The sequence below is a fragment of the Mytilus galloprovincialis genome, chromosome 1 (genome assembly GCF_965363235.1).
Source record: "Mytilus galloprovincialis chromosome 1, xbMytGall1.hap1.1, whole genome shotgun sequence".
NCBI classification, from domain to species: Eukaryota; Metazoa; Mollusca; class Bivalvia; order Mytilida; family Mytilidae; genus Mytilus; species Mytilus galloprovincialis.
Window position 1 is genome coordinate 98,120,311 of NC_134838.1, and position 59,048 is coordinate 98,179,358.

At 31.8% G+C, this 59,048-nt stretch overlaps 3 protein-coding genes across 4 annotated transcripts in view; 1 reads left to right on the forward strand and 2 right to left on the reverse strand.

Annotated features, from left to right (window-relative positions):
* Window positions 1-19,679: 19,679 nt before the first annotated feature.
* LOC143046469 (ATPase ASNA1 homolog) lies at window positions 19,680-48,198 on the reverse strand. Its single transcript, XM_076219631.1, has 8 exons — window positions 48,036-48,198; window positions 46,106-46,253; window positions 45,478-45,532; window positions 44,207-44,297; window positions 41,977-42,127; window positions 23,142-23,249; window positions 22,085-22,285; window positions 19,680-20,959 (listed from the first exon to the last, which is right to left on the reverse strand). The coding sequence occupies exons 1-8, from the start codon at window positions 48,164-48,166 to the stop codon at window positions 20,837-20,839; spliced, it is 1,008 nt and encodes a 335-aa protein (XP_076075746.1). The 5' UTR covers window positions 48,167-48,198; the 3' UTR covers window positions 19,680-20,836.
* On the forward strand, window positions 26,155-38,269 carry LOC143046452 (uncharacterized). Of its 2 annotated transcripts, none has more exons than XM_076219616.1 (6): window positions 26,155-26,874; window positions 29,057-29,190; window positions 30,039-30,128; window positions 32,088-33,053; window positions 34,049-34,270; window positions 35,671-38,269. In XM_076219616.1, exons 1-6 carry the CDS (start codon window positions 26,484-26,486, stop codon window positions 37,162-37,164), a joined length of 3,297 nt encoding a protein of 1,098 aa, XP_076075731.1. In that variant the 5' UTR covers window positions 26,155-26,483; the 3' UTR covers window positions 37,165-38,269. The 2 variants fall into 2 exon arrangements, with proteins under 2 accessions (XP_076075731.1, XP_076075737.1); XM_076219622.1 differs by lacking the exon at window positions 26,155-26,874 and adding an exon at window positions 27,276-28,489.
* Window positions 48,199-51,445: 3,247 nt separating the features above from the next.
* LOC143046480 (NAD-dependent protein deacetylase Sirt6-like) overlaps window positions 51,446-59,048 on the reverse strand; it is a 7,919-nt gene continuing 316 nt past the window's right edge. Inside the window, exons 1-5 of the mRNA XM_076219640.1 lie at window positions 58,972-59,048; window positions 57,355-57,507; window positions 55,462-55,841; window positions 52,392-52,585; window positions 51,446-52,027 (exon numbers count right to left, since the gene is read on the reverse strand). The exon at window positions 58,972-59,048 is cut by the window's right edge and continues 316 nt beyond it. Of these exons, the coding sequence (XP_076075755.1) occupies window positions 51,829-52,027; window positions 52,392-52,585; window positions 55,462-55,841; window positions 57,355-57,507; window positions 58,972-59,048 (1,003 nt within the window). The 3' untranslated portion in view covers window positions 51,446-51,828. The remainder of the gene's footprint in view (window positions 52,028-52,391; window positions 52,586-55,461; window positions 55,842-57,354; window positions 57,508-58,971) is intronic.

Sequence of the window (59,048 nt, forward strand, 5' to 3'; positions counted from 1 at the left end):
AAAGGGGGGGGGGGGCTACTTGTATCCTGGATCGCATCTGCAATTCACATTATGAATCAAGATTGAGGATAACTTAACTTGTCGCAAGAAAAACATAATCTTAGATAAGACTGAAATAAAGTGATCTATATTTAAGTTGAGTTGGTCATTTTACATCCCAGTCGCATCTCATAACCAATTTCGATATCCATCTGATTATGATTCAGATCTATCTTTAATAACTCGAGTACTCGTATATATCCAATCAGAAGTCCAGGCGCGGATCCAGAGGGGGGGGGGGGGTTCCGGGGGTTGGAACCCCCCTTTTTTTGGCCGATCAATGCATTTGAATGGGAGCATATAGCTGGAACCCCCCCCGTTTACTCTTGGTTGGGAACCCCCCCTTTTTTAAAATGGCTGGATCCGCCCCTGAAGTCCATTACTATACTGGTAATGGACTTCTGATCCAATCTTATATTTCATTTTGGTATATATCATATATCATATAATATGAGGAAAACGAAATAAGAGATCTGCTTTTTAATTAGATTGCTTCAATAACAGTAAGCAATTTCCTTTTTGAAAAAAAAAAATCGAACGTAAAACGAATTAAAATCTGTGATCTTAACTGAGGAAATCTGTCATCGCAAATACTTTATGATAAAATAAAATATTTTCGTTGTTAAAACTCGACGTTTAAAACCCTTTGGAGATAACAACTAAATGTTTATCAACCCTTGTGGTTATGTTATGTAATGCTGATAACTTATTACTATATTTACAAAGAAGTGTTATCATTTAACAGCAAAAAGTTCAGATATTGGCAATAAATCCCGAAAAAGCCCAGATAGTACAACGACTATATTGCCACACAAAAACAGTGATTAGGTATCAATTAGATGACAGAAAAAACTTGTGACGAAATTAAGATTCATTCTAAAATATCTTCTGAAAATGAGAGAATGAAACTTTTTTCCTGTATTGTCAAAACTAATTACTCTTATTTTTAGAACAAATGAAAAGCTAGACTATTTATTAAGAATATGTATTCATTAAACGTCTCATATCTGAGGCTCCGAAATGATCTTACATCTAAGGGTCTTATATTGTTTTACTAGGGAAGGGGAGGGCTGGTCATTTTGAAATCAAACATATACAATTTTCATGTTTTTAATAAAATGTGACCCCCTCTTTTAAACATGACAAAATCTAATATGCAAACCGCTTAACCTTTGATATTCAAAATATACGTGAACTTGAAGCTTCAAAAGTTCACAAATGATTCAATCAAGATAAAATGATCCCCCACTTTTTAAATGTGAACCCCCTTTTTCCACTAACAGAAAAGAACCCGAACCCCCTTCATTTTGGCCAGGTAAAAAGTGATAAGTCTGTAAAACATAAATGTTACTTTTGAGGTTTTTTTTTTTTAATAAGAGTAGCTTGGGCTCGACAGATTATATAAAATACCACCACCTTGTATATGTAAATATCTAGTTATCGTGTATCTATGTAAAACTACATCTTAATGAATGCAGTCACCCTAAATCTCGATCTATGGAAGAAATACCAAATTTGGAGAACGTATTCGATAGCATACATGCATATTTATATATTCAATTTTATGGTGAGAATTTTTACAAGAAGTCTCCAACTATTTTATTTTTCTCATAGAATCACGCGTTTAACTTTGTGGTGGCAAACGTCTTTGGTTTCAGATCGATTTAAACATTATAAATGTGAATTAAACATCTCACATTTATAGTACATGCAATACATTCATCGAGTTATTTCAAACAAGAAGCTGTTTCCAAGTGTCCCCATAGAGTGCTTTGTCGAACGTAGATCCTAATTCCTGCATTTTAATCTCTAAAAAAAATGATTTTGCATTAAGAAACTTTAATGCTGGTCGTGCACAAGCCCAGTAGTTCTATACTTTGATACATAAAAAAACTGACGTTAAGTTTTATTATTCGCTGTTGTAAACTTCAGAAATCATTTGGGAATTGAAAAATCCCTCTCATGCATTGTACTTATTTTGTCCAGGTTCGGCAATATTTCCTACCTTTTCATTATACCAGCTCTTTGACGTTTGGATTTTAACGAGCATTTGGAGAACAATTTTTTTAACGATTTTATATACTTTTGTTCATCTTTTTTAAGCATTTATTTAACATTAGAATGAAATTCAAAACAGTGTGGCTGTGGCCATTGATTGACACATTAAATTCATCCATTGACTGGGACAATTTACGTGAACGTTTGTCTGTAACGACCACTGTTCACGACGTGCCTACGATAGACATTTAAACTGTTGGGTCACCAAAGGTTTCTTAACGCCTTTAATTATAAAATAATTCGAAAAATTAATCAGGAATAACCTTTATGTTTTGATTTATATCATTGATATAAATCAAAACATCGTGTTATTTCTGATTAATTTTTCGAATTACTTTATTAAGGTGTTGACAACCTTTGGTGACCCCATAGTTTAAGTGTCTTTAAAAAGTATAGTGAGCAGTGGTCGTTACATACAAACGTTCAACTAAATTGTCCCAGTCAATGGATGAATTTAATGTGTCAATCAATGGCCACAGCCACACTGTTTTGAATTTCATTCTATTTCAGAAAATTAAATAGGCCTAAGATATCATTTGAATTAAAAATATACAATGACCCATGCAATGATAAAACAAAATATAGACTGACATTAACAAAAAACGACAATGCAAGACATAAATAAATGTGGTATATAGATAACATACACACGTGAAATAACACAAGGAGCATGCAAATACAAGAGTTAGCACATTATTTAAAAAACACAAATACAGCAATTCCCCAATAAAGTGCATATTCAACTGTAGTTTAAACGCGAACTACAAATACGTCACTTTTACTTGAAATAAGCACACGATAAGACAGACATTTCAATCCTTGTCAATACTGTAGTAGGCCTTTTTTTTCTCAGTCTTTAAATGCTTGGGAAGGTTCTTCCAGGGAGCGGATACTGCAAATCTTAACCTTTTCTCACCATATATTGTGAAGAATTTACATGAGGATTTTCCAGGATGAATCTATCTGAAAGGATATTTACATTTTTTATTTGATAAATTTGTAAATCAAGAGATTATATTATCAAATATATAAAATATTTCAATATTTTTTTTATTTTTTTTCAGTTTGTAATGGAATCGTCTATCCGCAATGCCATCAAACCCAAGAAGATTCCTGTTTATGGACATACCATTCATAATAATACAGTCAGTAGCAATATTCTTTCACTTTTTCGGTGCTGAAATGAAATCACTAGTATGTGGACTGACACGACCAAAACGAAGAAGACGAAGAACACTGTTTTATGTGTTGGCCGGTGTATGTGGAATTTATTTTCTATCAATAATAACAGTAGATCCACGATATACATTTACGAACACTAACACCCACAGTGCATGTATTCTTCCAGATCTCAATCCTTGGGACAAATCCATTCTGCAGTTTGACTGGCATCCAGAACCACTTACCTGTGATCCTACCACATCCATAGTTTTCATAGATTCTATGGGTAGACTCCAGTTCAACAAATCGGCTATAAAAGAACAACATTTAGACACATTGTCTTGTAAATACAGTGAAATCATCCGTCCACACCTCGACGACGATAACATTAGATTGTCAACAGAAAAAGAACTGACTAGACCAGTAACAATAAAATCAGACTTCGTCCAAGTTAAATGTACCGACAATAATAAGCTTACATTTGATAAAATTTTGCTTCAAGCTAGTATTTTCCACAATGAAAGGGAAATATTACCAGAAAGTGGGAATCAGTACAGTGTCTTCATGTTTGGTGTTGACGCTGTGTCACGCTTGGCTGGCATTAGAAAAATTCCGTTAACTTACAAATATCTTAAGGAAGAACTTCATGCATTGGAATTTAAAGGGCACATGAAAACAGGAGACAATACATTTCCGAATTTAATCTCGATTTTAACAGGAAAGGAACCGTTTTCATCAGAGTTACCACCAGTGAATGGTCCGTTTGATACTTATCCGTTTCTATGGAACAATTTTTCACAAACTTCATACGCAACATACTTTAGCGAAGACAGTCCTGAAATGCATACCTTTAATTTGGGGAAGAAAGGTTTCAAAAAACAGCCCACAAATCACTATATGCGCCCATTCTGGCGTGCAGTAAAGAAAACTGATTTAGTATCAACACTTCTCGATGACGCTTTTATTGGTCTTGAAGCCAATAAAATAAATGTTCGCAAAAAGTCCTCACTCTGTTATGGAAATACTCCGAAACACATGTTAACAGTGCAGTTTCACAAAGATTTTATTCAGAAATATAACAAAAAACGTAGATTTTCTTTGTCTTGGTTGAACAGTTTAAGTCATAACTATGTAAATTTTCTAGAGCTGGGAGACAACGACTTTAAGGATTTCATGAAATGGATACACACCGAAGGACATTTAGAAAATGCATTTCTGCTGTTCATGAGCGACCACGGCTCGAGAATCGATGCGATCAGGAATACATATGTTGGTCGTATTGAGGAACGAATGCCTTTGTTGTTAATGGTTCCTCCTAAATCTCTTAAACCAAAATTTCCGAAAACTTATGAAAATCTGAAAGAAAACACACAAAAATTAACTTCTCATTATGATATTTATAAAACTCTTGTGGACATTCTGAAGAACAATATTCCGTCGAATGAAGCTTCTAATTCAAGGGGGATAAGTTTGCTCACAAAAATTCCAAACGACAGGAGTTGTTCTGATGCAGGTGTACCGGAAGAGTATTGTTCTTGCTATAGCCCTCAACCGATCCCAGTAAATACTCCTAAAGTTGAAAAACTGAGTAAGTTCGTTGTGAATCAAATTAATCTTCTTTTGAAGCCTGAAGGTGATAAATGTGCCATTCTAAGCATTAAAGAGATTACAGATGCTCAAGAAATTTCACTTGATTTGAAGCACACTGGAGGTGTGGAATTCTTCTCTATATGGAAATACTTTAAAGAACCAGAAAAAGAGAAAGAATTACGATATCTAATCTTAATTCAAACAACGCCTGGCGATGGACTGTTTGAAGCTACTGTGAAAGTGGACAGTGAAGGAAATATTAGTTTATTTGGTGTTCCGAGTCGGACTAACAAGTACGGTGACCAATCAGCTTGTATATCTGACCATATAAGGAGAAATTTCTGTTACTGTAACAACCTTTTAAATCCACAAGTCTGAATAATTTAAGTTCAATTCTTATTTTCATATAAAAAAATATTCGAAGACGGTGTATTTTTGTTGTTTTTGCGTGTTTTATTTTTTACCAAATATGATCTTGATACGCAAAGAAGCGGGATTTGGGTAAACGAAAACATACCACTAAGTGTTCCTTTTTGGAGCATTTGTTTATTAGTTGTTATTTTGTTTTTGTTTGGTCGTATCAAGTAAATCTTACTACATAATTCTTGATAAAAAGACAAAAAGATTTCCTAGCAACTTTTCTTTTAACTTCGGCATGACTAGATGACCTAAAGTGTCGGCTCGATATTAAAAATCAACAAATAAAGAGTCGAGGCGTCGCAGGAGTACTAATATTTCAAATCTGCATCTTCACGATGTTTTGCCTAAAGTTAAAAAAGACATGTATGGGTCATCTTAAAAATAAAGCTTGCACGTAAACCAATATATTCATGAACAAATCAAAACATACAATACCTCTAGCACAGCATATGATGCAACATGAATACCATGATCAGTAAGTCATTTATATTATTGATGTAACGACTCGTAATCCTGCATAATCTGTTAGAGAGTCGGAATATACCAAAGGGATATTCAAACTCACAAGTCCAGAAACGCGCCATGGGGAAAACTACCACACGAAGACAAACAACAGTCTACAAAACAACTCGGAAAACCTAACGACTGCGCATCACAAACCCAACCAAAAATTATGGGGTGATTACAGGTAAGTGGATCCTGTCCCACATGCTTAGTCGCTGCATTAAAACATTAAAAAAATGAGCTAAGGGGAAGATTAAAGTTAATTAAATTGGCTTATCCCGTCATTATAAAAAAAGAAGATGTGGTATGATTGCCAAAGCGACAACTCTCCACGAAAGACCAAAATGACACAGAAATTAACAACTATAGGTCACCAAACAAAAAGTATTGTATCTATACACACTTTCTTTGGGGGGCAGTTCTTATTGTTATACAATGAAAGTTTTATCGTTGTTCCTGCATTTTATGTTTTAAAACGCATGTAGTACATAGGCGGATCCATGGGGGGCCCGCCCCCACTTTTGTGGGAAAAATTTGGTTGATTATATAGGGAATCATTGAAGCATGACTGGAGCGGGCCCCCCTTAGGTCGGTCAGCGCCCCCCCCCCCCCCCCCCCCCTTAGGAAAAGTTCTGGATCCGCCACTGTAGTAAAATCATAAGTAAAATGTATAACTTGATACCTTTTACAAACGTTGACGTTTTCACATTCATTATTTAAGTATGTATTCTACTGTAAGTGATAAATTTGTCCTGGTAAAATATGTCTGGGCGGACAAATATTACTAGAATAAAAAGTCCATGGTTACAGAATTTACTAGTATATTTAGTCCGATGTTAGTAATATATGTCCCCAGACTTATTTTCCTAGGTAATCATGTCCTATAAAATCCTATAATAAATTCAATTACATTTAAACCATGGAAATTTAAATGTTATGTTTTATTAATTACACAAAACGAACTGAAGAGTTGTGTATCAATCTGTTTAAGAAAATTTGTCTCCAGACTAATTTTCCTAGGAAATCATGTGTTATATTCCTATTTTGGGTCTTCTGGTTATACTCCGAAATGAATTTGGAATATCAAACTGACTATTTAAAGTGTAATTATCAAAGATCAAAACAAGTTTCCAGCACATTCTCTTGTCGAGTTTTTTATTGATATCTTGCATATATTTAGTTGACCTATTGCTTATGGTATTTGAAATACAGACAAAAAAAACCCAAAACTTAACATTGGCAAATGAACTATGAAAATGGGGTAAGGTCAGATGACACCTGTCAGTTGAAACTACATTCAATCATTCAATACGCCGAATATAGTAGATCTATTGCTTATATAGTATCCGAGACATGGACTTGACAACGAAAACTCAACCTTGTTCATTGATCTATGAAATGAGGTCAAGGTCAAGTGAAAACTGTCTGACATGCACGAAGAACTTGCATGACAGGCAAATACTAAATATAGACAGTTGTTTCATTGGCAATCATACCACATCTTCTTTTTTTTAATTTTTTTAATATGTCTTCTCTATACCTTATGTTCTTAGAATAGTACCACTTCTACCAATAGACAACTAAAACACAAACGTATGTTTGTAGACTAGCTTGCTGCATGCCTGATATTTTCTGAGCTGCCGATTTTATTCAATAATTATGTACAAACATGTCACATCAATACACATTAAAAATTGTGGCAATCATTATGACTTCTAATATATCTTCTACTTATGTCTAATTGTTTCGTGGCCGACCAGGAAAAACAACTTTTAGAAACCCATGTCCTTTTGTCAATGCCAGGCGAAACCCCAAGTGTTGGACAGCACTTGATAAAAGAATGTTCAAAAGACATTAAAGAAAACATTTAAATGCATTTAAATCTGCTATCAGTCAAAAGACTGCGACTAAAAGAAAATAATTTGAAGATAGAAATGAGTCTGAATAAACAAATCCGATTACGTTTGTATAGACATACCATCTACATACATGTATATGACAAATAAAGGCAACAGTAGTATACCGCTGTTTATAATTAATAAATCGATAGAGAAAATACAAATCCGGGTTACAAACTAAAACTGAGTGAAACGTATCAAATATAAGAGAACTACGACACAACAGAGACACAACACCGAAATGTAACACACACAGAAACGAACTATAATGTAACAATGGCCATTTTCCTGACTTGTTATACAGGGCATTTTATGAAAAAAATGGTGGGTTGAACCTGGCTTTGTGGCATGCCAAACTTCCTGCTTTAATGGCAGTGTTAATTATAACATTAAAATGACAACATTACACGACAGGGCTATCATAAATAAATGGGAGAAAATATAGCACAGAGAAACAAACGAATAATAGCCATCAAAAGGTAACAGGTTAAAACATATTTTTGTACCTCAGGCGCACGCTACGTCCACACAAAAATATGCTCAGATGAAAAAGTTTGAAAGCCATAAGAACTACAAAGTTGAAGATCGTCGAGGACCAAAAGTTCCAAAAAGTTGTGAGGCGACGGTTATCCGCCTGGGACAACTTGACACATTATTATCAAGAATAATACATAGTTTTGCAAACAGTAAATTTTATAAAATGACTATATTATAGATATCCATGATTAAACTGAAGTGGTGACTAGCTATAGAAAGAAAAAAAAAGGACTATTTTATGCCGAAAATTGTATTTTTTCAGACATTGTTCCTGTAAGCACATGTACTCCCCTAGAATCCAAAACTGGTTAGATTTTTGTTTAATTTCAAAATACCCACCAATTCATATAATTATATTTCAAACAAAATTTTAATGTTTTCTCGAAATTCTCGAAATTGAATGTAATTCATAATTTAATAATATATTTGATGTAAAGGTTTCCCACCAATCTTATATTTGACATCTCTCATAAACGGCCCCATCACAGCGGCACTTCTGTATAAAGGAACTGAAGTGATCCCCTTTCCTAGCATTTCTAAAAAACGGCCTTATCACAGCGGCACTTCGGGATATAAGAACTGAAGTGACCCCATTAACGCGTCGTAGGGGACATCATCAAAATACCTGGTGTCCGTCCATCCGGTCTTGCTTGCACTCTCATGTGTACAATTCTTGCCAGATTTTTATATCATCAGCAATGACAATTTCGAAAATAAGTCATAAGCTTTGAACTTTTGAAATATAAATTATACGGAACTTCCATTGCATTTTCTCTGAAGCTTTTATTTAAGAAATAATTGATGCCAGCTATACTTTATTGTAGTTTTAACATGGGTAGGCATTATATTCGTGATTATTTTTGCCAGAGCGATAGCGAGGGCTAAAATAACACGAATATAATGCCTACCCATGTTAAAACTACAATAAAGTATAGCTGGCATCAATTATTTCGATTCTGATTAGGACAATTACGGTAATTTCTATGTTCGCTGTGTACATAGGTGTACCGTATTTGTGCAGGCTCTTCTATCAACTTTCCTGTCGATTTTTATCCAACTAGTTCAAACCAGTTTAATTGCGCAAAGTTGTATTTCTTAAATTCAAAATTGAAACAGAAATTAACAAATTAATTTATTAACTAAAACAATATTTGTGTCACAATATAACAGAAAAGTTATATTACAACAGTCTTTTCCTTTGAAGTCAATTTCTGACACGCACATTTTCAAGTCAGTTGTCAATGGCGGTCGACGCACAAGGAGAATCGGGTAGGTCTTTATTTACTAAATTAATCGTAAATATTCCGCCGGTTAATATTGTAGCATTGGTAAATATGTTCATATCTGATAGAGGATTCCTTGATAAAGTTGTGCTGACATTCGAGACTTGGCAGGAGGGACCCTTTGACAGAGATCCATTTATACTTGCGGTGGCTACACCTTGTAAAGTTGATCAAAGCCAAAGGGTACGCCTTTGTGCATCGACGATTTCAAATGCTGTATAAATACATGATTATTAAAATTAATACTGGGTGACAATCTTGTTGCATTTGTAAAATGGATTGAAAACCTTGGTGGTATATTGGTAATTACGCCTATTTTTTTTTATAGGAGAATGGGGTTCGATTCCCTGCTAGGGTCAATCCTTTTTATCAGAAATATGAAACACTTTTGTCATTTCAGTACAACAGTAATAATAACCTATACTTTATTTTATATTTTATCGTCGGAACATATGTTTCAATGAAATTATTATATACAATTGACATGCCTTTTCAGTGGCGGATCCAGAGGGGGGGTTCCGGGGGTCCGCACCCCCCCTTTATTTTTGCCGATCAATACATTTGAATCGGGACATATGTTTGCACCCCCCTTGCACCCCCCCTTTGCCCTGGGCTAGCACCCCCCCTTTCGAAAATTCCTGCATCCGCCACTGCTTTTTAACGGGAGAGATGAAACGTGTTTTTCAGGGGGAGGGGTTTTGAAATTAGAACAGCCAACATGAACGTTGTGGTATCTAGGTCAAATAAGAATAAGAATAAGAATAAGAATAAGAATACTTTATTAATCCAATTATGGACCCTTGCGGGTTTTAAATTTCATACAATGATTACAATGATTTGTTATAACAATGAAATAATAAAATGAAATACATGACAATAGAACTCTGAACAGTTATTGCATGCACATGGAATAGAAAGTAATATGGGAGACAATCAATCAATTTCTGTAAGGATTATTCCCCTTTAAACAGATATGGTGTTTTGAGTTGCATACAAATGATATGCAGCCTCAACTGATTAGATATAAGGGTATTTTTCTCCCATGTACACACAGCAACCAATTACTAGATATTTATGTATATAATTATATTTTTTGACAATTGCAGGAATATGATAAGCACCTTAGAGTTTTACTGCAGTTTGTTTATAAGCATTTACATAATAATAGAAGAAATATGCATACACATAGAGAAATGTGCACTTAAATTAAATTTTTGAATTTAAAATATATATATATAGATAAACTAAAAGAGATTTAGCCATTAACAGAATTTGTGGATCTCAATTGAAAACTCTGGATAAGAAAAATGCATAACTTTTTCAGTATATGTTGATCTTCAGTGGTCATTAACCATAAAAATTTTGATTTGCAGTCCAAGTTATTGAAGTTTTGACAGTGTTCATGAGCTTGTGCAAACAGTGATTCTCTACATTGATTATACAATGGACAGTTAATTAAAAAATGAAACTCATCTTCAATATCATTATGAGAACAAAAATTACAAGTCCTCTGTGACCTTTCTATAGGTTTGTTCTTATGTCGCTCTTTTTCTACTCTTAATTGGTGAGCACTTATGCGAAATTTACATAAAATTTGTCTTGATTGAAAACTTTGAATATCAAGATATTTTTCCATTTGGAAATTACTTTTATGAGAAAAATATGTATCTAGCTTTCCATTAACATTATCTTTATCATTGAACCATGCTTTTAAAAATAATGTCTTTAACTTTTTCATAATAAGTTGTTTTAATCTATTAATTGAATAATCAATACAATATGTTTCTTTCAATTCAAGCTTTTGTAAAATAAATTTAACAGAGGAATACCATGTTATAGTGTTATTTTCATGCATATCTTTGTTACATAAAAACGCTTCTTTCAATAAATTTGAGTTACAATGATGTAATCTATGCAGATAGCTTATCATAGATATAACAATATTAAAATATATAGGAAATCTACCTAATTCTGATTGTACAGCAACATTTGTACTTTTATTATTTAAGCCTAGAATATGCTTACAGAACTTTAAGTTCATTTTATCAGCAACATTATTCTGGTATATTTTTTCAAGCACATTTGTAGCATCTTTTTTACAGGAAGCAGAGTTGGTTTTAAACATTCCCCATATCTCTGAGCCATACAAAATAATAGGTTTAATGGTATGGTCAAACAGATGTAAATTTGTTTTAATACTAGCATCTGAGCCAGATAAACATCTATTAAGTTTATATGAAGCTTTTAAAGATTTATTAAATAAGTCTTCTTTTGCATAATTAAATAGGCCACTTGACTGGAATATAACTCCAAGGTATTTATATTTGAAAACAGTTTCAATTAATTCACTTTTAAAATAAAATGGTTCTTTTATGTGGCGTCCACTTTTATTAAAGATTAATACTTTAGTTTTTTTTAAGTTTACATTAAGGCACCAGGTATCACAGTATGATTCCAATGCCTTCAAGCGCTTTTGAAGTCCATCTGCAGAATCAGAAAATACAATGACATCATCTGCATACATAAGACAGTCTATGCGACTAGTGCTGAGTTTTACACTATCAGGACAATTTAGTAAACAGTTAGGTAGATCATTTATGAATAGATTAAAAAGGGCAGGGCTTAAAACATCCCCTTGTCTAACCCCAATATAAGAGTTAAAACATGGACCTAGTTTGTTATCAACTTTTACTCTTAAATTATTAAGTGTATACATGTGTTTAATTAACTGGTAAAATTTTCCCCCAATGTCTGACTTGAGCATTTTGATAAGAATACCTGGGTGTATCACAGTATCAAAAGCTCTTTTAAAGTCAATAAAACAAGCATAAAATTTACTTCCCTTACAGTTAGTATATTTATCAATTAAGCATTTGAGGATAAACATGTGATCTGTTGTCCTTGATTTATTTCTGAAGCCAGCTTGGCAATCAGTCAAAATATTTCTCTCATCTAAATGTTTAGAAAGACTTGTATTTAACACAACATTAAATAACTTTCCAATACAAGAATTTATAGCTATACCTCTGTAATTTTCAGGGTTATTTATATCTCCTGATTTATGTATAGGTATACAGTATCCTTCACACCATAGCTTTGGATATGTACTATGAGCAAATATTAAATTAAAAAGTTTATTAATGCAGCCTATAAGGGCTGTTTGTCCAGCTTTAAGCATGTCGTTTAGTATCAGGTCCAGACCACATGCCTTTCCAGGTTTTAAGTTGGTAATTGCTTTAAATATTTCTTGATTAGTCACTTTATAGTCTAATACATTTGACATGTTCTCTTTTTCTAAATCAACAAGCATGTTATTTAATAGGTTTATTTTTGATTTATTGGTATCAGATAGAGAATTTAAATCTTGGAAGTATTTTGTCCATGTGGAGTTATTTATAGAAGTTTCTGGGGTGTCCCTAGTTTCTTCTGTTTCCCCCTTTAGTTTATTTACAAGGTTCCAGTATTCCTTTGGATTCTTAGTTAGTAGATTATCAAGCTGTTTAACAATTTTTGATTTAAACTCCTTTCTTTTATATTTTTTTAACTTTTTGAATTCTCTATAATGTTTAAAATAGTTATTTCTAATATTAATATTATATGGATTTTCAGACATATGCTTAGCCTTAATGTTTAATTCTCTCCTTTTATTGTAAAGATCTTGATCATACCATTTTTTCTTATTAATAGTTTTCTTTTTATATTTATTAGATTTGAATTTGAGTGACATTTTTGCTGCTTTAATAATAATATTCTGCAGGTCAGTAGCAGCAGAGTTTATGTTTGATTTATCTTGATAATTGTTAGTTAGAAAAGCATTAATATCAAGTTTACAAGATGGGTGACATAGAGCATCCTGAAATTTTTCCTTTGAGCAGTCGGTCCATTTAAATTTACCTGGAAAATTTTGAGTACTTTCATTCTTATTTATAAAAACAGGACAATATGAGGCAAGCAGCATACATGATACCTTACAATGGCAATCTGAAAAACAGGGCATAAAATTTGATACTTTACAATTCAAAGTATGTTGAATCAAATCTTCCGACATAATAATATAATCTACCACACTTGTGCCATTAGGTTTAAAACAAGTAAAATTACCATTTGAATCACCCAACATACGGCCATTCAGTATTCTGAGTTTTAAAGTAATACATAGTTGAAGTAATTGCTTGCCTCTAGCATCAACTTTATTATCACAACTATTCCTTTTCTGTAACCCAATATCATATTCATATTCTTCATCGTCCATTGCAAATGGATCATATGTATCATTTTCTATAAAATCTAATTCTGACCCAGTCCTTGCATTTAAGTCTCCACATAGAACTATGTGACCCCTCTCAGCATAATAATTTGTTATATCTTTTTCTATAGTTTCTAATGGGTCATCATCTGACTGAAATATATAACTAGATGATGCTGGGATAATGTATGCCAAACACAAGAAAATATTTTTGGCGAAATTAAAGAATTTTTTATCCAATTTGACCCATTGATAGTCTAAGCTTGTATTTTTCAATATCTCAACACCAGGTAAAATGGTATTTTTAACAAAAATGCCAAGACCACCAAAAAATCTATTGTTTGCTGATTTTGGTCTGCAAACAGGAAAATACTTATATCCTGGAAGGACTATATTTACACCTTTGCCAATATGTGTCTCAGTTAACAGTACTATATCATAAGCTGTTATATCATTTAAGAAATTAGAATCTGTTAATTTATTCAGATTTGCTGAGATGAGGCCACCGATATTCCATGTACAAAATGTTATGTTAGATATAAATGTTCTATTTGTAATACCTTTAATAAGGTTAGTACTTTTATTCTGTACTTTAGTCATTGGAACATATAGAAATGTTACTATTATTTTTTTATTCTAATATTTAAATGGAAAAAAAAAAAAACAACAAAAAAACAACAACATACCAATTTGACGAAATTCATTTTTCTGCCGTAGTCAATATACGCATGTGCAAACTAATTTTATTGGATAATAAAGTATGGTTTCTTTACAAAGCTAAAGAAGCACGTCATATTAGAATTCTCCATTAAAAATAAAAGGAAAAGGTAAAACATTATTTTTTATTAGTTATTGCCCTTGTTCCTTGGTTACGTAAAATATGTGCGATGCAGGGGACATAGGAACTTTGTTCTTTTATTGAAAATGAAATTAAATATGTGGACCTAGATAGAAACTTGAATTTACTGATAAGCCTAAGAATGATCACACTCTATTACAGATTATTTTTTTTCACGTCGGTTTTCATGTCACAGGAAACGATATTAGGATATGGTGGTTTAGTTGTCAGTTATGTTGTTAGTCAGTTGTAGAAGCCATCGCTCCGCTAGGCTCAATTTCAGATGAAACATGTCCGAGGATCTGTGCATCATCCTCTGCACTGGCCGTAGCCGATGACGTAGTCTTTTTACAAAAACAAAAATAGAGAACACTTTTCTGCGATTTATCCATCTTGTTTTATTACATGCACTAAATTATCCTTAATAAAAGACCAGGCATACTTCATCGGAAATAATTGGATGTTATCCTCATATCCTAACCCTTGTTACATACGGATACCTCCGAGTTTAACTGCTGCGAACATATCTTTATTTATATATTTTCCCTGTCAAAATGATGTGGATGCTTGAGCATCTGAGCATACATGCATGCAAGCTACGCCACTGGAAAGCTGGGCTAGAAATGACCATAATAAGGTTTTTCTGGTCATTTTTTTTGTATTTCAGAATTAAAAGTATGAAAAAAGTGCCTAATTAATTAGTAATAACATATTAGCCAGGTATATGTTAACAATGGCAATTTTTTCACCTTTTAGTGGGAAGGACACAAATCTCGGGTGGTAGCATTAGGCAGCTTAGCTGCTAAAAATGTTTTTTTTGCTAAAGTAAACAATAATGATACCTGGCTTAGCCGTGCGTTAAATGTATTTCGGCATTTCTATTAAAACCAGGTGTTCCGCAAGGCGCAGCTGTATACGACCGCAGAGGTCCAAACCCGAACAGTTGGGGCAAGTATGGACACAACATTCAAGCTTGATACAGCTCTAAATTTGGACTGTGATCAAATTTTGACATATGGGTTTCTGACACAAATCAAATGTCAAGATCTTACAAATCTATTGCGCAATATTGTGCAATTAAAGGTAAATTCAAACATACCCAACATTGTATGTTAAATGTTTTCGAATTACCTTTTAAATTGTCTTAATTGTCCAATGACGAGAAAAAAAAAAACACAATTTTCCCCCTTTTCTTTCCCCTAATTCCAAAACATTTTGAGCCACAACCCCCAAAGTCAATACTAACCATTCCTTCATGGTATGGAAACTTGTGGTATAATTTCAGAGAAATTCATACACTTAAACACAAGTTATTGTTTGAAAACTACAAAAATGCTTATTTTTTGCCCCTTTTTGGCCCCCAATTCCTAAACTATTGAAACCATAACCCCCAAAATCAATCCCAACCTTCCTTTAGTGGTATTGAACCTTCTGGTAAAAATTTATAAACTCCATTCACTAAAACAAAAGTTATTGTCCGGACACTAAATGCGTCTTCGGACGACGACGACGACGCAGACGACATGATACCATTATACGACGCCAAACATTTTATAAAAATGACTTGTGTTATGGAATAAAACGTCTTATAACAAATATTTAAAGTTCATTTTTTGCAATTACGAATAAAAATTTGTCAACCAAACGTTTGACTATAATTTCAAAAACATATCGTTCTGTATTGGTATAGTTTTTGAATCTTTCATTTGCATATTCAAATATTGAATAGAAATTTTAAGCTTCAAAAGTCTACACACTATTGATTTTACTGCATTGTATCGATCTGGAAAGTTAAGCCCTTTTCAACTGATTTTTCTATTTTGGTCTTATGTCGTGCTGTAACATCCAACCTCATATCACAAATCCATGATCCGGTTGGGATGAATGGAAGGGTGGTGTTTGCAAATGATGACTCGCAACGCATTTCACTAGCACTAGAAGCAGCATCTGATCTAGTTCCTCAGTAACAAAAATTCCGAATTCCGAGCAAAATTCAAATAGGAATGTCAAAATCAAACGCTCAAACCAACCAATAGAATTGATAACTGTTATAATCCTGCCATGATACAGCCATTTTGTTATGTAGAAAATAGTGGATTAAACCTGGAACTAAAAGACCCTGATTATATTAGCATCTCAACTCCTTAAAAATAGATAATATATATTAATGAAGAATGGTATTGTTAGGGTAAAACATTAACGTGCTTATCATTTAGCAGGATTGAAGATGAAGACAGATGTCAGGACCAAATTATATGAATAGCTTACACTGGGTCTTTGATGTAAACCATGGAATTTCAGAAAAATATACAAAGAGGTTATTTGACCGATTGTTGGTTGACGTCTAATGGCAGAATGTTTCATTCGTGTGCAAGACTAGAACAAGTTGTGTTGATAGGGATGAATGGGGGCACATGTTGAATGCCACTTAGAAATGAGGTTGTATTTGCCCGATGTCCAGTGGCAAATATTTAATTAATCTAAAGGACTAGCACAAGTTTTAAACAATAAGTTGGTCCTCTAATAGGGGTAGATTAGGATGAAGGGTGGGACATCTTGAATACCACTTGGAAATGGGTGTATTTGTAGGGACAATTATCCAGTGATAAAATTTCATTCGTGTTCAGGGCAGAACAATTTTGAAACAAACTATAGCTCATGTGATATGGGTATGGAGGGAGGGACATTTTGAATGACACTTGGAAAAAAGGATTGGGACCAAAGGATGCCTTGCAGCAGGCTAAAAACAAACCCCTGAAATAGTTGTTGCAATAGTTCCTCAACTAACAGAGAGCGAGGATCCGATGTAACTTCCACACTTTGGGCTAGACGTGGCTGATAATATATACATTTCGCGCATCCAACTGGGTGCCTATTTTTTGTAACACAATCAAGGAGAGTCTACATATAGCCTGTAAACTCTACGTGAAACCAGGTGTACACATACAATCTCATATTCGCAGTATAATTGATTTTGAGATGGTAAGGCATCAACCATTTGATTTTCTGGGGGGGGGGGGGCTATGGTTTTTTTTTCTCAACAATTTTTTTCTTTCAATTTTAGCATTACATATAGTGGCAGCTGAGGGTGAAACAAACTATTTTTTTTTCTCAGAATCAAAAACAAATTATTTTTTTCTCCAAAAACTGGAAACATAGCCCCCCCCCCCCCCCCCAGAAAATCAAATGGTTGCTGCCTAATTCTATTTCAAGATTTACATCCTTCACTAAGACTGCTTTCCATTGAATGAAAAAATATCAGTAGTGTTAAATAGCAGTAAATTAAGATAATACCTGAAACTGTGTATTTCGTGTTTCTCTCGATTGCTTTGCTAATTGGGCTCTGCTTTCTTGAGGGGAACATTGGGCACCACTCGTAAACCGACTCTACCCCATCCACGACCTCTATCTCTAGCTTTACTACCCTCCCTCTTAAACCTTGCTATACAGGACACTCCAAACTTGGAGAATATGAACTGCTTCTCGGGGAGGGACAAAATTATCCAATATGAAGGGAATTTTGGATAACTTGGCTTACAGCAAGCCATCTACATATTCCTTGTCTTGATGTTGCAAAGGTTTTTCAACATGCCGAGTGAAAATTTCACTAATTGATGCATTGGATAGAATGGCCCAGTGTAGACATGATGATGCTCCATATTGATACACCCTACATAGCCAAGTACTCACGACTTTAAACTAAACATACCAAGTACCCTTTAGTAAGAATAAACTGTTATCACGGAGATATGTCTCGATATTTTGAAATTTTGATAAAGAAAAAGTTGAAATTAATATAGTAATACTTAAGAAATAATTCATGGTAGCAGTAGATTTGTTTTCATTTGACCATGGGTTGGGCATTTATATTCGATTATTTTACCCTGAGGGTTGGGAGTTTATATTCGATTATTTTACCCTGAATATAAATGCCCAACCCATGGTCAAATGAAAACAAATCTACGACTGCCATGAATTATTTCGATTCTAATAGGACAAATTTGGTAATTTTTTTAACCATGAAAGCCAACAAGTTATGCAAATATTCAAAGTCAATGAACCATGACTAAGGTACATGGCTAAATAATCTCCATGTACATGAAAAGTGCCAATGCTAATACAACTACATACCAAGTATTATTGACTTTTTATATCCATTTAAACAATCCTAAACAAAAACATGTACTTGGTCACTGAGGGGCCAGGGTCAAAATTATTCCATTGAAATGAGATGTGCAAATGCTTATAAAACTGAATACTAATTAACATTGCCTACCATTAAAAGTTTCCCTTATATTGACCTAATCCCAAACTAATACATATAAACTCTAATCCCAAACTAATACATATAAACTAAGAAAAAGTCAATAGGCCAGTTCTGGGATATGGTTTTCAGACAAATTTGTGTTGTCATGCGACTTCCACCACCATGTGACAAAAATGTATGCATAGAAATTTCCAACACATGTTGAGCAAACAGGTGATTTTTTTAAATTTTATACTGCACAAAATATTTGGGAAATTAAAATCTAAAAGGATGGTCACCCTTCCTCATTTATACGGCCATCCTTATCATGTACTTATGGAACATTAATTATTTCTATACTACCCTACAGAATGATGATTATAAATGTGCTGGAAACTTTTAATAGAGCACGGATACAGGCGCGCCTTCTATCTGGTAAATGACGTGATAAATGCGTTCAAAATATACTAAACTTATATTGCCCTCTAAACTTATATGCTAAAATGTACAAGGACAACAGCATAAAAACATTAAATGTATCCTATTATAACTGGTCAATATGCTAACACATAAGGATGATCAAACTTCCATTTCCTTGTATATTGACTATTGTGCAAAAGTATATCAAAATCCGTTTTTAATGTGATGCACTTCCTGGATGCTTATCAACAAAAACTTTCCTTTTTTTGATAAATGGTACATGTTATCCATTATAATGCCTTACTTACTTGACCATATTTAGTTTTATTATGTTCTTGCCAAAGCTGGTAATAGAATGGATAATTCATAGCAGACATTGACTCATCAATATAGGGAAAAGAGACAATGGAGAAAGGTTTGAATGTAAGATAACAAACACTCAGGATTAATATCTTCTTTATATTTTCAACCATGAACTTTGTATACACAATATCATCACAAAGCTGTACTTGCAATACATATAATTATTTCAAAATTTGACATTAGTACATAATAAGTGTAAAGATTTGAATACACACATCCTTGTGCTTTTGGGATGCTGAAAATTGTGACACAAACAAAAAGATACTGATGTTTTATATCACTAGTAACTGAATAAACTTTTTAACAAAAGATTGACTTCTTTCAATATTCCAATATGGGGGAAGATATAGTCATTGTAAGTTTGAGCAAAACACTGGCAGTTTCTTTTTAACACATCATGTTAAAAGATAAAGTTATTTTCCTTTCAGATTTATAAAACTAGATCCTGATTGAAGTTTTGTATAAAATTGATTGTGTTTTTTTTTCTGTTTTATTTAAACACTTTGTAAATAAAATAGGGAAAAGATAAATCTCTTGCTTTATCTATGTTGTGAACTCACAACTAAGATTTAAACTATACAGTATTATGCAGAACTGTACAATTTTAATGTTCCTGTGGTAACAATCAGATACTCTAGCTTTAATAAAACTTCTAATTATCAAAGCTCTGATTTGAAATTTAAACTTAAATAACATTTCCATTAATAGTAAAGATTTTTTACACAATAAAACAAATAGTTCTGTCAATACAACAAAGCAGCAATAAATGTTTTGTTCTTTTGCTTAGGTTTTGTCATGTGTACTTATAAATGACATGTCATGCATCCATAAACCATATCCAATCTTTTTAATATAAACAAGTAGATTTCTAATCATTACATTTTTATGGTCAATTATTTACAGATTTGAAGACATCCAGAAGTTTTCTTATTTTTTCTGTACATATTCAGGGGTTTTATTTTAACCTTGTTAGAGGGTAAATGTTATTGAAATTATCTATTTGAAAATGTTAACACTATTTTATTTATTTATTATTGTAACAGTGAGATTGTTTCAGTTTATAAAGCCTAGAATCTTTTCAAAGTTTTGTACACACAATAGTTACAATGCATTCTTGGAAAGCATTGCCTTATGTAAAGAAAATGGTTGTAAAAATGAAATAAATAAAGATGAAAGTCATGTTGCTTTTAAGTTATCACAATATAAAATAAATTACAACAGTAGCAAGAAATATCAGTCTGCTATATAAGGTTCTAATAAAAGTTCTGAAAAAGCCTTGATCCTCTCAACCCCTCTCACTTCTTCTTCTTGCAGTGGTAGTTTTGTTACATTGAAATCTTCATACAGATCAGCAATCTGGTAAAATATAAGCAACATTTACAATTTATCTTGTTTAAAACTTGGATAACAATGTTGTGTTTGAAGATTGCAGCAATTTATAAATGAATACAAATTTATTTTACTGACCACTTACTGTGTACAAATGTAGTTAACCAGGCACTCACTCTGTAGGTAAATTAACTTTTTTATAAATGATCTTTTTTATCACACTTGGCAGCATATATCTAAAGTCTGGTCTTTTTGTATTTGTGTGAAACAGAAAAATCTTAACAATGGATAATGGATACAAGAATATGGCAAAAATTACATGGAAGTTGGACAAAAATATAATTTGGATTGTAATTAAATATTAAATACATAATAGGTTTCTGCCACAGAATAACTGTAGTCAAAGAACTTAAAAACTGGTTATATGATTTGAATTTATATTCAATTTTTTGCTTTTGTGCAATATACTATGCTGTTGCGAATTGATCCCTAGGGCCCCATCCCCTTCCCTAAATAAAATAAGCCCCTGTTTTTAACTTTGTGCAATACACCATCCTGTTGAATATAACACCCCCAACAAAAAAAATATTTGAAGAAATTTTCTTTTTAATTTCTGAAATCTAAAATGACAAAAAATAGTCCTTGTTCCCCCCCCCCCTTTTTGCCTCTAATTCCTAAATGGTTTGACCCATGGCCCTCCATAGTCAATCCTAAATTTCCCTTTGTTGTATGGAAACTTATGGCATAATTTCAAAGAGATTCATACACTTTAACACAAGTTATTTATTGTCCAGAAACTACAAAAATGCTAATTTGGGCCCCTTTTTTGGTCCCTTTTCCTTAAAAAATTGGGACCATAACCCCCAAAATCAATCCCATCCTTCCTTTAGTGGTTATAACCCTTGTGTTAAAGTTTTAATAATTTCTTTTCACTTATACTAAAGTTATTATTCTGAAACCATCTGTCATCGGATGACGCTGACGACAACAACCCAGACCACAACGACGGCAATGTGATACCAATATACAACCAAATTTTTTAAAATTTTTGAGGTCGTATAAAAAGTCAAACTATGGGAAGTTTTCTTTAATTATGTCATAGTCTTAATCTATATATCTATATGTATTTTCTAATTTAGTAAACCTCCTCACCTGGTCAAGGTATTTTGCTTGGATTTTATGTCTGGCTTTACACATTTTACATGGCTCCTCCCCTTTCTTCAGAAAAAGTAACTGATTGACAACAACATTGTGTGTATCTATGCCATATTTTGTCAGTTCTTGTACAAGTCTCTCTGTTTCATACAAAGATAAAAATTCTGCTATACATACACACACAAATGTTGTTTGTTCCTGAAAGTACAAAAAGAAAAAAAAACTAATCTTATGCTTCATATTCATAAACAAAGGTTGTTTGTTTGAGTTATTGAAAATAAGAACTGTACACATATTTTTTCACATGCAAAGTAAATTCAACAAGCAAAACGGCAATGAAGTAGATGTTTGGTGTATTTCCATGAAAGGTCACAGGAACCCACCTTTTTTTATTACTTTGTTGGTGGATGTACTTTTATTTGTTAGTATCAGCTAAACATTACTGATTAAGGATAAGATTTCAGGATTAACAAAGCCTTGTGTCCATATACTGACATCCTATCAATTTACATCTATTATCCATACATCTAATATACCTTTAAAGAATCATGATTTCAAATAGACTTTACATTTATCAATATTCTTTATCCTAACAATAGTTAGTGAGAAAAATAATAAAAAAATCCAATACTGTAAATTCTGAAAATATTGCGACATTTTTATTATTGGTTAAAATGCAACAAGGTAATAATCGCAATAATTTAAACTCATTTGAAATTTTTTGTATGAATTAAACAGGATTTTTCTCAATATCCCAAAAATTTAATTCACATTTTAGCCTAAAATGACAAAATTGCAATAATAATTGCACACAATAATTTCTGAATTTACAGTATCAAAAGACAAAATGACAAAATCAGCCAGTATTCTATACACCTGTAACCCTATAAACCACACTTCAAATGTCAAATGTTCACCTTCCATCTTAAAATGTTCCATATTAGAGGATGGGTTGACCTATTAATATTTTTTTCCCATATAGTTTTGATATTATCTTCCCTCAATAACAGATATGCTGATTTGCATCTAAATTTATATATTGTAAACCACTTACAGCATTTTTGAATTGTTCATTAACTTGACGTATGGTACTCAACATATCTTCCAGTTTCCCAGACATTTCATCAGCATTCATGTCCTGCATTCCTACAAATCTACCCATCTGGAATATTGGAAAAAATCATTATAGCAAGTAAAAATTAAAGTAATCCTAGGGTGTAAATGCACATATAGTTACACAAAAAGTAAAACAGTTATCTGAAATTAATCACTGGTTAAAATGATTCCTCAGACAATTTTGAAGTTAATATTCGAGAGACTCATAGATATGCTTACTGATTGTATCATGCATTTTTTTAGTCAGAAATAAGTGATTTGTAACACCACTGAATTATCATCCTTTTTTTACCAATATAAACTTGAATATTTAAAATCTGTGCATTTTTTTTTTCTCAGTATCAATCAAAATAAAATAAAATGATTGGTTCAAAGGATTCTTAATATAAATTATTAGTTATAATAAATTTTAATAAAATTTTAACAAATTTACTCTATACATAATTCACAACCAATGCTTGTTATGTCCCCTTACAGAGTTTAGTCTCACTCTCTATTTCACCAAAGCTGAACTCATTTTATAAAAACAGTTATGTGTATAGTGATATTTGTTTAGTTAAAATTATTTATTTTATAGAGTATCACATTGAAAACACACTGCAATTTTTTTTATAAGCTAAGCATATCTTGCAAATTTTTATTCAAACCACTTCAAACAACTGAAAAAATTTCATTTCTGCCCATTAACCATTATGTGATGTTGAAACAAGATGTATGAAATATTAGGCCATCTGCAATAAGCAGGTGCCTGTTAAATTGTTAATAGTGGCCATTTTTAATTCAGGCCACTCAGCCAGCAAGGGGGCCTATGTACAATGAAAAGGTCAGATAATATTAGATAACTATGTTTTACCTGACTTTGAAAACATTTGACTACCTAATTCTTGACATTCTAATGACATTATGAATCAAGTGTTAATAAACAAGTCTAGCTTAAAATGCCTAAGCATTAATAAAAGCATCATTTATCTGCCCTTTAAATGATCAAAGCAAATAAAGCAATGCTAAATGTGTATTACACTACTACCAAGTGTAAAAGAATGGCTGAAGATGTCATTTAGAATGTAAAGGATGAAGATGTTGAGAGTAAATTTGATTAAACCTTTATAAATTGCTATGTTAAGATGAAGTACAAGTACTGTATGCAATTTTATTTTAATTTGATAAAGAGACTTATTTCATATATATGTATAAAATGTGTGTAAAATTCTAAAAAGCAACTGTGAATGTAGATTTTGTTTCTCTATTTGTCAAAAGCTTGTTCACAGCATTGAATTAAAAATGACATATTTTTGCTATGAGCATTTCTGTAAAATAAGAAAATTACTCAATATCAATTCATATCAATAAAATAGAAGTTTTCAAGTAAAAAATGCATATAAAGGATGGTTTTTTTACGAACATTCTTCAAATTTATAACTCGAATTCATATTTTAAAACTGTTTTTCCCACTGGGCTTATAATAAATGGTATATAAATCATTTCTTTTTTTATATTCAGACTCATTTTATTGAGGAACAATGCATACAAACTTTTAAAAAGTGTGAAAACAACCTCACTACATATACTTTGCCTCAATATTCACACATTTAGTGATTTACCATTTTCATATCTTCCTAGATATAAAATATATAGAGAAAAAAATAGTGAAACTTTTATAAACTTATTTCGGACAGAAAATAAAATACCATATGTAGCATGTTCTACTTTGTACCTAATTATTACTTACAATATCCTTCAAGGCAGAAATTAATCGGTTTACTTTCATTTTGCAACATAAAGGTGTATAGGAAAGTATGTACTTTTTTTAGAAAGATCACTTATTTGTTGTAGATACAATTTTTATACATAAATATAACACAATCACTGAATAATTAGGAAGATATCTGTACAAATGTAATCCTTTAAACTCAATAGGTAATATATAATGTATACATCTCAATGTCATGAAAATCACATGCTATTATTGTACACTACTCTGCTGTCGATTTATATGTATACTTTCTCATGTTTTGACCTCTTGTACACGTTTGTGTCTGGGGAAATAAAAATATTTGTCTTTCTCTTGTCTTGTTTCAATATTTTTTGGAAATTAGTAAGATAAAAGTATACAGAAATTAATCAACATTTGAAGACAATTTTTGTCTTGGGGACTTAAATAAGATGGAAAAGGCCTAGTTTGAAATCCTGCAGGAAAGGACAATGTAACTTCTAATTTATTGTTGATTTCCTTTTACCCAACAGGATATAAATGTTTAGGGAAGACAAAAGCAATGTTTGCCTTAGCTAAGCAGAAATTTATTAATTAAATAAATATCTTGTCATCAGAATATATATTGCATTTATTGCAGTTGTGATTCTGAATATTCAGTAGGCACTATTTTTAAGAATGAATGTGTTATCTATTTTCCCACATCTCTGTTGAAACTTATATTGATTGTTTGTATATTTCATTTTCTGATTGTTTGATTGATTGTTGTTTGTTTTACGCTGCATTAGCACAAAAAGGCTATATATCGTGGCGAGAGCTAATTCGAATATTTTTACAATTTAATTCATTTTCTGAATGGCTACATTTAAAGTATTAAGAGGGAATGCCACGAACCATCAAGCTTCATCCCTAAAATTAATTGAAACTACATTTTTTGAAAAAACATTTTTTACTCCAGTTGTGGGTTCAGTAATACAATGCTAATATATCAGACCAATTTTTTTACAATATTGTGCTCCATTCCCATGGTAACCAATAGGGGAAAAAAGGGGGGTTGAAATTTGGTGAAATGTGAAATTTTCTCAAATTTCAGATGTTGCATAATGAAAAGTATGAAAAAATCAATAGATATACCACTGTTTGCCTCAATTTCATTAATTTTCACTATCTTTCCCATATTTATTTTATTGACTATCAGTTTCAAAGGCTATATTAACATTTTTTTTATCTCAATTTTCCCCAATTTCAATGCTTTTTTTCTTAAATCTGCAACAACATAATTGATCAAATGGAATATATCCAGAAATTGCCAAACCTAAACAATATAAATCAAAAGAAATATTGAGAAGCCTTTGGGCAGAGGTCACAGTGACAGTGATTCTCTGCATGAACTTTCTCAACTTTTCTTCAAAATTGTGCCATAGAATTATCTCCCTTGAATGAGCTCTTTAATAGTAAGTGCACAAAAGATAATACATGTCAACATAAGCAGAAGACACTTGTCAACAAATCAATGATATCATATGCAGTATCTTCTGATGTGGTTTTAGTGTTTTCATGATGTTATAGATGGAGTGCTCTTTTTCCCAGTATTCAAGGATTACTTGTAACACTAACTTTAACATCAAACCATCATCTCAGATATATTCATTCAATTATTGTCTTGACAACATTGACGCACATCTTTCACAAAACAGAATCAACCCATCTTCAGTGTGTAATGAACATGAACTTATTAAATTTCGTGCTGGACTTTTTGAACATGAGACTGACCACTTCACAATTTGTCCAAACCACCGCTACTGTTTGGGGAAAGGATGGAAGGCATCAAAGCTGTGTATGCTGAAACCCCCACTTCAAACTTGTAATGGAAAGAGAAAAATCGAGAAAGCAACTGTTACAGTTCAGCAGTCAAGAGATATTCTTGAACAGTTTGGAATTCTCATTTCTGTAGGAGCAGGTAAATGTTTTTGAATTATTATTTCATATTTTTATCAGCTGTTTATTTCTTTATAGTGCAAGGCCAAAAGTATGCCTCACCTGCATTTTTTTTGGCTATATTTTTTTTATTATTTTGCCTGGTTAGATTTTCATAAACAAGTCATTAAAAGATGCAAAATTGTCTAAAGAATATTTGTTTATTTGATCAAAGTTTTGTCTTCAGTTGCTTTTGTTTATGTGAACATTGATAATAAATTTAAGGATTATTTTATTTGTCTTAAAATCATATACATGTATATAGCATATTTCTAAACAAAAAATGATATATATTTTTGTCTAGTGAGAAAATGGAAATGATAAAAAAAAAAACACATGTATACTAGACCGTTAGTTTTCCCGTTTGAATGGTTTTACAGTAATAATTTTTGGGCCTTTTATAGCTTGTTGTTCCGTGTGAGCCAAGGCTCTGTGTTGAAGGCCGTACATTGACCTATAATGTGCAAAAAAAGAAGATGTGGCATGATTGCCAATGAGACAACTGTCCATAAGAGACTAAAATGACAAAGAAATGAACAACTATAGTATACTAGGTCACCGTAAAGCCTTAAACATTGAGCAAAGCCCATACCGCATAGTCAGCTATAAAAGGCCCCAATAAGACAATGTAAAACAATTCAAACCAGAAAACTAACGACCTTATTTATATGAAAAAATGAGCGAAAAACAAATATGTAACACATAAACATACAACAACCACTGACTTCAGACAGACACAAACTTAAATAATGTGGCGGGGTTAAACATGTAAGCGGGTTCCCAACCCTCCCCCTAATCTGGGACAGTGGTATAACAGTACGACATAAAGAACGAACAATAAAAATCAGTTAAAAAAGACTTAACTCATCAGATGGACAAAAATACAAGAGGACGTGCCCGTGGTACTTGTACATGTACAAAAAAAAGACACTAGGAATAGATCTGAGAGTACTCACAGTTATCTGACTGCTAGTTCAGAGTCACTAACAACTAATTAAAAAATCATGCATCTAAGACTAAATGGTTCACTTTTATAAATTGTTATTTGGATGGAGAGTTGTCTCATTGGCACTAACACCACATCTTCCTATATCTAATGACCAAATAAGCCTGTGACAAGCCTGCATCTATTGGTAACAGTCATTGCTTGTACATAATCAAACCACAATTGGTACAAATCTGATTTGCCAAATGGCCTCAAAATATTTTGTAAAATTGTAGTTTAATTTGTATGAAATATATAGATAAAATCTCAAAAACGCTCTCTGCACGTTAGGAACCCTTATTGCATTGTTTACTTTCGAAACATAATGATAATTATTGATGCTAAAAGACTGATGAGTGCTGTCCCCTATCTGAATACCTACACTCTACATGTACATTGACCAGATTTGAGACATATTTATCAGTCTACCAAAACAAGTATCTCTGGGGCGGCCTTAACCAGGTTGACCAAGTGCCGAATTGACTATTCCAGGGGGCGATATGACCAGGTATATGTATACACAGTATTACATGTGTAAATTGTATTTGCATGTGGCACAGACTGTCTCTGGAAAATACCAACATATCCACAGAGGAAGACTCAAAACAAATAAGTGTGTTTGTGTATGGGACTTGTTTTGTCCTAGTGTATCACATGAAACTATCATTTCTATTTTTATTTTTAACCTTCATGAAAGATTTTTGCATTGTCAGTTGAAAAGCAAACTTAAATCATAAAAACTGAAATGTTGGAATTTTGTACTTTTACAGTTCTCTTGTGTTTGTTTATCTGTTATCTTATATTTTAGTCATATAAACATGTATATTATAAATAGGCATAATAAAACCTTTGCACTAGTAAGCTTGATAAAGGGAGGGGGCATGCATGCAGTTCAAGATCACTTTTACTAGATAGTAAAAAAGGAGACCTTTAATTACAAATGTATGCCTATCAATGCATGTATTTGGTTACCTACAATTTGTACAATAGTTGAATAGTTGGCTTGTTGCAGGATGAATTAATGTATGGTTACAGTCAGTGCTATATTTATATAGTCTAGAGGAAGACCATTTTATCAATCTTCAGTAGCTCAACCTTTTCTCCAATTAGTATATGTGCATATTATATTAAAAATGTCCATAATCTGATGATGAAATTGTATTTTTTTTGGTCATCCTAGGAGTCTGTCGAAAATGTAGAAGTGACATGGTACATGCCATCCTGGACAAAGATAATCCTACAGAAAGCCTACATGCACCTGTAAATACATATTCTGAAGATACTACCATTACTACTGTCTCAGTCTCAGAGGAGGTAGGAATTCGATTACAATGTTTAAACAATGATAACAGATATGATTGAAATATTACTGTGAGATGTTTGTGAGGTTGAAAATATGTATGATAAGAATTTTCTTTTAAGATTAGTATTGCAAATTAGTCATTTCCTAGAAACTGTTTATGATGAAGAACATGTATGCTAATGATAAGATGCTATTGATTCATAAAGAAAAAAGATTAATAAAAAGATTGTATTACACATTATATAGATATAGGAATTAAGATGTGGTGTGAGTGCCAATGAGACAACTCTCCATCCAAATAACAATTTATAAAAAGGTAAACCATTATAGGTCAATGTACGGCCTTCAACACGGAGCCTTGGCTCACACCGAACAACAAACTATAAAGGGCCCCGAAATTACTAGTGTAAAACCATTCAAACAGGAATTAGCATGATTATGGAAGAGATATTTTCTGATTTCCTACAATGAAAGTATAAACAGGCTTTTGCAAAAGATATTACCAATTTCAAATATTTGACCAATTATTTCATCCCTTATAATTGTTTTAGCTACATGTATAAATAAGGGATGTAACCAGGTGCATCCTTCTGACTACTACTGTCATGACTGTTAAAACCTATATCTAGCAGAAGGAGCAATTTATTTATTGAAGTATTTACTTATAGTTTCTAGTTTATAATTTGATTTGACTCCTATCTGCCATGTCTGTGTTACATTTCAGCTTGGTCTAAAGTACAAAGTAAGCAACATGAGGTCAATAGTACATGTATGAAAAATATTGTAAATTCATTTACATATATGATTTTGCCCTAAGTTGATTTGATGTATACAATCTATTTCTTCTATTTTGATACAGAGGGCAAGCCTAGACAAGATACCCTGTGATTTCCAAGATAACAACAATTGTGAATATCAGGAAGAATATGCTGCAAGCTGTAGCACACAGGTAAAATGAAAACTTATATGTCCTTTATCTTTAACGGCAAAATACAAGGATTCTCTGGTTTGTGGAAGGCAAAGGGAACTTTCTTGTGTGGATAGTTGTCTCATTGGCAATCATACCACATCTTCTTTTTTTATATTTAGGTTTGCACTTTGCTCTGAGTACACAGTAATAGTCCCTAGTGTACATATTGTGAGTTAGAGCCGATGAAGTTTTATTTAATTTTGTTATGATTTGTCCTTAAAGTAAAACATTACACTGTAAAAATATTATTGAAAAAGCACAGATGGGATTTTTAATTTATTGTTTAAGATTATGCACTACTAAATAACTGTGTACTCAGACCCTCTGCATGTCCATCTGGCAGTCCAGCAAATCAGTTTTCCACAATATTTTCTTCATGCATCAAGATATTGATTTGATACTTGGTATATTGTTTTATCATGACAAGTTACAGGTCAGTTATGATTTTTGTTCTGATTTGCTATCTTTTTTTAGCAGAATTATAATTGGTCTTCAAAAAATTCACTTGAATTTTCAGTTTTCCTCAATTTTTCATCACAACTGAATATATTGACTTGATATAAATTATATTTTGTAAACCCGTTAAAAAAATTGCACTTTTAATTTCAAAATATGCATTATATCATGCAAGGTTGGGCAATACCACCCCTGTATTTACCAGTATGTACAGCTCTGGACAATTCTCCTCAAGTGGTCAATACTGGCAAATACTGGTTGACTGAAATTTGCATGGTTGTTTTTGCTATAAGCATACATTTTTTATGTATAAAAAGTAAAATATATTTTTTAAACTTTTATATTAATTTTCCTTTTTAAACCAAAAAATATTTTTTGCCGAAATTACTTGCTTTGGACTTATTGATAAATTCTTTAAAATCACAGTTATACAGGAACTTTTTTTTCCAAATGATTTCAGATATTGGGCTGATTTTTCGGTATGTGAGTTAACCATCATGAGTTACAAATCAAATATATGTTTCATTCAGCTCAGCTGAATTTTGCTGAAATTGCAGGCTATGGACTTTGATAAATTGTTAAAAATCACAGTTTTCTAAACGCTTTCAGATATTGGGTTGATTTTTGGTATGTAAATAACTCATGATGAGTTATATTATTGGTATGTGAGTAACTCATGATGAGTCAGTGAGTAACTTATGATTAGTTACATTTTTGGTATGTGAGTAACTCATGATGAGTTAGTAACTCATCATGAGCTACATTTTCGGAATGTGAGTAACTCATGACGAGTTAAATTTTTGGTATACATGTGAGTTACTCATGATGACTTTTAAGATCAAGTTTAAATTTCGTTCCACTCGGCTTTTTGCTGTAATTTCAAAATTCATGCAATAACCCTTTTATTGTATAGCAATATAATATTTGAAAGTAAAAATTGGTTTACACTAATATTTTGTTGTTGATGACGTCATGAATTTTGAAGATTTATTGCACTAGTGCAATATTGGAATTTATTGCACGCTAACTTTTGTTTACTTTCTGTGGGAAATATTATATTGGTACACAATAATATCGTATATTGGTATCATGTCGTAGTCATCTTAGATGTCTGAAGACATATAGTTTCCTGACAATAACTTTAGTTTAAATGAATGGACTCTATAAAATTTTAAAGCAAGGTTTGAAACAAAAAAAGGAAGGTTGGGGTTATGGTCCCAATAGTTCATGAATTTAAAAGAGCCTAAAAGGGGTCCAAATAAGCATTATTCTAGTTTCCAGAAAACAACTTGTGTGTAAGTGTAAGCATCTTTCTGAATATTTTCAAAGGTTCCATACCAAAAAAGAACTTATGTCCGGATTTTTACTTTTGGTTCTCAAATACAAAGTAACTCAGTTCTTTGATTTTATCTATGCAGGACCTCAGAGATGATTAAAATCTCAATTTTATCTTAATAATCATAATATTTCTTATCTTTGCAGATGTCAAATGCTGATTCTCAGGGTAGTTTGTGGTTACCGAATAGCCAGGACACTGACACCAGTGAACATATGGACAACTCAGACATCCCTCATCATGATAATTCAATGAAACGTAAAGCACTTGATAATTTTTTGCAAGCCTGTGGTCTTAGCCCTGTGAAGAAACAACTAAAAATCAACTGGAATCTATCATCAGAACGCACCCAATACGACTATTCAATGAAGACCAAACAGATATTTGAACAGGTAGTTAATGTTCTTGCACCAGAACAAGGAAGTCATCTCCTTGATTCAGTCATGAATTCAAATCCTTCAACTTCATCTGACAAAACGCTTGAAATTTTATCTACAGCCTATGATTTATCATCTGATTGGGGAACACAGAGACAGATTTTGTCAGTATTTGCAAATAACTTTACGTTCAAAGAAATGAGTACTTATATTCCAAATTTAACAAAATATAGATATACAGCAGCCAGAAAACACACTTCAGAAAAAGGACAAGGACAGCCTGTACAGATTTCACCATATACACGTGAAGGGTTGACTGAACATCAAATTAAATGTTTTATTGATTTTGTTATGTCTCCAAGCGTAATGACTGATTCACCATTTCTGGAAACAAAATTAAAACTATCAAATGGAGAACTGTATCAAGTACCTCAAATAATTTTGAATAGTGTCCGCTCTCGGGTTGTAGAACAGTACCAGACTTTTTGTAGGGAATCAGGAATTAGTGATGTGGCAAGTGACAGATCATATATGAGAATATTACAGGCCATTGAACCTAATATCAGAAAAAGTATGAAAGGTCTAGATAACTATGCAGCTGATGGGGCCAAAGGTATTGATGACCTGAAGAAAATTGTAAATGTATTGGGCAGGCAGTTGAAGGGCAAAGAATGGGAAGATGGCATCTTACTACAATTATCCAACTGTAAACAGTATTTGAAGCTTGATTATAAGGTTTGTTTTCTATATAGATGAAGTATGATGCAACAATGATATAATTCATGAGACACTTATTCATTCAATGCAGGACACTATGATATATTCAGAACAAGTTCCATAGGTGACTGCAGCCTTCAATAATGATATTATACACTAAATATAAAAGAGAAGATGTGGTATGATTGCCAATGAGACAACTATCCACAAAAGACCAAAATGACACAAACATTAATAACTATAGGTCATCAACAATGAGCAAAGCCAACACCGCACATTCAGCTATAGAAGGCTCCGATAAGACAATTCAAACGAGAAAACATAACGGCCTTATTTATATAAAAAAATGAACAAAAAACAAATATGTAACATATACACAAAAGACAACCACTGAATTACAGGATCCTGACTTGGGTCAGACACTTACATAATGTGGCAGAGTATTTAAGGCCAAAAAAAAAAGGTTTGAGAGGCAAATTAATTTCCAATTGGAAAATTTGAAAATGTTGCAAATACAAATGCAATGATATTTATATTATCCTCACAGCGTTCTAAAAGATTCTTCAAGAAATCCTATATAGAGAAATTTACTATATATATATCACCATAATTATATGGCCTTCAATAAAAGTGACTGATTAGTCTAAGTAGTAACTACTGTAATCACTAAAGCCAGTCTGAGGTAGTGATTTTGAACCCTATGATACAAGTGCATTCCATTTCAATTTAAGGTCAGTGGTTTTTTTTGGACTATCTGGCTTCCTACACCAATAAAAACTTGTCTCCATTCAGATAGCCCCAAAGCTGTGCTTAAAAGTGGCGTTAAAACATGATTTTTTTTTTGAATCAATCAAAGCCAAACCCATTCACAAAGAAAGTGATAAGATGTCCTGAAATAACTAATTTATGTGAAACAAAAATGAGAAAACTAAATTCTAAATAGTAAGGCATATTTACTTGATAAAAAATAGACATATTTACTTGTTGATAAAAAAAAATTATTTTCATTTCAGATGCATATATCACTTGAAACTGATATACCAGACCATTGTTGTCAGTTTGCTCTCTCTTCTGACAGTGGAGAGTACAGTGTAGCATGTTCACACTCCCATGATGCTGCATGTGCAAATTGTAATGATTTGTATCATGTAATTGAAGGAATCAAACAGGCTGCAGGAGAAGTGGAGTTTGAAAGTGAAGACCAGAAAGATGACATTCAATATTCTTTGTCTCAGGTATTTAGAAAATGTCAACATTTATGTTTACGAAAACCAAATTTGGGAATTTAAGTTATTTGCCTTAGTATGAAAATATTTGGTTCAGTTTTAAATCTGCTATATGACGTCAGCATGCAAAATGCCGATACGGCCATTAATCATGAAGCAGTGTTAAAGTCTGAATGTTGCTCCCATAGATTCAAGGTTAAAAAATACCAAAGGAAGAAGTAAAACCCCTACCAGTAATGCCAGTACTTTGCTAACACATTTTTTTTATATATATATATATATATAAGTAACTGAAACTACATATACTATTTTATTTGATCCAAGGATGCAATAAGTATTTTACATTTCTCTGTTTGGGGAATAAATCAGAAATCAGACAATTATCCATTGTCAAATAAATCTTATATCTGACATCGGTTGGTGTCTTATGGATATTCTAATGCAACTATTGGTATAGATGATTCTGATTGGATAATAGTAAATGTAAAATTTCTATCTTCTTGTTACTGTAACTAAAATAGCTGACTTTCTTTAATGAAACTTTTACACTGAAATAATGATTGAAATTGAATTATGTATTTGGTTTGCATTAGAAAATATCTGTGTACCTACATGTCTCTGCTACTAAATTAGGGACAGTAAAACTACTGGAACGTCCTCAAAACATTTAATTCAATACCATTATATCTCTTAATTTCCCCCACTTTTGCCTCATAAAGCTTAGGTTTATTAAAGGAATAACTGTAGTATTTTTTCTGTTTATGAAGAAATAACATAAAAAATTTGGTGCACACTGAATAACGAGCGTAGCGGGTTATTTAACAGTGTACACCACAGTTTTTTTTATGTCATTTCGAATAGACAGAAAAAATATTAGTCATTTCTTATAATTTAATTCTAAATTCCATTTTAAACCGTAGAAAACCATGAAAAAACGTTGATGATGTCATGGTCACAAGACTAAATTATGTCTAAGGGCTCATAACAAAATAACATCAACCAATCAGAAGACGTGTTACATCCAAAATTAAATTATTATCTGATGTCACAAACATCTATTCATTTCATAAACAAATACTCAGAAAATCAGAGGATAACAGCTATCAACATCTAACACAAAAAATAAAAATAATGAAAACAACATAATTCCACCAAAAACCAAATGTCAGAAATAATTTGTAATATTTTTATAATAATGAGCAACCAGGTGGTATAATTTTTTGAGAGCAGATCTTAATTTAATTGTTTTAAATATTTATCTTGTATAATATTACCTTTAGAGAACGTAGTATTCTTCGTTAGCAATATTTTTCTGCACGATTTCGAAATGTGAACAAGCAGAACTAATGTTTATATTTTCTAGCAATGATCTTATATTCAAATGACTGTATATGTAAATTTTTTTTCAGAGTGTAAAGGCGTTGGAAGAATGGAAAAAGCACTTACTGAGATCAGTTAATCAAGATAGAGCTCGAAGTCATGTTATAGAGAATTTATCAGATGGGGAAGTACTTATAGAGAGGGATTGGGCAATGAAGCTTCTTCCCATGATGTACAGGGAATCACAATCAAAGTGGTTTGCCAAAAGAGGAATGAATTGGCACATAACAGTTGGCACATACATAATTAATAGTGTTTTACACAGTCACACTATTGTCCATATATTTGACAATGCCAGTCAGGATGCTGTAACATCCAATGCAGTTTTGAAAGATTCCGTGTTAAAATTAAAAGAGAAAAACCAAAATTTGACCAAAGCATTTATAAGATCAGACAATGCAGGTTGCTTTCATAGTGTGGAGGCAATTTTTTGTATTCCTCTTCTGAATGAAGTGAGTGCTTTAAAGGTTGTACAAGTGGATTTCGCTGACCCACAAGGTGGAAAAAGTATATGTGATAGGAGAGCTGCACATATCAAAGGGTCCATTAGAAATTATGTAAATGAAGGGAATAATGTCACTACTTCAAATGAATTTTTGAGTGCTGTCATCAAATCTAACATTAAGAATGTTCAAGTTGTTACAGCAACACCACCATGTGGAATTATTGTAAAAAAGGCAGTGAAAATTAAAGATATTACAACTTTAAACAATTTTCAATATCATGCTGATTATGTATTGGCTTTTAAGCAATACCAGATTGGAAAAGGAGTAAAGATCCTAAACACATCTGCTCATATCTATGACAATTTCCCATCTGTTACAATTCTGAAATCAAATTCTACAGATGACGTTGTAAAGGTTCCTAAACCAATAGCTGCTACTGCATGTACTGAAGATATAAATCCTGCTGTATCCAACAGATTGAGCAACAACAATGATACCAATACTCAAATTGCAGACAATAGCTCTTTCATCTTCACCTGTCCGGAACCGCATTGCCTCCTCACTTTCATGAGATATGGAAATTTGAGTAACCATCTTGATAAAGGTGACCATCAATGCAAGACAGAACTGAAATCCCTGTCAGACAAATCTAAGGTCGAGTATGTTAGGCAAATAGATACCAAGCAATCTATGCTTGTAAGAAGCTCAGTTAATCCTTCAGCTGAATGTTCTACCTTAGTTAGAGGATGGGCCTTAAAAAACAAACGTTCTGTTAAGAGATTTTCCAGTGAACAGGTTGGGTTTTTGAAAGAAATGTTCCAAAAGGGGGAAATGACAGGACATAAGTATGACCCCGAGGAGGTATCAGTTATGATGAGAACAGTAAAAAAAAATGGGAAGAGAAGGTTTTCTCAAGATTTATTCCTGACTCCATCACAGATTTCTAGCTTTTTCAGCAGACTATCACTAGAAAAAAGAAAATCAGCACAAAACAGTTATGAAAGTGAAGACTTTGTTGCTGAAGAGTATGAAAACAATATAATTGATGCCAGAAGCCTGACAATAAATATGAATTAATAGTATATTGATACATATATTTTTCAGATTAAGAAGTTATTCAAGATTTTAGGCAAATACTATATATATACATCAAAAGATACATATATACTGTAGTTCTGTTCATCTGTCTAAAAGTTGAATGATAAATCAAGTTTGCTTTGACTTAATCTCATCAAAATAAATGACATTGTCTAGATTGATGCTTGCTGGTGGAGCAATAGCCCCTTTTGACTTTATTATTCACTTAAATAAAGAGCTTCAAGATTTCATTCATGAAAAATTATACACCTTTATTAATGCACACACATACATTGTATATGATGTGTATATAAAAAAAGAAGATGTGGTATGATTGCCAATGAGACAACTATCCACAAAAGACCAAAATGACTCAAATTTTAGCAACTTTAGGTCACCGTACGGCTTTCAACAATGAGCAAAGCCCATACCGCATAGTCAGCTATAAAAGGCCCCGATAAGACAATGTAAAACAATCTTGTAGTTTTCTTGTATCCTTTATAATTTTACTATAAAAAATATAGGAAATTCAAAAATGTTCATTAATGTAAGATAACTGTTGTCTGTAGAATAGAAAAAATATTTTGATTACAGACGCTAATGCATTCGAAAGTTTCTGACTATTTCTTCTCAGTGTTATGCTCTATACACATTTGTTGATAAAACTCCAACATATGCAAGTGCAGTTAAAAAAAATGGACATGTATAAGATTTTGATTGAATTTAAAACTTTCAAATACAGATAAAAAGACGAGTTTTGGCTTTTTATGTGGTTCTTATTTTAAGTCATAAAGTTCTTGAATGTGCATGGAAAATGTAGGAAAGGTTAACAGATGTCTAGATTTTGATCTGAAGCAGCTTAAATCTTATGTAACCACTGTTATGGACACAATTTTTAATGTTGTATACAAAAAACAGGTTGCTATGTTTTAATGTAGATCTTAGGCAAATGTGTTATGTTTTTTGCAATACATTACCATTTTCTTCCAAGACAAAAACATTATTTTTAATATAGTTGTTATGGAACTGAGTTTGTTGCTAAGGCATACAACTGTATAGATGGTTGCTAGGGAGAAATTCTTTTTCAATTAAATCATTTATCATGTTTCTTTTTTTGTAAAAAGTTTGAATGCAACAACAAAAAAATGTTTGCATTTTTATTGAAAAAGGGGGGGGGAGTTGCTATGGTGCAAAACTGGTTGCTAAGGACTTTTTCAGCTATATTGTCTTTTTTATGCAAGTTATTTTCTTTCTATTACAACTAATCCTATAAAAAGATCATTCTGCAAATGAATTTAGCTTAAGCATTCAAAATTTGCAAAAATGAAAATTAAGCAAAAATGTGATTTTTTAACACGATTTTCCCAATATTTTTATAAAAAGGCTTCTCTTTTTTATTTTTTATTTTGATAAAGATACTCTTGGTCAATTGTATGCAACATACATTTTTTGCCTATTTTGTTGCAGAGTTGAAATATTCAATTTTATGTTAGAGGGCTATTTTAGAATTTTGTTATTTTCAAAAATGTCTCAAATATTGGTTACCATAGCAACCCAATAACCAAAACTATTTTTTCTAAAGTATGTTAGTTTAGAAACTTTGTTTATATTACATTACTCTACTTATAAATTGAAATGTGTTCAGTAGTAGAAAATGCAAATAAAATATACATGAAAATCATAGAAAATGAGTTTATTTTGGTATTATAAGCCGTTTCCATGGAAACTTCTGAAATCATTAATAAATGTGACTTTAAATTATTCAAATGCCAAAAAACTGATTAGTACAAATAAGATGGTAAATTTAGAATAGAAAAACAATACAAAACAGTCATAGTCAATGTCAGTGACTGAACATGCTGGGCCACATAGCTACATAAAAATAAAAAATGCCAATCTTATCAAACTAAATACCAAATTACCCTTAACTTATCATAAGTGGTTCCCATCAAATTAATCTCAACACAAACTTCAACTTGTTAAATATATGAAAGTTTGAAAGCCAGTGAACAATGATAAACCACAATATGATCTCTATAAAAATTAGACCTTTTACATATATATAAACTTACAAAACATTCTGACTTAATAGGCTTTGACTGAGAGGACAGAGCCTAACTATTTCCAAGGAAATGAGATGTGTCAAAACAAAACTACTGCATACCAAGTATCATTGAAAAACCTGTACCTAAAGTGGTTCCCCTAGATCGAGGTAAAAAATTTAATCACAAACTACATATAATACTGTACATGTAACAAAGTAAAAGTCAAGATACCATGACCATGGAGGCAGAACCAAATAATCTCATGGTAAATGAGATGTACAAAGATAAATCAACTGTATACAAAAAATCATTGACCTACCACTAGAAGTTTGCATAAATTGACATAATCACAAACTAATACAGTGGCGACTCCACCACTGACACCAGAAACAGGCATATCTAAATCTTTATTTTTCATTTTGTCAAGGCCAGATAAAAATGATTTAAAGCATTTTTTTTCAGTTTTATTTGATTTTGAACCAGATGCTCCGCAGGGCGTAGCTTTTTACGACCGCAGAGGTTGAACCCTGAACGGTTGGGGCAAGTATGGACACAACATTCAAGCTGGATTCAGCTCTAAATTTGGATTGTGATTAAATAGTTGACACAGCATAGGTTTCTGACACAGAATGAATGTGTTCTAATGAACTTAAAATTTTTGTTTTCTCTTAGAGAAATTCACTATGCTGTTGAATATTAATCCTCTCAAAAAAATGTTTGAAGAAATTTTCTTTTTTATTTATGAAATTTCAAATGAGAAAAATTGAACCCAATTTTTTTAATCACATTCCCCTTTCCCTTATTCCAAAACTAATCTCAATTAAAATTTCTAATGGAGTTTGCAACAATAACTACTCATTTAAATACATCATAAAATATTAAGATGTAAAAAAACTGCTTGTTATCACTGAATGGTAAAGATTATTTTAATTTATCAGTTGGTAGTAAAAAGTGAATATACATTGTATATTGTATATAACAAAGATTTAAGTTGATTCTGGACAAAGAAAGATAACTCCAATTAAAAAAAAATCTTGCTATTGCACAATATTTTGCAATTAGATATTTCTTGCTTACTATTCTGGACAAAGAAAGATAACTCTAATTAAAAAAAAATTTGCTATTTCACAATATTGTGCAATTAGATATTTCTTGCCATTGCGCAATACTGTGCAATTGAAAAGACTTGCTATTGCACAATACTTAATATAATAATTTTAGATCCTGATTGGACCAACTTGAAAACTGGGCCCATAATAAAAAATCTAAGTACATTTTTGGATTCAGCATATCAAAGAACCCCAAGATTTCAATTTTTGTTAAAATCAGACTAAGTTTAATTTTGGACCCTTTGGACTTTAGTGTAGACCAATTTGAAAACAGGACCAAAAATGAAGAATCTACATACACAGTTAGATTTGGTATATCAAAGAACCCCATTTATTCAATTTTTGATGAAATCAAACAAAGTTTAATTTTGGACCCCGATTTGGACCAACTTGAAAACTGGGCCAATAATCAAGAATCTAAGTACATTTTTAGATTCAGCATATCAAAGAACCTAACTGATTCATTTTTTGTCAAAATCAAACGAAGTTTAATTTTGGACCCTTTGGACCTTAATGTAGACCAATTTGAAAACGGGACCAAAAGTTAAGAATCTACATACACAGTCATGACAGTTAGATTCGGCATATCAAAGAACCCCAATTATTCAATTTTGATGAAATCAAACAAAGTTTAATTTTGGACCCTTTGGGCCCCTTATTCTGTTGGGACCAAAACTCCCAAAATCAATACCAACCTTCCTTTTATGGTCATAAACCTTGTGTTTAAATTTCATAGAATTCTATTTACTTATACTAACGTTATGGTGCGAAAACCAAGAAAAATGCTTATTTGGGTCCCTTTTTGGCCCCTAATTCCTAAACTGTTGGGACCTAAACTCCCAAAATCAATACCAACCTTCCTTTTGTAGTCATTAACATTGTGTTTAAACTTCATTGATTTCTATTTACTTAAACTAAAGTTATTGTGCGAAAACCAAGAATAATGCTTATTTGGGCCCTTTTTTGGCCCCTAATTCCTAAACTGTTGAAACCAAAACTCCCAAAATCAATCCCAACCGTTCTTTTGTGGTCATAAACCTTGTGTCAAAATTTCATAGATTTCTATTAACTTAAACTAAAGTTATAGTGCGAAAACCAAGAAAATGCTTATTTGGGCCCTTTTTGGCCCCTAATTCCTAAAATGTTGGGACCAAAACTCCAAAAATCAATACCAACCTTCCTTTTGTGGTCATAAACCTTGTGTTAAAATTTCATAGATTTCCATTCACTTTTACTAAAGTTAGAGTGCGAAAACTAAAAGTATTCGGACGACGACGCCAACGTGATAGCAATATACGACGAAAATTTTTTCAAATTTTGCGGTCGTATAAAAATAAAAGATAGTGATTAATCACAAAATATGCTGGTATTGTAGATTAGAAGGTAACACAAAGACACTTAAAAAGATACAGCCTAAAATTATCTTGTGTTCATTTGATCAGTAATTACCAATAATTGATCTGAATAGTAAGTGTCAACAGTTAAATGTATGACTGCTCTAATTGTATTCCTTAGATCTTTTAAGGTGGAAATTGTAAATAATAAATCATATCATGCTATGTATGCTTTCGTTTTATCAATATACTTGCTATTATACATGCTACTGCATATACATGTATACAATGTATAATATCATTTTCAAACAAAATTGTACATACCTGTGATATAAATGGACCAATCTGATTTTTCAATCTCATTATCTTTCCTAATCCTTTTTCCACCACGCTGGGAAATGAGAGTAATCTTAGCGTATGTCCTGTTGGTGCTGTGTCAAACACCACACAAGAAAAGTTCATTCCTCGTACCAATCTAAAATAAAATTCAGGGAAACATTAACCTTAAATTGTTAATTTCTGTATTATTTAGTTTCTTGTGGCAATAATACCAATCTTCTTCTACACTTATATACAGCAGTTGAATATCTTTGTTTAAACTCATTTGTGTCTAAAACTTGAATAAGTCAAGGTATTTTGTCAGTCCCTCTAACATACTTCTTTGTTCAATGCATTTCTATCTCTTCATTGACTTGAAATCTTGGCTTTCTAAAGTATATTTTGAAGTACCCTTAAAATAAATGAACATCTCAATTAACCCTAAAGTAAACTCCCAAGATATTTCAAAGAAAAAAATAAAAGAAGAATGCCTTGCTTGAAGATCATATAAAATTATAAAGGGACATAACCCAAAATTCAAAATTGATCTGTATTTTGTGGTAATAAGCATTGTGTACAAGTTTCACAAAATTAGGTCAAGGCAAACTAAAGTTAGAGAAAGGAAACCAACTTTGTGATGTTCGTACTGTGAATTCATTTATATTCATTGGATACTAATTTTCGTGGATTTCGTGGGTACAGGAGAACCACGAATTCAAATATTCAACGAATTATAAATTTTCTAAAGGAATGTGTGAAGACTTTGCCAAAACCATGAAATTAAATATATCCACAAATATGCAAATTTTCCTCAAACCACGAAATGGTACACACGAAAATAAATGAATCCACAGTATATCAGAATGGCATGTTTATCATAATCTACGAATGATTAATTAAGCTGCAATAATTATGTTTGTTGAACATATTTTACCTCAGTACTATTCCAGGACCTGATGCTCCCCAGGGCACAGCTTGATACGAATGCAGAGGTCAAACCCTGAACATTTGGTGGAAGTATGGACACAACATTCAAGCTTGATACAGCACTGAATTTGGATTATGATTAAATAGTTGACACAGAATAGGTTTCTGACACAGAATGAATGTGGTCTAAGAACTTAAAAAATTTAGATTGGACATTAAGCTATTATGGTCCAATATCCAAAATCTAAATACAAAGTTGGATTCAGCATATCAAAGAACCCCAAGAAATCAATTTTTGATGAAATCAAATAAAGTTCAATCTTGGACCCTTTAGAAATCAATGTGGACCAATTTGAAAAAGGGGCCCAAATATCAAAAATCTAAATACATGTACATGGTTACATTCAGCATATCAAACAAAGAACCCCATATATTCAATGTTTTTGTTGAAATTAAACAAAGTTTAATTTTGGAACCCGATTTTGACCAACTTGAAAACTCTGCCCACAATCAAAAATCTAAGTTTTTGTTTAGTTTCAGCATATCAAAGAACCCCAAGAATTCAATTTTTGTTAAAATCAAACTAAGTCAAATTTTGGACCCTTTTGGGTCCTAATTTCTAAACTGTTAGGACCAAACTCCAAAATCAATCCCTTCCTTCTGTGGTCATAAACCTTGTCTTTAAATTTCATAGATTTCTATTTCTTATACTAAAGTTATTGTGCAAAAACCAAAAAAAAATGATTATTTGTGCCCCTTTTTGGCCCCTTATTCCTAAACAGTTGAGACCAAAACCCCCAAAATCAATCCCAACCTTACTTTAATGGTTATAAACCTTGTGTTAAAATTTTATTGATTTCTATTCACTTATACTTAAGTTATTATCTGAAAATCATCAGTCTTTGGAAGACACTGATGATGACGATGTGATACCAATATACGACCAAATATTTACAGTTGTATAAAAAATGTGTGGGGTATTGGACAACCCTGCTATCATTAATTTTTACTTTCATTTGCAACATAATTGTATCTGCTTTCGCACCTATAACCCACACAACAAAAATATGTGGTGTCTAATTGTCCCATACATTTTTCCTGAAACATGTGGAATAGCCTTAGAAAATAAAAAACAAAAAAAACAAAAAAAAAAACCAGAAAAGTTTGATTACTTTTTTCCAGGACCTCAAAAGAACAATAAATGCATATCTGTGATAGAATGATCAACCCAGAAAACTTCCTACTGACCCATAACATGGCAAGTACATAAACATGTATGTGGTTCATATTTGTCTAAATGTAAAATTACTTCATCACTTCAGCAAAACTCATTGCCTCATCAATACCAGGGAATGCACTGAGTAATTCAGAGGCCATGGCTTTACCCATTGACAATGTATCTGAAAGATAGAGGAATTCAATTAGATATTTTGTATGGCAACATTTAGTGCTTATTTTTAATGTGATTGTATCTCCTGATGTTATTGTTAATAAACAACAAGTTTATTGATTAATACAAGGGAACTTTAGTTGCTTACATCATTTGGTCTCTGGTGGATAGTCTCATTGGCAATCATACCTATACCCTCTATTTATGTATTAAAATAGACAAAAAATAAATAGCTAGGTAATAGATCAATTCAACATTCGATCTGTATGTTTAGTTATTTTGTTCATACAATCACAACTTTTAAATATATCTTAACATTCAACCTTTATTATAAAAATCTAAGTCATATCTGTCTTTTTACATACGTCATGTATAATTTGTATAATTCACATGTGACTGCATTTAGTATAGAATTCCATTTCAAAAGAAATCTGTGAACTTGTATACGAGTTATCTGCCAAGTTATCTAACGTATATCTCAACGTGCCCTGTGGTATTTATATGTTTGTATTGCTTTTTGTAGTGTTACTGTCTGGCAAATGTTTAACTTCTTTTGCAGAATTAATTTATTGATATTACTCCCATGGCTTTGTTCTTCAATTCACAGTTGTGGTGTAATCGTCAGTAGACAAAGAATTCCACTTAAGAGGTATTATGGGCTGACTTAACCTTGCAGTGAGGTTAGGGTTTTTTGCTCTTGCATTGAAGGTTTTACTGTTACTTTGAGTTGAAGAACAGCAATAAAAGTGCTGTTCTTTTGCTTTTTGTGTTTTTGCTGTGCATGTACTAATTTTGTGTCATGGGTGGATACTATACCGCATATCCTTTCTTTTTCATGAAATAACAACAAATTGTTCACATTACATACAAGGATTAAAGAGTGACTGGGAATCTTCATGTACATTGTGTTTAAAGACAATAAATATTATATAAGTCGTATATACAGTGTTCTCCAAGGTATTCCATTAAGCATCTTGGTAAACAAGAAAATTTGAAATACCATCTTGTTATTCAAAATTGTAGCATCACATCCAAAACAAAATCTATAAGAAAACCAATTCGGATAATAACACCACATTCCAGAAATATAGCATCACATTACCCTGATACTATAAATGCCCTTGGGGAGAACACTGATACATGTAACATGTTTATATGAAAATGTTCATCATCCTATTTACAACACTTACCTTGTTCAAAATATTCTTCCGGTAATTCTGAAAAACCTAAATTTGGATCTATTTCCTTGAAGAAAAACAAATGTCATAACTATCAAATTATCATGGATAAAAAAATTTTCAAATGAAATTGACAACACTCATTTTAAGAAATTGTAAATATGAACCATCATGGAGATCTAGACTAGAAATTTAAAAATTACACATGTACACATGATAGAATCCTTAATGGAATGCAATCTAAATTTCTCAAGAAATCAGTACACAAAAGTGTCTTCACTGATTTCATGCAAAAAAATGCAATTTAACAAGTAAAAAAAAAAAAAAAATATATAAAGAGCTTCTTTGAGGAATTTTCTGGTTCAATGTGTGCTATGAGTGTTTTTAAATAACTTGAATATTACCAACATAACTTGTAAGAATGTCAAAATAAATAGACAGGTAATATCAATACCAACTAATTCACTTTCTAATACACTAATTATATTAAATTATAATTTCAGCAGTTCAATTTAATATGAAAAGTCTTTATATTTTAAATGGAATCATGTGTTTTAGAATTTTAGCCACTTATTTTGAAGTGTTCTTAACATCCACAAAAGGACCAACATTGGCCAACAGATATTTACAATCTTCTTACCATGGCAAACAAATTTGTGAATCCATTGACTGGACCTGGCACTTTGGAGAATTTCTGATTGAAGGCATCAGAAATATTGTGTGCTGGATCAGTTGAAATGATTAGGACTGTTTCTCTCTTTTTAGCCAGCTGAACAGATAGACAACAACTGGAAAAGAAAACGTGGTTTCATATTAAAAATTTCAAACTTTAAATGACCCTATAATCAGTCAGTGGACTTACTGAAATAAGTGATTTTTAAATCACTTATTTGAGTAGCAAATTCGAGGTTTTGTCACAAATTGTGATTTTGTAGTTTTTTTCAAAATTTTAAACACATTATTATATATTAAGGTTTAAATAATATCTTTTAATCAGTAAAATTAAAAAATCCTTATCGGGACTCCAGTATCAGGTGTTTTTAAATTATGGATTTCAGGATTAATCCTTTCGGGATCCAGGAATTCTTTTTTCAAATTCCGGGATGTCAGGATTTAAGGTTCATGTGGACCCTATGGCTAAAATGGCCGTATTTTCACCTCAAAATTTAATCTGAGTACAGGCAAACCTGTTCATTTTGAGAAGTTTTAAGGCATAGCATGCCCTAAATAAATAGAATTCAAATGCATTGTATGATTTAGAAAATTCATAACTTAACTGAATTTTACCGTACACTTTTTTTCATCCCTGCAGAAGATGATAAAATTAACAAACAGTTGAGTTTACCTTAATATGGTCCACTCAGGTACACAGTTTAAATAACCAATTATTGTCAGGTATCTATCAGTCAGAGCTCAGACATAAATAAGTCTGAATCTGCTTTTGACTTATAGATGTCTAAATTTGTAAGTTTTAGGATTTGTCTCCCTTTAATGCAAGACAAAATACGACTTAAATAAGTCAAATATTGTTATGCAAGAAATGATTGACCAGAATTAAAAAGTTGCAAATATCAACTCCTACAAGTCGATAAGTTACCAAAATTGGTCAACTTCAAGACCCACGCATACATGTACTTATAAAAGAGTCGTGCATCTAAATCAAATAATGACAACATTGAAAGCCAATGCCTTGTCTTCTAAAGAAAAATATGAATGAGAGTCTGAAAAATAGGGGATCATGTTAATTAACCTTACAATGCAACCACCTGGATCCACACTTAATGAGGTAAAACATCTGTGTTTAGTAAGGATGTTCAATTAGATAATTAAATATAGATAGATCAAGTCCTTGTGAACTCTCAGACAGGTTTTTACTGTCAAAGGTGGTGTAGTTTGGCCACCAAGTCAAGTTAAGTTTTTTCATCAACATAAATAGACCTAAACAAGTCTGTCATTTTGTGACTTAGATAAGTCTAAAATTGAAAACACATTTTTATAAAGAATACATGTTTTGACTTCTTTAAGTCAAAAACAGAAATAGACTTGTTTATGTCTGAGCTCTGACTGTCTATTGTCCATCTCATGTCCATGTCAAACAAAACAGCTCACTTCAATAATTACCTGTGGGGAAGTTCTCAAACCTGTTTCCCAACTTAGTTTATTTTGGCTCCTTCTGGAGGAATGAAAAAAAGTGCACGGCAAAATCCTGGTAAGTTTTTATTTTTCTAAAACACAAAACATATTTGAAATTTATTTATCTAGGGCATGCTATGCCTGAAAATTTTTACAGATGCACAGGTTTGTCTGTACTCAGAGTAAATTTTGAGGTTAAAATACGGCCATTTTAGCCATAGGGTCCACATGAACCTTAAATATCTTTAAACTCAGGATCTCTGGATTCCATGTTTTAAAGGGTATCAGCTCGGTTGGCATCCCAATACACTTTCGCACCCTACACGTTCAATGCCTGTATTTTTCGTACGGGTATGGATAGTAAACCCCATATATTATAAATTTGACAGAAACCAGTGCCTGTTTCGGATCGCCATAAAAAAAATAGTAGTAATCACCTTGTTGTTGTTTTTCCCACACCACCTTTTCCACCGACAAATACCCATTTCAGGGAAGCTTGGTCTACTATATTTTTAAGTGAAGGATCCAGCTGTTCAAATTCGTCATCTAGATCTTTTAAGTTTGCCATTTTTTTGGTTATTCCATGTATTATTTCCGGTTTCGAGACCAGAGACTCCTAGCGGAAATTATTTCAGACAAACAAGTCAGATTCGTCCCCAAGAATGATCGTCCATAACCGTTTTGCAAGTTTTCAGGCCAGTGACATTCTTCCAAAAATTTGTTGATTAATTTAAATATTCAGAATGAAGCAGACTAGATAATTTAAATGTTCATACCTGTGCAAAATTCAAGAAAAGTAATGTTGACTGCTGTACCCCTATTTTTGACTCGCATGTTATTCTTTCCCTAGCTATTATGGCGTAGCCATTGAACTTCAAGGGGGGTTAAGGTTTTTTGTCCAATTAAAAAGAAAATTGAACATTTTTTATTTCAACACTATTAATCTTTTTTTTTTCTCTCAAAACTTTCCACTTTATAAGATATGGAGAAAATCTGGATTCGGATATTTTATTTCTCATTTGCTTGACCACAATATTTTTTCATCAAATTGGGGATCAGAACATTTCTTTTAGGAAAAAACTAAAAGAATGGAATTGTATGCAACTGTCATACAAGTGAGGTGTTAAGCTAGCTATAAAACCAGGTTTACATGAGGAAATGCTTGTACCAAGTCAAGAATATGACAGTTGTTTTCCTTTCCTTTGATGTGTTTGAGCATTTGATTTCATCATTTGATAAGGGACTTTTGGTTTTGAATTTTCCTTGGAGTTCAGTATCTTTGTTATTTTACCTTTGACACATCTTGTTTCAAAATGTAGATGTTCTCTATTCCCATTTTGTCCCTTATTTTGAATTGACAAAACTGCTTAAAGTGAAAAAAGGGTGCATAATAATTGTGATATCTATTTGTAATTATACATTTATAGTGATTGTTATGTCCATTTTAACCACACCAACAAACGACAACCACTGAACAACAGGTTCCTGACTAAGGACAGATGCAAACAAATGTAGTGGGTTTAAATGTTTTTACTAGCACCAACCTTCACCCTAACCTGAAGTAGTAGTGTAAAATTACAATATTATTTATACATTTACAAAGTCGGGAACCTAAAGATCAGAGGTTGTCGTTTGTTGATGTGGTTCATTAATGTTTTTTGTTTCTCGTTTATTTATATAAATTAGACCATTGGTTTTCCTGATTGAATGGTTTTACACCAGTCATTTTTTTTCATGTTTTTAGTAATTGCATTGTCCATTTGTAATTATACATGTATAGTTATTGTGATGTCCATTTGTTATTCTGGAGTGCATAGTTATTCAATTCATATTTCTGTGTGTAAAGTGATCATGATGTCTATAATTCATACAGTTTGTCTTTACAACTTCTTTTTTATTACTGACATTTCAACCTTTTAAATGTTCTTGTTACACTACCAATTAAGACAATCTGCACTCAAATAAATGGTTCATAATTTCTAGAATGTTAACCAGAGTTAACCATACTGAACATAGATATTTTATGGATATTTTTACTAAATCCATGGGATGTTGGATGTGTATTGATTGATACTTTAAGTTTTAGATACATATTTTTAAATGTTGTTATAGCTTTGAATTAGCTGTCAGATCTGCAGGTACTCTCAGATCTGTACTTCGCTCAGTTGTTTGTACAGATGTATAAATAACATGTCAATTCCAGTCTGTGTTTTTTTTTAACGTCTTTCTGCTTTACATCCATCTGATGAGTAAAGCCCTTTTTCTACTGATTTTTTATAGTCTGTTCTTATGGTATGCTGTAACATCACTGTACCAGGTATGGGGAGGTTTGAGCGCTTGCATACATATTAAACCCAGTCACATTATTTATGTGTCTGTCTCAAGTCAGAAGTCTATAGTACAGACGTATCACGGTTTTTGTCATTCATATTTTATCTTTGTAAATTGTTTTGTTATAAATAAGGATGTTAGTTTTTCTCAATTGAATTGTTTCCCATTTTTAATGTCTTTTTATATAGCTGACTGTAATAATGGTATATGGATTTTGCTCATTTTTGAAATCTATATGGTTGCCTATAATTGCTTACATCCACTTCATTTGAACTTTGGTTGATAGTTATCTCCTTGGCAATCATATCATATCTTCTAATTTTTAAACATAACTACTTTGCTGTTGCATTGAAATGTCACAAAAAAAATTTGCTTTCAACTGAGAATTTTTTTAATGAACACAGAATCATAACAAAACACTTACAGTATTGTGTATATTAAAGCATAAAATGAGAATTACACATTTATCACAGTATTCTATATATCTTTATCACAGAAGTTCATCGACATTAAAAACTGTTATTGTCATATAAAAGTTATGCTTTATAATTAAGTACTAATATTAATACAGGATTACTTCCATTCAAACATATATCTTACAATTTTACATTTAATTATATCTGAAGGTTTTTTATTTGTTCTGTTGTGCACAAATAATAATTTTGCTCCAGGCAAAAAATGGAATCGATTTTTAGTATGTGATTTAATTTTGTTATACAAGTTTCTATTTATAAAATCAAACATTTCTTTACCAATACATCTGTAAATGAACCATATATTTAATTCATTTTATCTTAAAACAATGAAATTATTTGACACTCAATATTTGAACTTTGCTCACAACATAATAAAAGAGGGAGGTAAAGGTTTATTTTCATGCAACGTGATCACTGTTTTTTATATCACGTTCAACACGTTTTTCTTTTCTATTTGACGTTCAGTCAAGCAAGACAGGTGCCTCATTCAACGTGTTTTGCTTATTTCATTTTATGTACATCATGATTTCCAAATGCTTATTTTGCGTGCTCCGTATTTTTCAAATAAAATTCAAACACTTGGCAGGGGTCATCAAGAAATACTTTTTTAAAAGCCGTAAACCAATTATATCATTTAAGTATTTATTTTTCGTGGAACGTTCATGACATAAATTATTTCACGTTCAACGTGAAATTATGTCTTATTTCACGTTTTTTCCGTGCAAGCACTCCCCTTAACCACCCTCATAGAACAGTGCATTAATAGAAGTAATTTAAGTTGAATGATTTGAAAGTTAGTTGTCTTTTAATTAATTTATTGTTCATCATAGCATTAGTACTGCACATTGATAAGTTTTTAACCCAAGGGAGATTAAAAGTTACAAGACTTTCAAACTTATTATTTAAATATTGATTCACTTCTTGGGTGTTAAAGGATTTTAATTTATTATTATATGTACTGATTGTATGATCACACATTTCAGTGTTTATATGCAACTGCATGCATATAAGAAAATCTCTAAATACAAAAGAACAAAAATATGAATTTAACAAGGGAGGTCACTGCAATAATTCTTACTTTCTATTTCACAAAATGTTTAAATCTACATGTACCGGTATATGAATTTGCAACCAAATCCTCAATCAGGACTTCAACGTACATGTTTATAAGCCTAATTAATGATTATTTAACTACATTTATATCAAGCTTTTTTTCACGTTAAGGGTCTCTGATGAATATTTTTTGGGGTTAAATATTAAGATACTTTTTATTTTTCGATTAGGTAAGTCACAACATTGATGATAAATCATACATAATAAGAGATGATAGTGTATAAATGAGCATATAAGTCCAAATCTTATCAAGGCCTCACTTTTTACAACATTAGAGCCAGTTTCTATTTCTTTAACTCTGTATAAGTTTCTAAGCTTGAGTTCTTTGAGAATCATAAACCTTCATTCTATCAGATCTTTCGGATTCCCACTTCTTTAATTCATCTGCATCTAATATGTTTTTCATCAACTCCTTGAAGAAGGTATCACAATCTCCAAAAATTCTAGATCCATGAATATTCCCATCTTTATCTGTTGATGAGCAGGCACTGTCTTTATCTGTAAGTTGCCTTTAAAAAATATAGTTTTATAGGTTTATAGGAATGAGAATTGGATACCAATTAATAGCAAACTTGAGTTATTTTTCCACTAATTGATTTTTATTCAGTTATGAGGACTTTATCCTCTATTAACAAAATAAAATTACTTGAGTTTACATGAAGGAATATCTTAATCTTGCTTTTGAGTGTTAAATGAATATTATTTAATACAACACAAGTATCTCCTTTGCCACAGCAGAAAATTAATCTGTAGTGACCTTTAAAAATCATCTTTGACCTCACTAATAGTCAAAGGAAACATTGCAATTTCATATTCAGAATAATTCAGAACAAAAAATTAGTTTGCAGAGGCTATTATTAATTATTCACAGACCTGTTACATATAACATATCTTTGAGGCTTCTTTATCTTCTCCACCAAGTCACTGGCAGGTGTAACTGTAAGGGTAGTACCCAGACATAACATCAAATCACACTTCTCTGAGTTTACTTCCGCTTGTTTGAATATGTGATCATCCAACAAGTCTCTAAAGTTAATAATGGAATCATGTAAATATCCTGAGCAGCCCTGCAAAAATATCATATATAAATTTCAACATTAAGTTGATACATGTACAATGATGTATGTCATTTTTGTATATTCATAAAAATGGAAAGATGACAAAGGATGATAACTTTTAAAATTATAAATCAAATGTCTATTATCTGTAAATTCTATATACAGAGTACATGTTCATGAAGTGGAACATGTCTGATTTTCAGAGTTTATATAGTTTTTTTGTTGTTTTGAATATTTTCACTAGATTTGATCCTTCGCAAATTGAGCAGTTGTGGAACCTTTTTGTATGTTCAGTGTTCTCTCCAGGGTCTTATAACACATTCGTACCATATCGCTATATTTCTTTACAATGGTGCAATCTGAATAGAATTTATCCTTCAAAATTACAAACATGTGGTCCTCTAATTCAGAAACAGCCTCGGTTACCTGTACTTTATTAAAAAATATTGTTAAGAAAGTTCAAATATTGCAGGAAAAGAAAAGCCAACGCTATGTAATAAATAATTTTAAATTGAAATGAAAACAATAACAAAAGTGAATGTGCTGTTTTGTGTACATTTGTATGTACTGGAGCATTTTAAGATTTTGTGTCAGGAATCAATACACATAAAATGTCTTTTATTCAAGTATCATCTTTATATAATGTAAAATCTGCTTTGTTTTTTTTTCACTGTCATGTCAGCCAGCAAAAACAAGTATTCTTGTCTGTAGATAAATCATATTTACACAACTATGTTATTCTAAGTCATGTGTGGGGAGGAAAAAAGATTTGGCACGCACAAAGAAACCAGATGCTCCGCAGGGTGCAGCTTTATACGACAACAGAGGTTGAACCCTAAACGGTTGGGGCAAGTATGGACACAACATTCAAGCTGGATTCAGCTCTAAATTTGGATAGTGATTAAACAGTTGACACAGCATAGGTTTCAGATACAGAATGAATGTGGTCTAATGAACTTAAAATTTTTTTTTGCCTTTGAGCAATTCACTATGCTGTTGAATATTAATCCTCTCAAAAAAATGTTTGAAGAAATTTTCTTTTTATTTATGAAATCTGAAATGAGAAAAATTTAATCCCCCCCCCTTTTTTTCACATCCCCCTTTCCCTTTTTCCAAAACTGATCTCAATTCAAATTTCTAATTGAGTTTGCAACAATAACTACTTATTTAAATACATCATAAAATATTAAAATGTAACAAAAGGTGCTTGTTATCACTGAATGGTAAAGATTGTTTTAATTTATCAGTTGGTAGTAAAAGTGAATATACATTGTATATTGTATAAAACAATGATTTAAGGTGATTCAATAACTATTCTGGACAAAGAAAGATAACTCCAATCAATTGAAAATTTCTTGCTATTGTACAATATTGTGCAATTAGATATTTCTTGCTATTGTGCAATACTGTGCAATTGAAAATATTTGCTATAGCACAATACTGTGCAATTGAAGATTTCTTGCTATTGCACAATACTGAGCAATTGAAAATTTCTTGCTATTGCACAATACTATGCAATTGAAGATTTCTTGCTATTGCTGAATACTGTGCAATTGAAAATTTCTTCCTATTGCACAATACTTAATATAATAATTTTGGATCCTGATTTGAACCAGCTTGAAAACTGGGCCCATAATCAAAAATCTAAGTACATGTTTAGATTCAGCATATCAAAAAAGCCCAAGAATTCAATTTTTGTTAAAATCAAACTTTTTGAACCCTTTGGGCTTTAATGTAGACCAATTTGAAAACGGGACTAAAAATTAAGAATCTACATACACAGTTAGATTTGGTATATCAAAGAACCCCAATTATTCAATTTTTGATGAAATCAAACAAAGTTTAATTTTGAACCCCGATTTGAACCAACTTGAATACTGGGCCAATAATCAAAAATCTAAGTACATTTTTAGATTCAGCATATCAATGAACCCCAAGGATTCAATTTTTGTCAAAATCAAACTAAGTTTAATTTTGGACCCTTTGGACCTTAATGTAGACGAATTTGAAAACAGGACCAAAAATTAAGAATCTACATACACAATTAGATTCGGCATATCAAAGAACCCCAATTATTCAATTTTTAATGCAATCAAACAAAGTTCAGTTTTGGACCCTTTGGGCTCCTTATTCCTAAACTGTTGGGATCAAAACTTCCAAAATCAAACCCAACCTTCCTTTTGTGGTCATAAACCTTGTGTCATAATTTCATAGATTTCTATTTACTTTTACTAAAGTGCGAAAACCAAGAATAATGCTTACTTGGGCCCCTTTTTGGCCCCTAATTCCTAAACTGTTCAGACCTCACCTCCCAAAATCAATCCCAACCTTCCTTTTGTGGTCATACACCTTGTGTCAAAATTTCATTGATTTCTATTTACTTATACTAAAGTTATTGTGCGAAAACCAAGAATAATGCTTATTTGGGCCCTTTTTAGGCCCCTAATTCCTAAAATGATGGGACCAAAACTCCCAAAATCAATCCCAACCTTCATTTTGTGTCAAAATTTCATAGATTTCTATTTACTTTTACTAAAGTTAGAGTGCGAAAACTAAAAGTATTCGGACGACGACGACGCAGACGACGACGCCAACGTGATAGCAATATACGACGAAAAATAAAAATTTTCGCGGTCGTATAAAAAGTGTGGAAAACTGATTTGCCGGACTGCCAGATGGACAGACAGACACACGGAGTGCAACCTAAACTAAAGTCCCCTTTGATTTTGTGGGTGGGGACTAAAAAATGCTAGTCTCATAATTATAAACTTTCATTAGGGAATGCTTTGAATCATAACTTTTCACAGATGCTATTATATACCAAATGAATAATGACATTTTAATAATGCAGAAATGCTTAAAATAACATACAGATATAAATGTACCTTAGATTCACATTTTCTTCCAGTTCTGTGGGATAAACCACATTTTTTACACTTCACTGCATATTTAGGTTTCTTTATATCTGTTTTCCCATTATCGTCCAGTTCTTCAAAATACTGACTACCAACATCATCCATCACATAGAAAGATCTGTTATACTGTCTTTTACATTTCTCACAGATTTCTAAGAAAACATTACCATGAAGTTCTGAAATTTTGTCACCTTGTACCCCTGATAATCCATGAAGACCGTCTCCATTCTGACTGATAATGTATTTCAAATACCTATCAGTCATCAATTTTTGAAGTGCTTCATGAGTGTATGTCGGTCTTAAAGCTTCATAGGGGACACCATCTTCTTCTGCTTCTTCCATGACTTTTTCTGAAGACATTTTACATTTATGTAAATTACTGACAAACAAGAAGCTACAACAAGTTACTAACACTTTGTATTTGATTTATATGTAATAGTGACGTGTATAATGTATTCTTGTGCAATCTTTTATTTGTGTAAAGTTTGTACTGACATGAGTCTTTATAATAATAATTACTTGTAAAACAAATTCAAAATATTAAAACATGCATGTACATTTTTGTAATTTTAAAATTTTTCAAATTCAAATTCAAAAAAAAAAAAATCAGTTTTCTTTGGTTTCTTTTTAAGAAATTTGTGGGAACTAGATAATTGGTTAGAATATTATCCACGTCATTTGAAATCTGGAAGATATTTGTCTCATTGGCAATCCTACCATATCTCCTTATTTTCATATAAAAAAATAAATTAATGGTTATAAATTAAATATTTGTTTAGTAAATAATGCATTCTTTCATATTTAAATGTTTAGTACAAAAATGTATGAGCAATGCAGTCCTTGACATGTTGTAACAGTTGATGCCTGCTTACTTTGGTTTGATAAGCAGTGTGATTCCCCATCAAAGTCATTCTAAAAATTCAAAATAAGTTTTAACCAAATCATGTCATTCCTCGTAGTCAAAATTAAGGTTATTACCCTCTAGCCTAGACATCATATTTACAATACATGTTAAATATTTAGATGCTAATTGTTTTCACCTTCTCCACACAATATTTTAAAAGTGATTAAATAGACTAGAGAGTTGTTTTTTTTATAAAGATAAGACTGTTGGTTTTCCTGTTTGAATGGTTTTACACTAGTAATTTTTTTTAGCCTTTAATAGCTTGCTGTTTGGTGTGAGCTAAGGCTTCATGATGAAGACCCTTCTTTGACCTATAATGGTTTACTTTTACAAATTATGACTTGGACAGAGAGTTGTCTCATTGGCACTCATACCACGTCTTCTTATATCTAGTTGTTTGTAACTTGTTACCCAAGATTTACTATTTTTGTTTATCAGTCACATACCTGTTTGAATACAATGAAATATAATAGATTAAGCAACGGAAAATTTAATATGTCAAATAGTTTGATCTGGATTATATTGTTAATCATGAACTGTTTATAGGTTTTACTTAATTGTAAATGTCACAATTATTACCATTTTACCTTATATCCTTTTTAGCATTGTAACAAAAAATAAATGTAGCTTTCATGGTAAAAATGTACATTTTACTTTTTACGGGTCTTCGCAGTGATACATTGAACACTGCATGGTTTTTACAAACAAAATTTTGTGTCAAGTACAATATGATGATGGAGTTTTTGATGACCTTGACTAGCTGTACAGCCCTCGCACAGTCAGAATGAACAAAAATGTATTACTTCATACTTGTACCACAATTTTTTATTACCATGATAAAAGTTGGAACATACATGTATGCATGTCTATGTGCATGTGACATCCTGTTTTAATTTCAATTTATTTTTATTCAACATTTTCTGTGTAATAAAAAATTTTACAATAAAAAAATCTTCTACCTTCTGTCTGTAATTTTGCTTTCTTGCTTGGTGTATGTTCTATCCTGTCACTTAATAAATGGTCTACATCAATTTCATTTTGATCCATCTCAGTCCATTTTCCACTCTTACCACGATAATCACCAATTCCAGCAGATGTAGAAATCCCTGCACCTTAAATATTTGTTTTTAAAGATAAGTGCAGTGTTCGACTGTGTATAGTACACATTTGTGTATACAACACACCCCATTTTATCCCCAACCCCCAAAATAGTCTTGGAACTTTTCACCTTCATGTACAAAAATCAAGCAGACAGGTTTTTTTTAACTTAAGAATAATGATCATGATTTTCTTGGAAGTTATTTGTAGGCAATAAATGTCAAGCTGAAGTCTATAAAACAATATTCTGTTAATTGAAATTGGTTAAAAACTGATTATATGACAATTCTTATAACTATATCAACCACACTTGCATTAAAATGCATTAGTATTTAATTCAAAACACATATTATACTAGATTCTTTACCTACATATTCTTTAAGAACTTAAATACATTTAGTTCTCATTAATTATTTTTTTTATATATGCATTGTATTATGAAAATTATTGATGTTGTAATGTTTATGCCCTTTGGGACCCATAATTGGAAATAAAAATATCTTCTTCTTCTTCTTATAACATCATTATCTGTATCAAAAAACAAGCCTGGGTTAATCTAGTTATTTAATTGTCAAAAAGTTTGTTTACAAGGGAATTCCTTGAAGGAATACAAATTAAATTACAATTTGCAATGTCACAATAATCTGTATGTACAATTTTCATCAACATTTGGATATGTGACCTAGTAACTGTAAGCAAATATTTTAACCAGTTTTGACCTCTTTTTTTGTCCCACCTAGATAGTAAGGGGCATTATTTTTTCTGGTCTGTGGATCGGTTCGTTGTCTGTTCGTTCATCTGTCTGTCCCACTTCAGGTAAAAGTTTTTGATGAAGTTGAAGTCCAATCAACTTGAAACTTAGTATACATGTTCCCTAGGATATGATCTTTCTGATTAAATTGCCAAATTAGAGTTTTTACCCCTATTCTTAGATCTGCAGTGACATCACAACATGTAACTGACCAATCAATGATTAGCATTTGTGTTATGTAAACAATGTTGAGAGGTGATGCGGAGAAGAATCCTCTAGATTTTCCATCTAGACTTCAATGCAAATTAATTTAATTGATATATATTGACACCAGTTGAATCTAGTAATTTTAACCACTTAATATTGTTAAAGACACTATATAATATCTCCATTTTGATTTTTATCATACTATATCCTCTGGTTAAAAAAAAATCAGCAATATAATTAATCAGTTATCACCTTCAAATAGATGAAAAATCTAGAGGAATCCTATCTGCATCACCCCATGAAAAATTTAAATGCCAGGATGTCCGGATCTGAGAATTCCACGGTCCAGTGACACTAAACATAGAAAATTATAGAGCGAGTGGGGCATCTTGGTAAAATGTTTCTACTGTATTGTACATGTATAAGCTAGTCCGTCGAAGTAAGGCGTCAAAGAAAAAAATTATAATAGCCTTTCAAGACGTCATAATTATTTGGACGAATGTACATTGTATAAGCATACCAGTAAATGCTACACAGTGCTCAGATGATTTTATCAAATCAGAAACGTGTTTCGCTTCTTCAATGATTTTTTTATGT

Excerpts from the sequence above, each read along its gene's own strand:
- LOC143046452 (XM_076219616.1), top strand. The coding sequence starts at position 26,484 with ATGGAGTGCTCTTTTTCCCAGTATTCAAGGATTACTTGTAACACTAAC. Across the intron at positions 29,191-30,038 it reads CTGTCTCAGTCTCAGAGGAG|AGGGCAAGCCTAGACAAGAT; the intron begins GTAGGAATTCGA and ends ATTTTGATACAG. Across the intron at positions 30,129-32,087 it reads CTGCAAGCTGTAGCACACAG|ATGTCAAATGCTGATTCTCA; the intron begins GTAAAATGAAAA and ends TTATCTTTGCAG.
- LOC143046469 (XM_076219631.1), bottom strand. The coding sequence starts at position 48,166 with ATGGCAAACTTAAAAGATCTAGATGACGAATTTGAACAGCTGGATCCT. Across the intron at positions 42,128-44,206 it reads AGTTTTGCTGAAGTGATGAA|ATTGGTACGAGGAATGAACT; the intron begins GTAATTTTACAT and ends ATTTTATTTTAG. Across the intron at positions 23,250-41,976 it reads TTGGTCCATTTATATCACAG|ATGGGTAGATTTGTAGGAAT; the intron begins GTATGTACAATT and ends CCAATATTCCAG.